The 72,089-nt window shown below is 35.1% G+C and overlaps 3 long non-coding RNA genes across 3 annotated transcripts in view; all 3 read right to left on the bottom strand.

Moving 5' to 3' along the window:
* Window positions 1-16,480: 16,480 nt before the first annotated feature.
* LOC145662772 (uncharacterized) lies at window positions 16,481-20,952 on the bottom strand. The gene is made up of 3 exons (XR_014127102.1): window positions 20,798-20,952; window positions 18,499-18,650; window positions 16,481-16,635 (listed from the first exon to the last, which is right to left on the bottom strand). It is a non-coding gene; the product is annotated as an uncharacterized LOC145662772 (long non-coding RNA).
* Window positions 20,953-46,288: 25,336 nt separating this feature from the next.
* Window positions 46,289-52,232, bottom strand: LOC145667908 (uncharacterized). The gene is made up of 3 exons (XR_014127925.1): window positions 52,191-52,232; window positions 47,906-48,080; window positions 46,289-46,389 (listed from the first exon to the last, which is right to left on the bottom strand). It is a non-coding gene; the product is annotated as an uncharacterized LOC145667908 (long non-coding RNA).
* Window positions 52,233-71,340: 19,108 nt separating this feature from the next.
* The window catches only part of LOC145662766 (uncharacterized), an 8,151-nt gene continuing 7,402 nt past the window's right edge, over window positions 71,341-72,089 (bottom strand). Inside the window, exon 3 of the long non-coding RNA XR_014127099.1 lies at window positions 71,341-71,526. This is a non-coding gene — a long non-coding RNA (uncharacterized LOC145662766). The remainder of the gene's footprint in view (window positions 71,527-72,089) is intronic.

Raw genomic sequence — 72,089 nt, 5'->3', positions numbered from 1 at the left:
TCGAACAACGTATATATCTTCAGGGGTGTCTTCCCAACTCGTCTAATGATGTATCAGCAACGGATGTCTCAAAGGTAAGAATCTCCGCCATTTTAGGCGAGATGGGAATTCTCATCTTGCCTAATCCCATCTCGCCTAAAATGGACATAAGGTGCAAGGAGGGAATTTCTGCAGTAAAGAGGAAATTCCTGTACTAGCATTTTAACCACCAACACTAAAAAATTGTGAAATCATACGCATATTTCGGAAAAGAAATACTCTATATATTAATCTTTCGTACATAAGAAAATGAATAAATTAGTTTCAGTATGTTTCAATTAATTTTGGCAATCTCTGTCAACTAAAATATAAATAAATATTAAGCACTACATAATAAGAAAGCTCATTAATGTTCATATACAAATTATTTATCCTATATGAAACAACATATATACAGAAACATACACAGAGAGAAAGAGAGCAGCTATTATATGTGAACGTTATGCCACACAGCGTTAATGTATGTGAATAAATCGCTATTTTCACTCACTAGTCTTGGTTTTAAATTTTTGATCCATTCATGTACTATTCTCCACTTCTTTTTCTTGCTTTACTGGGGTATTCCCCAGCTCCAGCATTCTTATCGTTAGTTCATTCGAATCTTGCTCTTCTTGTAATGTAAGGCTTAGATTCATGAAAGTGTGTTCGGGTGGTGTCCTGAAAATTTCTTTTTCAATTCAGAATGCCATCCTTCCACCGAATTGTTTGTTCTTGCACTGGCAGTATTGAAATGATTCCACATCTTGTTGAAATGACTAAAAAGATGATATAATCTTGAATACGGACCATAAGTAAATACTCCAAATAAAGGACACAATCCTTAAGGGAGCTAGTCTCTGTGCTAACATTATAAGAAATAAATAAATACATTAGACTTGTTACGTACTATTACCTACATAAACAACACATTTCATATACCCAGAAGAAACCTACTTCAAATGACACTATAAAATTAATTATAGTTTCATATTAATAAAGGATTTTAGCTGCACAATACTAGTTTATACTATTAGATGCTCTGTTTACTTTTTTGATGACTGCTAAGATTATTTTGTGTCATACACAAGCTTAACTATGAATATTAAAATATGGAGCTATCTAATAACACTCTTATAATTTAAGCAATACTTTATTGTAGCTCTATATAAACAGTTTCTTGATTTCTCAATCAAAAATAATAGAATAACACTTTATTTCTTTAAAAAAAACTATTGTTAAATTTTTGCTTTTCCTTCCCATGAGTTTTATATAAATTCATTTTGATTGTTTTCTGATATAATGATCATTAATGTCAAGTGTTTTTTTTTTTTTTTTTTTTTTTTTTTTTTGCTATGACCGGTGAATGTTAAATTAGGTGAAGCTAGAAACTGAGGAATAGCTATAACCTCACTAAAATATACAGCTAACCCTAGCTGTCTCAACTTAGCAGAAAAATTAAGCTTATGAAAATTATGAAAATTCCAGGTTATGAAAATTAAGAAATTGAGAAAGATTTTCCCAACGATATTACACAACAAACACAAGAAGTCTTGCACTGTACAAATCCTTTGCATAATACATAACATTGCTATCATTTGAAGTGAATAGTAACACTTGTTTTTACCTCATATCAGATTCTCCTGGCAGCTGAATGCTCTAGTTAGACTTGAAAGCTTCGTAGAAGTCGGAACGAGTATTGATGGCATCACAGAGTACAACACTTTGCTTATGGGTACTGATCTATAGAAATATTACAAGATAAATTGAAGGACAATGGGACTCATCAATACACAGAACATTTAGATGATAGCAATATGTTTCCATATATGTAGTTGCATATGTTGGTGTTCTACTTATAGAAGTGTTATCGGTTTGATTATTTTTTTCTTAATCTTCAGAATCTTATTGAATGTCTCATAATTTGTTGTCTACAAATACTTCAAAAAATCAAGAGTATTACTGTTAAAGGTGGAGCCTCCCATACTGGGGATATTGATAGTTGCCCGGTACGGTATTTGCAAAGATCGTTACGTTAGCAAAGATGGAGTGGGTCAAGATTTGTGAGTGAGTCAGTGGGTGATGGTTCAACAGGGCGTAATCCACTGCGAACCACCACCCACCATGACCCACCATGAACCACCGCACCGACCTACTCTGCTCAGTGCATTCTAAACAGCATCTTCTGAGCACTGTTGGATTTTTCTGAGTTTTACTTTCAAGGCCTCCATTTTAAATCGTTTTTCATTTGTTTCTATTTACTTAACTGAGACAAGTATATCTAAGTGAAAAAAAAACTTCTGGCATTTTTGGATATTGATATTTGTGATCGTGATAATAATAATAGGACTTAATACTTGGCTTTCGAGACACAATCGAATTTTACACTTACTTTCCACTACAACTTTTATTGCAAGTTTAAACTCTTTAGACAGTGAAGAGGAGGGCGTGAATCATATGTCAGAGTTGAGTTTTGATGGATGTTGGGTCAGAGTGGGTCACGGTGGATTGTGGGTCACGGGAGTGGTGGATCAGTTGATCGTGGGTCAAGTTTTCATTGACTCACGCCATCTCTGTACGTTAAAGCAAAAATTGAAACGAAACATATTGAAATAAGTGTCTATTTAAATCGGAGCGAACTCATTCTACTAGTTAAGGAGCTTAAACTGACTCATACATTAATTTGTTTAGTTTATTACTTCAAAGTAATTTCTTCCATGATTTTTAGTATTATTATTTTTAAATGTACTTTTTTTTTTTTTTTTTTTTTTTTACGAATTTGTAATTTGTATTCGTTCCCGGATCTTTTTTAAAAATACAGTAATCCATTCTAACATTGATCTAACAATAATGATAACATATGTCACGAAATATTAAAAAAAAAAAAAAAAAGTAAAAGGGTTATTTATTACGTAATAGACTGCTTACTACGTCCAAGCTTCAATGTTGACGAAGATCCTGCTATTTGTAGAAATAACACTCATTAATATTTAAGGCAATTTTCACCGATAGCAACTAAATACTAAAAGAAAAGCTGCGAAACAAAATACTGCTTCTTTCGTGACAAGATAATATTGCTTCACCTACAATAAACAAATATGAAAACATTTTGTAAACAAATAATAATTACTAATTTTCCTTTTCATACAACAATGATAATACATTATAAACTTTACCGACAAAAAAGAGGTTCAAAGGTTGTAATGATTAATGTTAGTGGTAATTCACAAAAATCCAATAAACACTAGAAACTAACATTTGGAATCTCACAAATATCTTGTAATTTTCTAACGCCTACAGCTCCTAACATTCTCAAGTGAAGGATGCAAAAATATTGCAGCCATAAAGCGCAATAAACAATTTTACGAGCTGCACACCAAAAGTACGTATCGTTTCCTTCTACTTTCCAAGAACAAGGAATTAACTTGTGTCTTTTTCTTGACAAACTCTTCCTCTTTATTGATACACAGTTGGTATAGTTCCATCCATTTTGTGTAGCATGTGGCATAGTAATATTTAGGCGTATGTTTCAGATACTGGAAAATAGCAATTCCCAGGGATGATCTACTGGCAAAATGGAGTCCACGAAGAAAGTCCTTTAGATTTGGAAACAATCAGAAATCACTCAGGGCTAAATCTGGTAAGTATGGTGGGTGTAGCAGATGTTCAATACCGTATTCAGCCAAGGATAAGGTCACAACTAGGTGCGGTGGTGCATTGTCCATGAGTAGAATGAAATTGCTATTTGCCATTTGTGGTTATATTTCAATCAACTTTGGCAAAAATTATGTATCCAAAAGTGTATGAAAATGCTCGCTCGTAATTGTATGACTTTCCAGAAGAGAATGGGACAATATAACTTCCTGGGGATCCCAGAAGATAGCGTACAATATCTTCTCATTGGAAGCCACCGGACGAATTTTTGGGGGCGATGGAGAATCTGTGTGTTTCCACTGCATCACTGCCTTTTTGTTTCTGGATTGAATAGTGGAATCCGTGGTTAATCAATTGTTACAACACTTTCCTAGAAATTGTGACCTTCTCTTCTGAAGCGTGTCAAATTTACAACACTTGATTGAATCCTTGCCTCTTTTTGATTGTCATTAAGCATTCGTAGAACCCAATGAGAAGAGACTTTCCTTAGGCCCAGTTCGTTTGTAATTATCATTCTACTTCACTGTCCCATTGTTAGCTCCAGTGTATCAGAAATCTCCTGATGGTGACACGCCTATCTTTCATGATTACATTTTCAACACGGGCAATGTGATGCGCCAGTTGCGTCAGTTGATGCTGTTTTTGGACTTTCTGACCTCTGCTGATCTTTCACACTTGTTCGCCCTGATTTGAACTCACATACAAACTTTCTAAGAGTGCTTTCTGTCACCTCAAACACACCCCAAGTGGCGATGAATATCGGTTGCGCAACGTCCATCTGTGGTGAGGAAGTTCACAATTACCCGCTAAAAGTTTCATGTCCCTGGACAGTATCAGAAACACATCTTACTCGTTCAGCCACTGTGACTCAACTGCTACCACCTATAGTGCTGCCAAAATGTCTTGTGGCATCTATAGGTGGTCCATCTATAGTGCCGCGGCAAAAATGCGAACTAAACTCACACGCTCGACACACCCAAGCGTTGAGCCTATAAGGGTTCAGCTGTTGCTAAACGAGAGAGCTTTTAGCGGAAGACTAAGTGTCAATCAATGTGGTATATCTATAGTAAACAAAATCAGTTCTGCTTAGAGATGAAGGATGAAGGTCTCCGACGCCTCATTTGCTTTTCTGAAATGACAAAAATTGGACGTACTTTAATGAACAATCAACATGTGGAAATGAACAAAAACGACACATAATTTTGGTGTGCACCTCGTCCTTCAAGAATATTTATTATTATTAATAATGTTATTTTAATGAACATTGGTCTTCATATTTATGAAACATTGCAGTCTTCTCTTTTTTGCACCTCTAAACTAAGAATTCACAGCCCATCATTGGCGCACAATTATAAATAACTATATTAGGTGCTTTAATTAATTCTTGTTGTTGACTAATAGAGATCGGGAGTCGTGCCTTTTAACACAGCGAAAAGTGATACTAGACGTATATAAAAGTACTTACAATAGGCTTTAATAGCAGTGTGTGACTTTAGATTGGACATAAAACAATATAATTATTTCGAGCTCCTCCGTGGCTAAGCGGTTAGCGTACGCGCCTTTGGCGTGGGAGGCCCGGGTTCGATTCCCGGCGGGAGCTCATGTGGTTCGGATTCCACGTTAATCAGTAGGTCCACGTCTCATATAGCCTCGCTGCTGAAAGGGACGCTAAACTAAAATCAACTCAACTCAATATAATTATTTCGTACCTTGAAAATGTCAGGTTTTGAACCAAAAAATGAATTTGCGGCAAGTCGTAGTTTTCTGTTTCATCACAAAAAAAATATTTGCTGTTGAAAGGCATCGTTTGCTAGTGAAGGTGTGTAGAAAATATGCTCTGTGAATAATGGTTTTGGCTTAAATGACAAAGAACGTCCCGGTCAGAGTAAACAATTTGAAGATAGACAATTTAGAGGCGTTACTGGAAGAAGATTCATCTCAGAGTTAAAGAGTTGTCTGAAAGACTAAATCTCAGTGCTTCAACTGTTAACAAACGTTTATAAGCAATGGGAATGATCCAGAAATGAGAAAAGTGGATGCCTATGCCATGTGATTTAACAGCAGGAGACGTTTCAAAATGTTTAATGATTTGTGAATTGCTGCTTCGAGGACAAAATCGGAAATCGTTTCTGCATCGAATTGTGACCGGATTCTTTACGTTAAATGAAAAGGGAATTCGTTACCTGAGTGCTTCAAATCATGAATGATTCCCGGTGAATCATCATCATCAACACCACAATAGGGTTGTTATCGAAAGAAAGTCATCTGTGCATTTGGTGGGATGAAGTCAGTGAAGTCTATTATGAGCTGCTGCAATCAAGTCAAATGGTAATACGGAATGCTACCGAATGCAATTACTCAATTGGAATCGAGCACTCAAAGAAAAGCGCCACAATATGTCAAAAGATATGACAAACTTATTGATCTCCATGACGATCCCAGACTATATATTGCAAACTTAGTGAAAGAAACCGAGGAGGCACATCGATGGGTTGTCTTACTCCACCCAACTAATTTATCAGATGTCTCTCCTTCAGATTGCTTCAGATTGTCAATGCAGCATGGCCTGTCTGAGCAACACTTGAGATCTTTTGAAGAAGTATTTCCAACTATGGCGGGAGCGCTGGGAGAAGTGTGTGCATTACTAAAGAGACTGCTTTGAAGGAGATTATCCAAATTAATAAATGCATTTTTGCAAAATGTATTAATAAATGTATGTTTCGGATTTCCAAATTAATAAATGTATTTTTGCCAATCAAAGATTTGAGACTTTTTGAACACACCTCGTATATGTCATTCGTTGCCAATTCGATGCGCGATAGTTATTATTCTGATGAAATAGATTATTTATTTATTTATGTACTGGATATAAAGAATACTCATTGTTAATAAAGAAACATATTATATACGTTATTATTTTAGTTTTTGAGTTCTAAACTACTCTGTGTTCATACTCTTAAGATTATATATCTTCAAGGTGGGTTGTTACTCCATTAAAATATACTTTGCAATGTAGCCAGCGTCGTAACTTAGACTTTTTTCTGGGGAGGGGGGAAAGTATTAATACGCTTATTTGGTCCCCCTACAAAAGTTGTTTTTCTAATTTTTGGCCTTCTCTTTCCATCTTTCTCTTATTCTTTATGCTCCCCCCGGAGCATATCGTCCCTCTCGCACGGCAAGGTCTGCAGGGCCGTTAGTTACGCCCCATAGCCCGTTCCATGTATTACAAATTAATTAAGGGGACAATATTGACAAATCTCAAAGCCATACGAATAAATATTATTTCTAGGGCCCCAAATAGTAGACATTTTTTTTACTGAAATGGGCCCACGATTCATTTTTGTTTTATTTACCTTTTATGTGCTGTTTTGTTTATGTAATATAGTGAACCTGTTTGATGCTTCATGTATAATTTCATGTTCGTATCGTATATAGAGTAAGAAAATTTGGTCTTAAAATGGCAGTTCCCCCTGCTCCCCCACAAGTTACGGCTCTGAATGTAGCATTTCTACTAATAGAGCACTTTGAGCAGGCCCAGATTGGTAAAATTGGGCTCAAGGTACATCTTAAATTACCTATATTGCTAATGGTAAAAGGAACGCACCTAAAATATGCAATGAGGTCCTTTTGGGGCTCTCCACTCTCAGGCTCTCCACTGGGGACAACTCTCGGGCTAAAAGACGAGAGGTTAACTGGATCATACCTGAAATAGATGATGATGATGACGACCAAATTCAAGAGATCCACTAGGCTAGTGCAGTTATATTTAATACACACACAATCAGAATATTCGAATAATTTTATAACTGTTTGATTCTAAATCTTGCTGAACGACCGTGACTAAGATTCACACTATCGTTGAATATCGACGTTTTCACTTGAAGTGTGACTCCAACTAAAACTAATTTTGACTGACTGTAATTAAATAAACTGAAGTATTTATACAACAAAGATGGTTGGACTGCAGCTCGCAGCTTCCAAACTTCGGATCAAAATCATTACACGTGCGTATGAGATCCCTCTGAAGAAATCTTATTTAAAAACCTTCTTAAATATTGAGCGTCATGTCAGCACTCTGAATTTTACATAACTTATTTATAACGACACTTATTCAAAGCAAAACAAAGTTCTGTGATGAACCTCCAATTATATAAATATCATTGCTACTTCAAAGGTCCTCAGTTTGTACTTTTTATATAAACAAATCTACGAAAACCACACATTGCATTTAAACATTACCTTTTTATTATGGCACTTAACAAATTTAGCAAATACACTTCTTAAAATTGTGCATGTAGTTCACAGCAGATGGATCCGTAATTATATATTATCCTTCGTTGTCATGACAACTATTTTACATAGTTGAATTACTATTTTTAACAAAACAGCAACGACTGAAAAGAAAATCCATCTATATCAAAATCCATCTATATCCTTTTATTATATTCTTCTTTTCTTGAGCAGCTTGTGCATAATTTAAAAGTACTTTAGCCCACAAATACAAATAAAGATATAATAAGAGAGTGATGAGATACAAGTATCGTTGTATATTTAAACACTGTCCCATGTAATGTGTTTGTGTTAACAACAAAAACATAGAATTACAAAACTGCTTACAATCACAGAAGACTTTTCAGACAACTTACAACATTAATGACATTCATAGATTGTGCCTTTTATGTAACTTTAATAACCAATATGTAATATGCAATATGTAATATGTAACCAATTCCAAAACAAAACTAACTTTAATATTCTTCCAAAACTGAAAATTAACATACACAATATTTCCAATAATGGGATTAAAACATTAAGATTCCTCAACAATATTGCTTATAATCCTGGCTGGCTTACTCGAACACAGGCAAAATGTAATCGTATTGGTGATGAACCGTTGAGCAATGGCGCCGATCCTGGGAGGCCCCCTTCCCAAAGCTCATGTGGACCCCCTATTGTATTTATGAATACAATATTTGGCATAATTTGAATGCAATTTGTCTCAAAATCCTCACATGTATACATTCTGCATCTGAATGCCTCCCAACCCCCCAAATTTACAGAAAAATAGACGCCCTTGCCGTTGAGTAATGATAGACTTTAAAAAGTTAGTTATCCCCTAGAAATAGTAAGAAAATTGATTACACTGTTTAACAAAGGAAGAAGCAGCTAACAACAGCAAATACTCTAGTTCTCTTTTTTTTTTTTTTTTTTTCTATTTTCCCTCAATTTACTGTTACGTAATACTGCAGAATGAAAGCTCTATTTTGATTGTCATGGTCAGCCAATAGCTATTAAACTCAAGGTTAGGTTCTTCCGTCTGTGACTTCCACACATGTCACGAGAGGTTCTGCTTTCGATTTCAGTTGAAGACGCTCAACTCAATATATAACAAACATTTTCACTTTATAGAAAAACAGAAACTAAGCAAGGAGTTCTGATTAAAAAGAAGAACATCATCTTCATTTATAACATAAGCGATACACAAGAACGAATTCACTACGAGATAGGGGGGCACAGTGGCTCAGTGATAGAGCGTTCACCTCCGGGGCTTGGGGTCCCTGGTTCGATCCCAGCTCGCGCCGTGTGGACTTTGTCAGGGGTGCCCCAGAGGGGGGCTATGACGCAAACTGCGTCATTGAAATATTTGGGGGGGGGGGTAAAAATCTATATAAATATGTTTGAGGGGGTGTAAAAATTAATCGAAAAGATTTTTTTCATGGAAGAACACTTACAGATAGACACTTGGGGGGGGGTGCGTCATGGACATAAGGGGGGCTGGGCACCACTGACTTTGTGGTGGACAAACACTGTGCTTATGGGTTTTCTCGGGGTTCTTCCGTTTCCTCCCACTTTCTTCATTCCACCATTTCACTCATATCTCATCATCACCGTCTCCTTTAGCCTAACCGGCATAATCGTGGGACGTAAAACAAAAATTTCATTTCATTTCACTACGAGATAATTGAACACACACAGCGGCACACCCATTGCGGGGAGTCCAACTCCCCTTATACTTCGTAATTTGACTAACGATTGTACACTATCTTGACAATTTGATCGGCCATATTGGGTTCAATACGTCAACGTCCGCGAAATATCAAACCAATAGATGTGTAGTGTTTATACATATATCAATCTGCGAAACATTAAGTCAATCTGCCCATGGGAAGTGGATGAGAGTTTGCTTGCAAAAGTCGATTGGTATGACCTTCGGGCGGTTATATTGGATTTATTCTTTGTTGTCGGCCTGGCATATTTCACCAGTATTCCTTCGTGGCCCTCCTTTATCTAAATATATGCGCAGTTTCCGGATCCCCGATTCTTGGGAGAAAACCTTTACTTGTGAAACAGCATAAACATCATTGAGATTAGTAAGCGCGAGTCTGAGATAAGTGTGAGTATCATTGAGATTAGTGATGTGAGAGCGTAAGATAGCGTGATCATAATTTAGTTTAGTGAGCGCGAGTCCACAACAGCTTGAGCAACAGTAAGGTTAGTGAGCGAAAACCTGAGATAGCGTACATTGAGATTAGTGAACCCCTTCCTAAGAGCGTGAGTATCATTGAGATTAGTGAGTCCCCTCCTGAAATAACTTATCATTGAGATTAGTAAGCATGAGCATGAGATAGCGAGATCATAATTGAGCTTAGCGAGAGCGAATTCACAACAGCTTGATCAACAGTACGATTAGTCAGCGAAGACCTGAGATATCGTGAGCATCATTGAAATTAATAAGCCTCTTCCTGAGATAGCGTGAGCATCATTGCGATTAATAAGCCTCTTCCTGAGATAGCGTGAACATCGTTAAGATTAGTGGGCATGATCCTGAGATAATGTGAGCACCATTGAGATTAGTGAGCGCGAACCTGGGATTGCGTGAGCGTCATTGAGTTTAGTGAGTATGAGTCCAAGACAGCGTGAGTATCAGTGAGATTAGCGAGCGAGAGCTGAGATAGTGTAAGCATCATTGAGCTTAGTGAGCCGTTTCTGAGATAGCGTGAGCACTAGATTAGTGAGCATGAGCCTACAGCGTGAGTATCAGTTGGATTAGTGAGGAATATCCTGAGACAGTGTGAGTATCATTGAGATTAGTGAGCCCTTCCTGAAATAATGTGAGTATCAACGAGATTAGTGAGCACGAGCCTGAAATAACGTGAACACCACTGAAATTAGTGAAGCAAGCTTCGCTTAGGATAATAAGGTGAGCCTAACCACGACAGAATCCCTATTTTATAATGGATATCTGCTCAGCTCTCGAACTCTCTCTCTCTGGTAACATGCGAACGTGTTAGTCCCATTTAGCAACACGTGAAAAACGAAAAGCTCATGAAAGAGGAATATTGTAATAGATCTGAATAATTATAGTAATTATACAGGTCAAAGAAATTCCTAGAATTCAATATTACGCAATTCCCTTCCCTTATATAATAATATGGAATTTTGAATTAAGTATAAGAAGTCGTACTAATCTTAGTTACGTAATCTGAAACCTAAAAAATAACACAAATTCCCATTAAGAAGCAGTGTGCAAATTGAATACTTTTCTCATGGGCGTGAATATTGGCGTGAATATCACCTATACACGCATATGCACCCAGCTGTTACACACACACTATATATATATACACAGGGTGTTTCAAAACGACAGCAACAAGGTTTGGGAGGTGGTTTCTGACACCAAGATAATACGAAAAGTATAGACCAACGTGGGTGCACAAATGCTTCCTTTTGGAGTTATAGGCTGCCGAAAACATGAAAAAAAAATGAAGTTCAAAGATCCATAGCTCAAAACTATGGGGCTTACCGCAATCGGGTCAAGAATTCACTAAGGAACTAATATCTGCTCTATCCCCCCCCCCCCCAATTGTTTTAGAATCCTAAGATACTCACGGAACAATTTCTATGAAGGTAGTTTGGCTACGGACATATAATCTGAAGTACTCACCATCTACCTCTATAAAAATTGTTGCGGAAATACCACATTATTCTGACACATGGGTATCTGGATAGGGCACATACTAGTTCTTAAATAAAGTATTGACCCGACTCCGCTTGGTCTCGTAGTATTGGAGGTATGGACCTTTAAAGTTCATTTTTTTTTTTCATATTTTCGGCAGCCTATTACTCCGAAAGGAAGCATATGTGCACTCAGGTTGTTCTATACTTTTTGTCTTATCTTGGTATCAGGAATCACCTCCCAAACGTTGTCGGTGTTGTTTTGAAAAACCATGTATATATACGTATATATATGTATATGTATATATATATATATATATATATATATATATATATATATATATATATATATATATATATATATATATATATATATATATATATATATATATATATATATATATGAGGCATTATTACAGTAACATCTGTCTTCAACGGACTTCTTGTTAAACGGAAATTATTACTATCCCTTGAATTTAGGGAAGAAGGATGTGTTAAATTCCCTTCATTAAGTGGAAAGTGTGTTGTGCTTACAACAAGTAAATCAAACCTTTTAATGGAAAAATTCAATTTCCGGATTTCAGCATTTAGAAAGTTTTTAGACATCCATTGAGAGATAAGATACATATATACAATAGACTACGTTGTCAGCGAAACAGATAGTGATATGTAAACCGAAACAACCACCACAACGGATGTAGATGCCTTAATTGAGAGTTATACGGGAACTCAGAAAAGGAGGAAAGGAGATAGGGAAAGAAGAGGAATATGACATTCAGTTGGAAGAAGAGTGTAAGGTAATAGTATGATTTTTATTTAGTGTGGTTAGTATGGTAATATATTTAGTATAGTTTCTCAGGTTAAAGTGTTTGTGGAAAGTCGAGCACCTATGCAGTAGTGTGTGCTGAAAACTCTCCTTAACTATGGGGGAAAATGAAGTTTACGTGTGTATAGTATTTTTTTCTGTTCAATGTAAACATTAGCTCGTAGTAGAAATAAAAACTGTAAATTGACTAAGGTATGTACAGCATATTATTTTATCTTGGTATGTCTATTATATGCATGCATTTTTTTCCGAGTCCCATTCATTTTCGCTGAAAATATGTTTTACTGTAATATTATTCCCTTCGCATTATAAATATATAGAGATGATTCTAGGTGAAAGTAGATCATCATCTATTTAAGTGAATGTTGTGACAATGACATGACATGCTACCTTTCCACCCCCTTATATCCTCCTTAGGTTGCACCTGAAAAGGAATGTCTTTTTCATAAGAATAGGTAAAGATTTAAAGAAATAAAAGTATGTGTTTCTAATGTCAAAAAATCAAGTTCAGAAGAGAAATTTTCATTAGCAGTTTTAACTGGATTTAAAGTGATTTTTTTTTAAGTTTGGCTACACAAAATAAAAGTTGTTTTCTGTTACTATCTTCGTGACGATGCGAAAAAAACATCTAGAAGAGGGATGGACTCTGGTTATCTCTCCCAGGGATGGAATTCCTTTCTCCAAAGGGAGAAAATTTTTGTCAGGGGAAATCCCTGGCTTTCCCCCGTCAATTCGAGCACTGATTATAAGCATGATAAAATTTTATTGTGGAAAAATATATGTATTTAGATTTCAGACTATTTAAAATTTCCTTTAGCTTGTACCTATAGCAAAGCAAGGTTAGGAATGGCGAAAGAAGTCTTTAGGAGGAAGAAAAGTCTGTTTTGTGGAACCTTGAATAAAGATTTGAGAAAAAGACTCATAAAATGCTTCGTGTGGAAACGTGGACATTACGTAAAAGTGATGAAAAACGACTGGAAGCATTCGAAATGTGGGTATGGAGAAGGATGGAAAGAATTAGTTGGATCGAGCGGAAAACGAATGAGAGAGTGTTAGAAATGGTGGGGGAGAAAGGAACAGTTTTAAACATTGTTAAGAAGAGGAAGAGAAAGTGGTTGGGACATTGCCTAAGAAGAAATTGAATCATATGGGACGTCATAGAGGGTATGGTGGCGGAAAAGAGAGGCAGAGGGCGAAGTAGACTACAATTAATAGATGATATAAAAACAGAAAGATCATACAGAAGACGAAGAGGTTAGCGGAGGACCGTGGAGCATGAAAGTTTCTCAGCTGCTGCAAGTATCCTGCCAGTAAGGGCAGAATACCTATGATGATGATGATGTACCTATAGCACAATTTACTGAATAGATTCTTAATCAATAGGTAGAGAGAATGAAGCATTTGAAAGCTATCTACAATTTTCTGGTTTCAAATAGGGCCTACTTGTTAATGAAAAGTTTGATTTCGCTGAAATTATGCTCAGGAATATATAATTTGCTCCTAAGATAGATCTACCTCTTAAGATAGAGAGTGAGAAATTCCTCCCTTCAAATGAGTTGTTCGAGGATTACTGGCGGAAGTATGTGTGGAACAGTCCGTAGATGAAGTACACGAACAGTGTTCCACAACATATTAAATCTTGGCCTTATAATGATAGCACCGTCAAGTTTTAAATTTCTGAATTTGTAATCCGTCATTAGCTCTATTGATTTCTAAAACATGTTTTAATAACCTGTCTGTTAATGTTACCAGTGTTATAAAAATCCAAAACATTCCCTCAAAACATGAAGATTTGAGAGAGCTTAAGATGAAGTAACACATACCAATGCAAAGAAAACATTTTTATATTCCAGTGGCAAATATATTTTTTTTTAATCAATAGAAAATAATTTCACGTGATAGGCAAAATATATATTAATATGTTCGTGGAAATTAAAACTTGAGAAAAATTGTATTGGTCATAGCTGTAAGTATACAGCATGAAATAGAAATGGATACAATGTTTCCACTTATGATCTTTTGTTAATAATCTAGGAACAAACAGACCACTTTAGTTACATTTCTCTGTAAATTGTATGTGTTGTGGTAGACAGTACATAATTGAAAATTATCTTCCATTAATAAAACGAAGTTGACCAAAGCAACAAATGTATTGATAACATTTGTGTAACAGTTTAGACAATTTAATATTCCCTTCATAAGACAGTTATTCTCATGACACATGTCCACAGCTGTAATGAACAATATACAAGCGAAACTTATATTTTCTCATATGCCTACACCATAGAAAACCGCATTAAAATGTCGTAATTAAATGAGAAGCAATATCCATCTCTGCTAGTTATTACATAACATTTTTTATTTTCAATTATACGTCCTTCATAAGTGCATCTGCTATTAAAAAAAAAAAGAATAATAATTTACTTTTATGTTCTGCAAGTGAAAGGATACGGACGACTGATGAAAGTGAACTATTATGCAGCATGTGAGGAAACGGGAAAACCCACAGCCATGATGTTCAACACAAAATCACATTACCTAGAATTGAAATGGAGGTATCTCGCATAAGGAATGAGCCCTCTACTATTAAGCTTGGTTCCAAACCAAGAAAGCCCAGTCTCTCAAGACCATTATGTAATGCCAGTGCATGCCATTACCCACCACACTATCTAACCTCCAAGAGAGCTAAAGTTCAGAATCACAAATTTCGGCCATATATACAAATATAAACTGATTATTTGCTGAGCAAAACTATGTATTTTCATTAAAATTCAACACGTATTACAGTTTCGCCAACTTATTTTTTTTTCCTTCATCAAACACTATGTGATACAGGATAACTGAATTTTAATGAAAATATATAGTTTTGCTCAGGAAATAATTAGTTTATATTTAATTATAACAAAGCAAAGCTTCTATCTATGGGAAATATCATATATGCAATATTTAATGACGTAGGAATACATCATTTCATTAATTTGGGTAATGTTACTAGATAAACATCACGGCTTTTTGCCCAATGATAAGCTTTGGCTAGTCATAGTTAAACGGTGAATTGTCAGCACATTACCTACAGTGGATGTTGTTTTTCATTTGAAAACCAAAGTTCTATATTTCAACTGAAGTAGCTACCTAGTTGCCAAACTATGCTGGTTACAGGAGCGCACCCAGAAATTTTTGTTGGCAGGTGCCCAAGCATTGAGGACTGTACAGTGCTACAAGCCACTACGTCTATGTAATATTGAACGGGTATTATTCCGAAAAGACGACAGGTAATTGTCAAATACTTCCACCTATGTTTTCAGGAAGAGAAATTATAATACTACGAAATGAGAGAGAAAGAGTACAGAGGAAGTGTAAAATCAAATTTTAATAATATTCCACCATTTGCCTGCACCATTTTAATAATAATTCCACCAAGTATAGTTTTATTGAGAAAGTGTATGTATGTTTGTTAAGAATTTTGGGGGGTCTGGACCCGGTGGACCCCGTTGGTGCGCTCCTGGCTGGCTGTCGCTGAAAATTCTGTGCTTTCACCAGAAAATGAACTCGGGACCATTCCAGCAAAGGCCAGGACCTAAGCATTATGTATTATACAAGTTATACGATACTTAAAACAGGAACAATTAGATGCAATCCACCCTAGTTTAAAGTACATTCGAAAGTATTTAAAAGGAGCACGGTGGCTCTGTAGAACAGAGCTGACGTCTTGTTAAATTCAAAGATTTCATTTCATTTCATTTTCGAAAGTCTTCAATGGAAGCTAAATAGATTCTGGCTTTTGAACTTTTCTTTATGGCTTCTTTATGGTACACTAACGTAAGAATATGAGCGATACCACGTACTATTAACGTGAGATCCGGGCTATATACGAGGAATACTTCATATCTTTATTTGATATTTGATTGAAGAACACCAAGCGATATGGAATTATAGATGTAATACAATACAGTTTAATGTGAAATACGAATCCCTTGTGTTCTCATGGGAATTGCATAGGCATCCAAGGTGAAAACAAAAGTCGTACTCTTTTAAGAAATACTATTTTTATTTTTGTAATGTAATAAATTAAAAGGATATCATACATAAACTATTGGTAACGGTTATTAGCATCACATAACCTATGATAAATGAATGTCTTCTCTTCGTATGGCATGTTGTATTGCGATGTATTTGTCAAAAACCTGTAAAATCAAAGAAGATTCATTATAAGTAATTCACATATTATACGTAATAATGTTAAATACCTGCTACTGTCATATGCATATGAATATTATTACACATAGTTATTACATGTGAAATTCTTTTTTTTTTTTTTTTACCATATATAACTCGAGTTCTCTCCGTAAATGAAATGAAATACCTGGGTATTTTAGTTTTACGTTACATGGTTATCTTGTACACTAAAGGAGACAGAATATCGTAGAAACTGAGTGATTATGATGGGAATTGATTGAATGAGATGTGGGAGGCAACGGAGGAACTTCGAGAAAACCAACGCTCGTTATGATTCTCGTTGTATATCCCTGACATTATATTGGAAACCCACGCTACTTGTATGTCACAAATTCACAAAGTCTGTGATCGAACCATGGATCTCTCACACTAGAGATGAACGCTCTATCACTTAGCCACTATCCAACACAAGTAGTCTCTTATGGAAGTACATTCAACCGAGTGATTTGGTGTATATTTTGATTAATTGATCGATTAATTCTTTCTTTAACTGCTATGTCAATACCGAGGCTATTTCTCTCCGTCACGAAAGGCCAATGACGTATATTTGAAATCACCAAGAATATTTAATACACATAATTTTAAGTATGTAAGAATACATTCCGTTGATCCTTAAAATGGCTCAAATCTAACATTCATGTAACACTGTTTGTACTGGTGAAATTTAGTTGCTAGAATTAATCTGTTAACAATGTCAATGGCTTGCAATCTATTATTGTGCTTGTTAATTTTACAAACATAAATTAATTGATTTTCTTAGATAACTTTGTGGCCCCGCGTGGCGCAGTCGCTAATGCTCTCGCTTTGGTTGCGAACGGTCCCGGGTTCGATTCTCGATGAGGACATTCATTCGAAAAAGTGTAACAGTTTTTTCAGGGCAGCCATCTTGAGTGAGGCTTTTCTTGGGTTTCCCTAATTCACACCAGTCAAATACCGGAATGGGGATGGTACTAACATAATGTTCCTAGGCCGTTTCCTTCCTTCCCCTTTCATCGGATAGTGAACACGAGGAGGCACGTCATCCCTCAAATACGTGACGGGCTAAATGGCTATTGATGCCGACAGCCCAGAAATCTAATTTCAAATCCTAATCTTAGATAACTTTGAAATCTTTAAAATATTTTAGGTATGCGAAAATGGAGCTATCAGGAATAGCATTTATATAATTGAATCGCTTTCTGTTAAAAGGGCATATGTGCAATAAAAATATTTGTCGAGAAACGACAAAAGCGGTTTTACTACGAGACGGTTTGGTTTATGAAAAAAATAAAATGCCTTATATTTATAACACGCTTCAAGAGACACACGTTCTTTTAATAGAAATTGTTACATCTATCTCTAAAATATTCATTTCTTTACAAAAGTTAAAATTGTGAAAAACGTTACATACGCCCTTTTAATAAAAAGTGATTCAATTATGTTTTAGTTCGAAAAGAGTTAAGTATTATCTTTTGTGCTCTTTGTATCTTTCAATTTACTAAAGGTTTTGTATATATATATATATATATATATATATATATATATATATATATATATATATATATATATATAAGGGAAATCGTGTGCCAATCGCATTTGATTCACATGTATTGTAACGAATCACAATTATGTAATTATAATAATTTCTAGATGCCACTGAATCAATCAAGAAGTTTTGGGAGATTCTCAATATATTTTCTTAAATGCAATTGTAATATGTAGAATTTTATCATTAGTTACCAAGTATGATATAACTATATTGCTAATAAATTGAAAGTTGGTTCTCTGAAATAGTCAATCAAAAATATTATTATTTTAGTGTAATAGCTTACCTTGCTTTGTATTAATGATGGAAATGGTGACCGTGATAATGGCCAAGTGTGTGGAAGCCGTGGTGATGGTAGTGAGGAACATAGTGATATCGAACAGGTATGAACCCTGATTGGACAGCTACGATGGCCACCAGCATCAAAATAAGAATAGCCTAAAAGCAAGCAAAATAACACTTATTAACAATGGATACAAATTTAGGCAATCGTGGGAGAAGGATTTCACAAATTAAGAAAATAAAAATAATATTTTGCGACAATCGCTGATCTGGTTTTCGTTCTTAAATCCTCACATGAGAACTAGAGGAACGCAACTCCAAAAATGCGGTTTTTCCTTTCCTTCATGTTTGGACATATTTTGAAATGGAAATTATGGTGTAAATGGAACGTAACGCTATCTGTTCTCCTTGTCGATCATCTGTTGTAATGTAGCTCAATTAGCATGTTATTCAAAGCACATCTTTCTAAGAAAATAATATTTTTATCCTGTCGTCTGCAAACCTACGAAAATGGAGTTACGTTCCTCTGGTTCCCATGAGACGAAATATGAGACCATACTGTGTGTAGGATCTGAGTTATGCAGAAAAATAAAATTTAACCTCATACTTTTAAGATTTCTTGTTCAGTTCATAGGAATACCTTAAAAATGCTGTTTATTGCTACCAAGAAACAAGTCTCGCTATCCAAAATAGCATTGCGAGATCTTTTATAATGAGTTTTAATTAAATGTGTTTATCATTAAAAAAAATAGGATAAAAACAAGTTTAGAAAGACACCACAAGCTAGTAATCAACTTGACTTATACAGTATATCCATCTATACATGTGTATGTGGTATTTATTGTATTTATTTAGCTACTATTAGAAACTTGGATTAGGAAACTAATTACCAATTCCTTAATATGTGAAATAATCAAAAGTTCGCAGTGGAAGGTTAATAATAATAATAATAATAATAATAATAATAATAATAATAATAATAATAATAATAATAATAATAATAATCTTTTGCCTCTAGATCTCAACGATATACTCATTTTTGTGACTAAATAGTCAGACAAAGAAATTTTGACATGAAATTTTACAGAATAATTCCTGAGATCTGCTACAAACTAGTTACAATTTTATAGCCAGAAATTTAGAATAAAAATATTTATTTTACAGAATATTAAACAAGTTATTTTAAAGTTTTAAATCACATTGCTCAAACTTGCCGTTTTTATTCTTCTTAACAGAGGTGCCATAATTACTTATTTTCTATTTCATTACAAATAAATGTATGAGGAACGATTTTGTATAAATTAATTTGTGAATAATAACTGCTGGTAGGAAATATGTATTAGCCGACATCGCGTGCATAAGAATTAACATCTGTTCAAAACACTAACATTTAAACACTTAAACGAAATAATAGATAAGTCCCGAGTTTTAATCTTGAATTTTGCTATTCTGCTAGCCTCACACGAAATATTAAACCGTGGCTTATTTCTTTGATGCAATTCTTAATTATCTGTTTCTTCTCGTTTCTTTCAGTATAATGCACTTAAAAAAAAAAAAAAAAAAAAAACAGAAGACGAAATGTAGGTATCTGTAAATTGTATCAAACGAAGAATTTGAAACTAGTGTTGATGTTTGCAACTATTCGTCCAAAAAAATGCAATTTTTTTTTTACAAGTGAATCAATTATCACAAGACTGCAGCAAGTAGCTCTATGAAGATAAATTAATAAGAATATTTTCAGTTTGCAAAGCTTAAAAATCCTCATTTTTAGGTGTAAACTACCTTTCCAGTCACCTATCATTAAAAAAATATTGACACTAATTTTAGTAATCAACCTAGTAATAAATTAGCTAGGAATTAATGTTGTTGATGACCAACGCCTTCCTTGCTTTCCTTCAGTTCATTGGTTTATATGTGATATTTTATTTTAAATAAACGGTATTTTGATATTTTGATTACTCTGACTTTAAGTCTAACTAACCATCCTTCACTTTATGAAAATTAAATTAGGTGGTAAATAGTTCTAAAATTTATAAATCAAATTTTAATTGCAAACATATAAAATTTTGTATGAAGTTCATTAGCTCCCAGAAAACAATGAAATTTAAGTAGACCTAAAAGAAATGAGTAAAAACAAACAAGCTATTTAAATAGACGCTCATTTAAAAAAACAAGAAAATAGATACTCCCTCAAATTAATCAATAGGTTTAAAGGAAATAATACAGAGCAAATATTCAATGATATCAAATTACAATTTTCAGAGTTAGAAATCCAACTCGGGTCTATTATTATTCAAACTTACCAGAAGTTTTTCCATGGTGACAAACGATGGTAATGTAGGTACCGTCCAAAGAAAGTTTTGTACGTATGTGTGAAATAATACTGTTTGCTCAGAGAGTTAAACTATTTATAGTGTGTTCAAAATCGCCTGCAGCTGAAGAAGATACGGATATAAATTCCACAGAGCAACATATGGAGGGTATCGTGTGATGCTCCTGTTGCACTTGACCCATGAAAATTCATGTCATAATAAATACGAAGGCGAAGGTTGCTTTCTTCAAGGTAAATATGTTTTAAAAAAGAAACGACATTTTTTTCTTACGTATCAAAAGAATGTGTAAAATCACCTTCGAAAATATTCCATTACAGAAGAAACTCATCGTTCATCCAAAGGTTAAAGGATTACTACATGAGCACAGGTGTGGACTTATATGTCCGGATGATCTAGGTCTAATGGTAAGACGTGTCCACTTTGAAGGTCTCCGCATTATGGTATACTGAACCAAAGCATGCTTTCTTTTTCTTTTTTAAAAATAATTACTAACGTCAAACGCATCAATCAGCTACTGGACATAAAAAAGAAAGAAAACAACTTGTTTCTTAAAAGTGCTGCTGATAAAATCCGATAATATTATTGACTGTTTCATCCCACACATAGTTTAGTCTTGGGAATAATTAAATAGTACTGCACGAGAACAAGAAAGAAAGCAAAATCTATTCTTAATCTTCACGTCATCAGTTCAATCACTGTGTGTGACTGTCTGATCAACACCCGAGCTAAATGGTTTAAGCTAGAAACTTGAAATTTGCACAGTGCATAGGATTTATGACATATTACAGTGGTTCCCAACCGGTGGTTCGTGATATTTTAGCATTTTAAAATAATGAAGCATTTAATAAATAGTTAAAAATCAAATTTTAAACAGACTGTACTGGTCAACGCTTCCGGCGACAGCAACAACGGTCAGTACTATATAGTAATATTATTTTACCTAAATATATAGATTTTACCTATTTCCCATAAACCTATTGATTATTTTGAAGGAGTGTTTACTTTCTTGTTTTTATTAATGTGTGTGTGTATTTAAATAGCTTCTTCTTTTTAAAAATAATTTCTTTTAGGTCCATTTAAATTTCATTGCTTTGAAGAAGATAATAAACTGCATACAAAATTTTATATTTTTGAAATTAATACTTGATTTATAAATTTTAGAACTATTTACCACAGAATTTAATTTTCATGAAGTGAAGGATGTTTAACTATACTCAAAGTCAGTATAATCAAATTATCAAAATACCAATTGATTCAAAAGAAATAAAAAGAAGAGAGAATATCACCACTTTGAAGAAAAGCAATTATGACGCTGGTAAAAAAAAAATAACATTAATTATTAACTAATTTTATTACTAGGTTAATTACTCAAATTACTGTCTGTATTTTTTAAAAAAAATGATTGGTGACTTGCTCTTTGTTGTAGACCCTCACGGATTCAACCTCCCCATCTGTTCCTCTGGCTGCCTAGCTGCCTTCTTCGATCTGAGAGAAAATCAAGTATCTTGAAAGGAATCGATTTGCTTCGGATGATACGACCCGCCTATATCAGAGCAATGTCTGGTCTACTTATATATAACTCAGCTTCCTCGACAGATTGAGCGACTCAATAGTTGATTGAGACCATTGTACGTACTATTTCCAGTTTCTATCCTTGTTTTGAATTTCATAAAACATGATGCATCCTCTATAAAAATCACCCGCAGCTACTTGAACTTACAAACCATCGTGTATGATCTATTGCCCACTTTCAGTGGCTGAAGTCACACTCTTGTATCTGTTTGATTCCTACTTATAATGAAGCACTGAAATTTTTATTCACTTATCGATAGGGTAAGCACGAGTCGAGACATGACTCGAATCTCTACTCGACTCGAATGTCTCGAAAATCTTTCTATAATTTTTAATATTATTTTGAAGAAAGTATTTACTCAGAAACATCCTTGAAAAAAAAACCAGCATTTATTACTTTAGAAAGGTACAGAACGCATAAATTTAATAGTTAATCTTTCGAGATCAAGATTTAATTTTCAGCTCAATTCAGTTAATTAGAACTAATAATTAAAGGTGTGATATTTGATTGTACTTCAAATATAATAATAATAATAATAATAATAATAATAATAATAATAATAATAATAATAATAATAATAATAATAATAATAATAATAATAATAATAATAATTGATTACCTAGTTTGTATAAAACTTTTATCCATAGCCTATATCTAGTTTGTAAAAAATTATTGTGATAAAGTGAACCTCATAAATTCTCTGAATGAGCAATTTTCAGTCTATAGTAATTTAGCATAGTTATAATTATTGTGTTTTCGTTCCAATGAACGCAATATGGCTACATAACATAGGGCGAGTTTCAAGTGATGTGCTGGCCCCTCAACTTACCGGTTCTGAACCCAATATGATACATATGGGATGTGATTGAAAGTGACGTCAGAGCGCATCTCTCCCCTGCCCGGAATTTACGGGAATTAGGTGAGCTGTGTGTACACATGTGGTGCCAACTCTCTCCAGCGACGTACCAAGGATCATTGCGTCCATGCCAAGACGCGTCACCGTTGTTATCCGTGCCAAAGGTGGACATAGTGACAATTAGGTAGGTAGTCATAATGTTCTGGCTGTTGTGTGCGTATATTTTAATTCGTATATTTTGTCTCGACTCGAATTTCGAGACGTCTCGTCCCGTCGTCGAATTCGAGTTAAGTCAAGACAGAAACTGTCGAGTCGAGACACAAACATATTTTCGAGTCGAGACAACATTTTCTCGAGACGAGTCGAGACAGGCTTAAATCTCGACTCGTGTACATCCCTACTTATCGAAAAGCCCATCTTTCCTGCACAGATTTCTTTAGCTTCGCTCTTTTATATCAAATTTTCTTTGATTCTATACAAAGAGCGACATTGTCGGCATATGCAAGATGTGTGATAACTCGAACTCCATTGAAATACTCATGCACTGCTTTTCTCATAATCTTCTCTAGAGCAAGATTGAACAACACTTGTAGTAGGTTATCTCCTGGCCTCAGACCTGTAATTATGTCAAAGTTCTCTGAGTTTTGATTATCCACTTTTATCTTGCCTCTTGTGTCACTCAGGCAAACTCTAATAAGATTGACAAGTTTCGTACTGCGAGTGTGCTGTACGAAAAGGTACATATGTAGAAAACTAATGTTGTAATATATTTTCTGCCACCATCAAATATATACGTGTTATATTTTGAGGTAATCCCGGAATTTATTGAACTCACTGTGTATATAAATTGACAAGAAAGACCATAATTTCAAATATAAATTGAAATTTCTTATGCTGTATATTTCATGTCTATCAGTGTGTACGTAAAGAGTGTGGTTCTGGATTTTAACTCGCCTCGGTTCAACAAGATTATAGAAAAATAAACATTCACAATATATGTACACTCATGTCCAAAATTATTGTCGCATGTCTATAAATATGTTGTTATAGAAATATAATTTGATAACGAATTCGCCCGGTATTTCTTATAATGTTAGTATGTGTATAATAGGCAAAGACATGTATGTAGCAAATTTCGTTTGAAAAGAACAGTAAATAAGAACAATAAAACGAAAATAACACTTTCTTGTCCATTTAGCAATATTTTGTTTTACTCATTCTAATTTTCTTATTTATAATTCTTTTCCTATGAAATTTACCACAAATATACATTTCCCGATTATACACATCGTATCAGTATTAAAAGTACTCTGCAAAATCATTATCAAATTGTATTCTTACAAAAACACAGTTATAGATATGCGACAACCGTTTTGGACATGAGTGTACACAGTATTACTTATGTGTAGCTATATCGTTAGTGTACGAGTCTTGGGCGCGTGAAACCTGGGTTTGATTCCCGGTAATACCTCATGTAGTTCGGATTCCGCGTTCAGCTATAGGACATATAGTTTTGCTGTTGAACAGGACGCTGAAGTCTAATCTGAATAATTGCATTATTTCTGTACGAACACCTCTTAAAAATGTATATGACACTGATATTCTATAAATATCTGTGTACTAAAGGGGAAAAAAGTTAAATCTAATTTATCAAATGTTGAAAGGAGTATGTGATAGGAGGAAAATATACTTTAAGAAGTAAGTCACCAATTAAAACATCCATCCCTGTGATGTAATTCCTGAAGATTAATACCCATTTAGAAAAAAGACTTATATTGTTCCACGTCAATTAGACTGTTATTTCTTAGAAATTGCACGCTTTTTGAGAAACAGGCAACGATTCCACTTGACCTTGAATTTAAATGAAATTGTAACAATACTAATTGTTGCCTTAAGTGTGCCGTTGACGTCAAGAAACCAACCATCCTTTTTCTCTGGTTTCCTAGTCATTATTTACAGTTTCGAAACAGGATGAGCGCAAGAAATCATAAAATTTTATCCTTTCCATAGTGTGGATAGGTTCCAATTATTAATGTTTTGCTTAACGCGTGCCAGACATGCGAACATTTAAGAAGATAACCTTGGCCAAGAAAATTTCGTTGTCCGTATAAGCGTCATGAATGATGGTTGTACTTTACGTTAAAAATTTCTTTATAATGATTCGATTTTTCTTTCATTTTATCTGCAAAATTTAGTTTTCGTTGGAAATATTCAACTACCAAGGGAGTAGTATATCAATTAAAAATTTCACCAATGATTATTGTTTATGGGAAAATGAGTAAATCTAGTTTACATCTAAGGTTAGCCATCTACAATTACAACGACTTTTCTTTTTATGACGTCAAGAGACAGATTCATGCGTACTTCTGGAGCTGGTTGATTTAGAGAAACGGAAGCACAGAAATGGTCACGCACGCACACGTGCGTATATTATTCTAAGGTCATTCAGTGAACAACATAACACGTGTACTTTTCATTTTTTATAAATAACGAGGGGTAGAAATTCATAGATCCAAAGGATGAGATACATCGTTAAGTGCTTAAACAATAAATAAATTCAGAACACGTATAAAAAAAATTACAATTTTTGAGATTCTTATCATGACCACTCTATGAGACACAATATTCTGTTGTTAGTACATTTTCCATCCGTTACTACGCAGAATGATACTAACGGATGCGAATTTTTAAATTCTGTTTCTTGCAGCAGATAGCTAGAGCGATTATGTCGGCCGAGTTCGTTACTGGAGTCATTCTTTAACTTATTAACGGATAACGGCGATTTTAACGGTGAGTATCTACAGCCCATATCCCATAGATGTAAGATAATTCTTGACTTCTGTTTCTTGCAACAGATTGTTAGAGCAATTGTCTCGACCAAGTTCGTTACTGGAGTCATTCCGTTAACGTATTAACGGATAACGGCGACTTTAACGGTGGCTATCTATAGGAGATCTAACCAATACCCCATAGATGTAAGACAATTTTAGAATTCTATTTTTTTTGCAAAAGATTGCTAGGGCAATTATCTCTCCCGAGTTCGTTACTGCAGTCAATTCGTTAACGTTTTTACGGATAACGACGAATTTAACGGTGGCTATCTATAGGTTTATGTGATTCTTCACCATTCGAGTGATTTTCACCATGATAGTAAGTACAACTTGTTTGGTTCAGATGGAAGAAGAACCGCATGGAGAAGTAAAAATGCGGAGATGGATCTCAAGAGCCTTATTTCCTCAGTAAACATCTGTATGCATGTTTGGAGGGCTTATGTGCTGGTAGAGTTGGGAATTTGTGCTTCGTAGAATAATGAACCAAGCGACCTATATGAAAACAACCTGCTATGAAGTGCTCTAAGCGAGGTAACTAAGTGGGGCGGGACTTGTACCCTAGGCGCCGGATTGGGGGGGCGCAAAACTGGACAAATATTTATTTTCACTATAACGCAAGGGAAGGAGTTTTAGCAAACTAAAGATTATAAAAATTTCCTCAGAAACTTAACAGAACAACAACGTATCGCCAAGCTTAGGATCATATCCATAGAGCCTAAGTTAGCTTCAAAGCTGTCTTTTGAGGACATTGTAAAAACCTTTGCAGCCAAAAGAGCAAGCAAAGTTAACTTTTAGTTCCAGCTTTTTGTGTTTTCATTTAACTTACATCGATTTAAGAGATTTGTAAAATGCCCAAGTATAATACTCGAGGCAATAGCTTGACTGTTTGTCATAATTAAATGTTCTATTCTAAAGCAACAGACTGCTGATTCATTCTATACATATGCACGAATTCCAGAAACATTGTGATTTGCAGTTATTATGATAAGACTATAAGAATATGTCAAGCATGCTAATCTCAGATTATTTGGCAGTAGTAGTTTGGTGTTTTATCTTGTACGAAAAATTAAATTAGGTACTGCAATTTTGAAATCAAGTTTTACCACTTGAAGAAAAAAATGGAATAGGAGAATTACTGTGTGATGTAAGTATCAGGTTTAGCCGAGGAGCATTTTGGTTTGGTTGGTCAAGGGGGTGGAGGAGAGTTAAGGCGAGTTTTTGCCCCGACCGACAAAATGAAGCGAAAATGGTATATTATGGCATACCCTACGGGCTCTCCTTCAACCGTTATGGGGAATCAAAAATTTTACTATGTGGCAATGCCGTAATTTAAGTTGGAAGCATTAGCACTGTCCTATTAATCCATCAAGCAGTTACATCGGTTACTACGGTAACAAATGGTGCTAGTCAATTCTTTAACTTCCTCTGGAAAGAATTTATGTAACTATTTGATGAATTAGTAGATCTATTCTATAGTTCTTTATATGCGACGTTGCCAAAGAGTGCAATTTATGTCTCCAGACGAGAGCCCAAAAATTATATTATACATATTTGACTTGTACATGTAGTCCATGGGTGCTATTTTTAGAACACCCTATATATATATATATAGATAGATAGATATAGATATAGATATAGATATAGATATAGATATAGATAGATAAAGGAGTTTATATCCGTTTATGATAATTGTTTTCTTGTTTGTCAGTTTGATTTTAAGCAGCCAGTAAAACGCATACTAAGATGTATAAGATACTTTGTAAGTTGATTAGGCAACCAACATAACCGTTGCGGTACTTTGTATTAAATGACTTACAATTGCTGGCCACTCATGAAACACCAGTTCGAAAATTAATTAAGATAGCCAGTTCCGGACCGAACGATTGAATGATTTCTTTTATTCTTTTTTTAGTGTTTGGAAGTATCTTTCGTTGATAATAATCGATATAAGGTTTTATTCTGCTGTAGCGGATTGTTTATTCACTTATGTACTGTGTATGTAAAAATACACTGTTAAAAAAGTAGTTGTGACTCTTTTTGTTCACATACTTCTAATAATGACGCATATACGAGGTGCGTTCAAAAAACAAAACCTTGAAATAGCTCTTCAACCGGCACAGGAAGCGCTACGGTTATTGAGCACACCTAGCAGCAGGTTTAAACAATAAGTTGCCATTTGTCTTGTTTCGCTGTGACTGTTAGTCCCCAAGCTACAGCCGCTGAAGTGAGAACTGTACAAGCAATTCTTCAAATTACTAACAAAGTGATAATTAAATAGCTCGAAGAACAACGTGTGTGTGTGTCTGTGTGTGTGAAATTTTGCTACAAGCTTGACAAAATTTTACAGAGACATTTCAATTGCTTTTCAGTTTATTCAGGGTCTTCTTGTCCAAAAATAGCAGCAGAAGTCGGTCAAAGATTAAGGTGATGTTGATTGTGTTTTCTGATTAGAAAGGTTGTCCATCATGAATTTGTATCACATCGTCAGACGCTAAACAAACAGTTGTACCACGACATTTTAGCGCGGTTGAGAGATTGTTGTACTGAGGAAGAGGCCTGAAATGTGGGAAAATCAGACTTGTGTGGTGTGTTGTGCAAATGCGCCTGCTCACACTTCGCTCCCCATCCGCAGTTATCTGGCAAGAAAAAAAAATCCGTTGTACTCCATCCACCATATTCACCGGACCCACCTCCAGTAGAATTTTTCCTGTTTTCCAAACTTAAAATCATTTTGAAAGGATTAATTTCCAAATTATAGAGGAGCTTTATGATAATGCTACAAGAGATCTGAGCACTATCCTAGAAAGTGAGGTTCAGAAGCCTTTCCAAAAGAGGAAGAAACGTTGAGAATCGTGTATTGCCAGTAGAGGGGGGGTATCTTCAGGGGGATAAAGTGTTGTGAAATGAGTAATATAGCTTTTTATAGCAATAGTTTAGTCTTTTTTGAATACATCTCGTAGTTCTGGTCAGAGTTGGCGCGGGTCAATGAAAACTTGACCCACGACCCACTGACCCACCACCGACCGCGACCCACTCTGACCCACGACCCACCATGACCTACCACCCACCATGACCCACTGTGACCCACAATGACCCACCACCCACCATGATCTACTGTAACCCACTCATCCACTGTGACCTACTCTGACTCACCAAAATCCATCGTCATCAACACAATCCACGGCCTCTTCTGTACTGACTAAAGAGTTTACACTTGTAATAAAACAAGACTGTGAAATTGTCACTAATCGGAGTTTGAATTTCTAGTCAATCGCTCAAGCACCACTCTGTTACAATAACGGTGGCCTTTACGATATAAAATGGTAAAGTGTTTCTCAGTGAGGAAATTGAAACAGTTCGAGGTGGGGAGGAAATTAGTGTGTGCCTAAAATATACTTGTACTAAGAGAGTATTCTTGAGTATTCTTAAGTGTTAATTTCTGAACGCATTCCAAACGAAACTTCTATTCGCAGGAAAATACCCCTGTACAATATGGAAAAGGTTATGGTTTCTCAGTTCACAGTATCTTTCTCACAAAAGACTTGAAAAAAAAAATCAGTTTTTCATAGTGTATAAAGGTGCTCGGGTACCCTATGTGAGAGCATCTCCATAAAGTATGCTCATAATTGTAATTTGTGTAATCACTAAAACATCACGTTAAATTTAAGTTACAAATATGCATAACTGCAATTATTTTGAATATTTCTTCAAAGTAGTTTACCTAAAGCAAAGAAGAGACTTACTAAAAATTAGCTACAAAGTTGAATAACACAAATAAGCCATTAGTAATACAAGTATACATTTTCCATAACTCGTAATTTTCCACCTTAAAACAAATCTGAAATAGGGTTTATTTCCTGTTGGTAACTTTTTCGTGGTAAATTATCCGCAGCGGAATGATGTTCATCTTTCAGCCAAGAAATAACTAGCTCGTCTATTTCGAGCTTATCTAGCGGTGGACTATTAACATTGATGAACAACAAGTTAGACAATGTTTGAGCACTTAATCTATTTCTAATATCAGTCCTATGTAAATTCATAAGGGGAAATCCCCGTTCGCACTCTGTCGTGGAAATTGATATTACTTCTAAGCGATTTCTGCAACTCCTCATCGACAATCTCGTTGTTAGACTTAAGTGTGATAACGATTTTTCTTGGTCAGTTTTGAAATACTTAGCAAGAAGTATCATCATCTCTCTATCACCATACAACATCTTTTCCATATCGACCATGTCAGTTGGCAATGTCGACTCATGGAGAATAGAAACTTCATCTACCACGCCTTTGATAGGGAATCTTGTAAATAAATTATCAATTAAAGCCTGATAAACTGATTATGTCTTATTTGTTTATAAATTTATTTTTTGTAATTACACATGACGGTTTGATGCCATTACCAAGTCCCCTCCCCCGTGTAGAAAGCGAAAGGGAACGAGGTTCCTGGAAAGTGTTCAGAGGTGAATGGGAATTTCCCTCCTTCTTCCCCTTCAATTACCACACTGCTGGCCATGTGGCCACTGTGGGCCATGTGCCAAATTACGATGAATTTCAATTAAATTATCATAGTAGAATTATTTTCTTGTTGAATTGTTGATATTTTTCAGTGGAAAAAAGCATGACATTTGAACATTCCAAATCAAGGTAAGTAGACTAACGTAAAGGGACAAAAGTGTAAAATTTTTCATATAATTATGCGTACAATCGAAACTTAAAATTTCCGTGTAATTAAGCTTACAGTACAAATTTTATGTCTATTTTTCTCACAACTTTATGGGTTGATTGCCCTGTGCTGTAAGCGCTCCATATAATAAACCTAAGCTTCAGCAATTATTATAGTAGAAAGCAATGGATATATGAAGCCAAGCACAATATTTTTGGTTTCTGATTTTTTTTTCTTAAATAACATCGATCGTTTTCGATCATTTTTACAAACCAATTCACTACCAATTTTCCATATATAGAAAGTGAATTTTAAAAAAGGAGAATTAAAGGAGAATTAAAAAAAAACACTAGGACACATTCTGTTTATTTTCAATAAAGAGTTAATACACTGAATTTCAGCTCCGTAAGTTTAACGGCTTGCGAGATACTCATTTTTTTTTCTCAAAAATTCGGCCTAACTATATACCAAAAGTAATTTCATTTGAATTCGCAATTTGACCGTGATGATCAGACATACACAGTTATATTAATTTTTTTATATATAATAATTTATATATTACAGTGATTCAAAAATGTATTTTTTTCCAGTAGTTAGGTCCTCTAAAAAGTCACAGATCTCGAAAGCGAAGTAGTAGTATAAGTCCTATTACTATTATTACAATTAAAAATATCAATATTCAAAAGTTTTTTTTTTCACTTGGTTAGATGTACTCACCTCAGGTAAGTAGACAGAAACAAGTGGAAAAGGAAGGGAAATGAAGGTCTTGAAAGTAAAACGAAGACAAATTTACCAGTGTTCAGAAAATACTGTCTACAATGCAGCGAGCAGAGAGAGTGGGTGGATCATACTAAGTCGGTGGGTCGCAGTGGGTCATGGTGGATGGTGGGCCACAGTGGGTCACGGTGGGTGGTGGTTCAAGTGGGTCATGGTGGGTGGTGGGTCGTAGTGGGTCATGGTGCGTGGTTGGTCGCAGTGGGTCACGATGGGTGGTGTTTCAAGTGGGTCATGTTGGGTGGTGGGTCGCAGTGGGTCACGTGGGTGGTGGGCCACAGTGGGTCACATGCTGTTGACCCACGACCCACTGACCCACTCCATCTCTGTAGTGTGGCACGGTGACTCAGTGGTAGAGTGCCTACCTCTGGTGCGTGGGATTCCTAGTTTGATTCGCGGCCAAGTAAGCTTGTCGTGGACAACATTGTGTTCGTGGTTTTTCTCGGATCTCCCGTTTCCTTCCACACTTTCATTTCACCAATAATTGTAATCATTATTCATTTGCATTAATGATCCGTCTCCCTTAGCCTAAAGTGCATAATAGTGAAACATTAAACCAAAGATTTCGTTTCATTTTATTTCGATAGTCTGGCTGTGACTAATCAACCCATCTCCTGATTCTACCATTTGTTTTGCAATGGCAATATACCAAACACGCTTCAAGTAAGGAAGTTAAATATTTTATTGAATTACTTCATTATAATAAATGAAGTATTCGTCCTCCAGTTAACCAAATATGTATAATAAAGAGTTATGGATGAAATTGAGACAAACAAAAAAGAATACTTTGAGAAGGCAGTGATTGCTTGGCAATTGTTTAGTCTATGAAGCAGGCCGGTAGCCAGTCCAAAAATGTAGGGGGGGGGGCGATCCAACCATATTATAGTATATCATCATATTATAGTTCATTTGCAACCTACCGTGAAAATTTTAGGGGGCCAGCAAAAATTAAGGGGGGCCCGGCCACCTAGACCCCTCGTGGATACGGGGCTGCTATGAAGCATCTCTTTTCTTTAATTATACTTGAAATCTAGTCTACAAAAATAGTGATAATATTGTTTCCGAATTCAATATTGTTTTAGTAGAGTTCTCAACGAAGTTTAACAATTAATACAGTACCAGAAGCGACTTATGACAGAAATCACACTGGTAAAATTTAAGGTTTTATCGCTTGAAACTGAGAAAATAAAAGTTATCTAATACAGCGTGTTTGAAAATGAATACCGGGATTCTAAGACAGTGACGTAAATAGGGGGAACAAACGGGGCTTCTGCCCCGGTGCTGGATTGGGGGCGCAAAACTGGGTAAACATTTATTTTTACTATAAGGCAAGGAAAGGAATTTTAGCAAACTAAATATCATAAAAAAATACCTCAGAAACATAACAATACAATAACGACTCACCAACCTTAGGATCATATCCATAGAGCATTAGTTATCTTCAAAGTTATCTTTTGAGGACACTGTTAAACCCTTTGCAGCCAAAAGAGTCCCCAAAGTTAAATTTTAGTTCCAGGTTTTTATGTTTTTATTTAACTTATATCAATTTAAGAGATTTGTAAAATATCCTAGTGTAGTACTCGAGACAACAGCTTGACGGTTTGTCATAACTAAATATTCTATTCTAAAGCAACAGACTGTTGATTCATTCTACACCTATGCACATCCCGATATAATTTCATAAACATTGTGATTTGCAATTTGACAAATACTAGTTAGTTTGGTATTTTATCTTGGACTAAAAATTAAATTATACATTGCAATTTTGAAATCAAGCTTTACCACTTGAAGAAAAAATGAAATAGAAGAATTACTCTTGTAATGCCAATACAAGGTATACTCGTTGAGCATTTTGATTTGGTTGGTCAGGAAGGGGGCGCTAAGGCGAGTTCTCGCCCGGGTGACAACTAGCCTAGCAGCATCGCTGTTCTAAAACTTTGTAGTATTTATTACGTTTAACTTACAATTATAAATGAGCCGTTCAGATGCCAAACCAATTAACTCTATCAAACAAGACTTTTCAGTAGTGAGCATTTTAGTAACTTAAGTACAATGTATTTAAACGAGAGTGATCAGAACGTTTACGCATTCTAGTGGCAAATTGTTCCACTACGAAGTTAATCGATTTTGCCTCTGAAAAGCATGTATCTTTTCCAAGTCAAAATATATAGAGCCTAGAAAGCAGCAGAAAATGGAGTTAATCGGTTTGGATTCTGAACGCCTCATAATAATACATTTAATGAAAGAGCAATTCGAACAGTTTTTGCTACTAGTGTTGAATGTGAGCTCCATTCGTCAGACGGCACACATCGAGTCGATAAGTGAGAAAGGTCCATAAATTTTTCGTCGAGATATGGCAGAAAACAGATTCAATTTAGGGAAGTCTCGTTGCAACTGTACAATATCCTGAGAATTTGCTGACCCTCAGAGGCGAACATTATGAGTGTTTACATTAGCACTTAGGTGAAATGTCGATTCATCACTGAAGACGACACGATCCATAAACTCTTCATCGTCGTGCAGCAACATTTAATTTGCAAAGTTTGCACGTAAGATCATAGTCTGTACTCTTTAGAGTTTTTAGCCACTGCAAACGATAAGGATACAGCTGTAAGGGTCTCCTCAAAATTCTTCACACAGACGGTTGCACTGTAACTACAGACTCAGTATTTGCAAAATGTAAAACACATAAATTTTCTGTTCACTTGACACCATCTTCGCTACTAGCGCTTCCTAACTGTAATCAGAGGAAACAATGCATGCACATTCGTGTATACAAAACTGAGTTGTTCTTTCATTTGATGTATTCTTTACAATTTCAAGTTAGTTGTAATAAATACCACAAAGCCTAAAAAGCGCGATATTCAGTTTGAAATACCTTGTATATTAATTATTGTACAAATAAAGAATCTTTTAGCTAGATATTAAGAAATCAACATAATTAGATAACTGAAATTCCAGTTGATTTCAAAGAAAACAGAGAAATAATCTCAGTGGAGTACGGAAAAGTTCCTTTAGGGAGCCCAAGTTTATAAGGTGTTTATATATAAATCTTGATGTAGTAAATGCTTACTTTTACGTAATATCTTGCTTAAGGGAGTTAGGACCCCGGAAACTTTGTGTACGCAAGTGGGTACACAACACTGTTAAAGCTAACACATAATATAAAAAATTTACACAGTGGTTCACATCGTGTTTATAAACTAATATTTACTCAACTAAGTACTGTTTGTAGATCTTTCAACTGATTGGTTGGCTTTTATTTACGACCTTTGCCAGTAGGTAGGCTATATAGCACGAAACACAAAGTTTTAAGTGATATCTTAACTATTATAATGGATTCCATCCCCCTACCAGGAATAAAACCGAGAAACTTGTCTACCAAAGGCACGCTTGCTAGCCACTAGGCTGCTGATGATGACTAGCAGTTATTATTATTATTATTATTATTATTATTATTATTATTATTATTATTATTATTATTATTATTATTATTATTATTATTATTATTATTTTGTTGTTGTTGTTGCAAAAGAGAAATTGAGTGTACAGTTCATGACGACGTGACTTTAGGGCACTCACATTTGTGCATTCTATGAAAAATCATAAAACTAATAACTAGATAATTGTAATACCATTCTGAAAGTATTAAATTGCAGACTTCTCAAAATTTATCAGAGTGTTTGTTGTTTGAACATAAATACGTCATTTTGAACCTTTACTTGAACTATTAACTTCACAAGCGTTTTATAACATTTAATTTGCTTTCGATGAATATTTACAGTAATAATCAACACATTTGCTTCAACGAGTATTTACAATATACAGGTATAGACTACATAGTTTTAATTTAGATAAGAGTTCATCGAAGTGCTCTTGAATTAAGAAGAATTGATTGCTTGTAACGAAATTCGACATTATACAGTAATTTCAGCTGCTGCACTGCATGCATACAGTAATTCATATATTTTTACTTCAGAGAAGTTTGCAAAGTTTATATTTAATATATACGTTAATATGCATGTAAACTTGAAAACAACTAGGAGTTTCCTTAACGGAAATGCTTCACTATAAACAAGGAAGTCTTTTGCGAGTATAACCACTTCACTTAAAAAGTTAGTCCTCTCTAACAAAGTAAAATGATCATAACCATCGTCCTTTTATAAAGAAAAAAGATCCCAACACTACTGCACTGACTGCAATAACGACTCTAGGAATCTTCTTATGGGTCCTCTCTATAACTGCGTAATTCCTGATAACCATTTGACCACCTATTTCAACTTCTCTATCTACGGAAGTCTCTGCCACAGAATAGTCTTCCAGTGGTTCATAGGTGTTTCTGAAATGTTCACTGCAGGCAATAGATGTTAGGAAACTGCACACACCAAAACATAGACTCCTTTCACTAGCTGAAGTACATGACATCAAAGCACTAATTCCGAGGGCTATCGATGTCCAGTGAAATCGGTCTCCATTAAATATTGTTTCTAACAGAAGATTTCTAGGCGTTTCAGGGTTTACATACAAAACACGTCTCCTTCGTTCAAATGCTTCTCTAATCTGTGGCCAATATACATCAAGTTGATCCGAAGGATTTAAATCTATATCCATTCCAACATACAATGGATCCTCATCATTGGCATTGTTAATAGAGGTTCGTGTCCTTGCTTCAACTAAATTCATCACACTAGAAAACACAAGCATCCCAACTGTACTTATAACGGCAGAAGGACCAGCTAATCCCTCCTGGATATTGGCTACAGCTCTTGCTGCATCTGCTCCTGTCAAAGTAGCTACTGTTCCAAGTACATTGACCATATCTCCAGGAGTTACTGGAACACTTTGTACAGTACGGAGAATACATTGTGAAAGCGACGTGTAGTCGAATTCCTGTAAAACTTCTTCGCTTGGAACTTCCTGCGCACACTGAACGCCTGGCTCTGGGTCATGTTCATCAGGCGGCTGCTGGTGATGGCTTAAAGTCCTTTGTCCCAACCCTGATGGACCAGGGAGGTCTTCAGGGTCGCTTTCTCTGTCCATTATGTATCACTGCCACTAACGTGCACTGAAAAGTAAAGGCCACAGTTGTGGCCGTAAATAAATCTAATTAAGTCTTGTTTTATTTATTCAATCGTTTCCTTATATACAAAACACTTGATGTGCGTAAAATAAACAAAATCGCTTGCTTAAATCACCTTGTATCCACTTTTTTTATTTTCTCGCATGCGCTCACACAACTCCTCTTCTTTCTTCGCCCCATTGGGCAAGTTCAACAATACATTTATATCCATGGTTAATGGAACGCCGACTGCGTAGTAAGCTTTCAGTAATTAGAGCAATGAACACAACAATAAGAAATAAAGAATTTTTATCTTTGTAGAATAAATTGAAACGAAATTTTTGAGTTTTATGTCCCACGGATATGCCGGCTAGGATAAAGGAGACGATGATGATGAGAAATGAATGAAATGGTGGAATAAAGAAAGTGGGAGGAAACGGGAGAATCCCGAGGAAACCCACGCACATTGTGTTTGTCTACCACAAAGTTCACTTGGCGGGAGTAGGGTTTGAACCCGGGACCCCATGCATCAGAGGTGAACGCTCTACCACTGAGCCACCGCGGCCCTCAATAGGAAAGCCAACCCATACCAAGAGTAAGCCATTCATTTTGGAATTTTCTGAGTATTATTGACCACGTGACGAGATGAAAAACAAGGTCGTCTCGTCTTGTAATTTTCGTCTAATCCTTTTTTCGTATCGATTCGCGAATTCTTCCTCGTCTCGTCTTGATTCCCTTCTCGTCTCATCTCGTTTTGTAAATTTGTCCTCATTTGCTTCTTAATTTCATCCAGAGTAGTGGTTCCCAATTTTGTTTACCTGGTGCATAAATGTTCTCCCTTCTTTCACTTCGTTGTTTATACGCGTTTTATGTCCGAACCCTTCTGCGATTTCAGCTGCAGCTTCGAATTCTCAGTTCTTTAATGATAATATTGATAATACAATGACTGACATAAAGAAGTTAAGCATCCGAAAGAAATGGTCCACTGTCAACGTAATTTCGTACTCGTGCATGTACGGGGAAGCGCATACAAAAAGGAGGGATGATATTTTTCACGAGGTTGGCAGCACTGATAAGGTTGATAATGCGCAGGATCGTGTCCTAATATTCTGTGTTTGCAACAGAGACAGAATCGTCCGAGTGGGGTTGCGTACGTGCGAGTATTAATCAGGTGAAATGGCTGACGTAATACAAAAATCCACAAATGCCAAGTGAGACCTGTCATACGATATCTGAACTCCAAAAGACGGAATGCTGCTGACATTCATTCGGGAATTTTGTGCCATTTGCGGACGAACAGAAATGGCTGAAGGGAAGGTCAGGTAATGATGCAGAGACTTTCGGGAAGGGCGTTCAAATGTTCATGCCAATTATCGTAGTGGAAGGCCCTGTGTTCATAAGGACGATCTTGTGTAACGCATTAACGAGAAAGTGTGATCCAATAGCCTCTTCACAATAACTAAACTCGCCAACGACTTTCCAGAAATGTCTGTGAAAACAATGCATAGATTTGTGACTGACAACAGGGCCGTTGCGTGGGCGGGGCGACCGGGGCAATTGCCTCGGGCGCCGCGACCAAGGGGGCGCCGGGACGAAAAATCAACAAAATTCAAGGAATTCAGATTATGGTGGTAAATGATTTTAAATTAAGGTTAAATCAAATATTTTAATAATGATCCGGCTACGGCTAAGTAAAATTACCGGTAATGTAAAACATCGTCTAGGATTATTCACAGCGGTGTAGCCACGGGGACACCCGTTGGGGCCAGGCTCCCCAAATGGCCAGCTTTTAAAAAATTATCGTAAGATTACCAAGCTTCAATCATTTAAAAATTACAAAATTTACATATAATTATAATTTACAGTAAATTATTTACCGATCCTTACCGATCGAAAAATAGTATGGTATTTCTTCCGTGTAAGAAATAACAAAATGCACAGCTTGCTACCACATCTGCTACAATTTTCCGTTTTTCCAGACCTCAAAATCACTACCTGTAACAATTTTTTGTTTTTTTGTTTTTGGCTTTGTTAACTGTAGCTCCCTCTTTCAAAAACGACTGCCCCCCCCTCCTAGATAAACCTGTTGGCTATAACATTGATTACTTAACTGGAACTCTCTCCAGCCCTCTGTGAGAGTTTTTAAGTTGGAAAATTGATCGAGATTTCTGACTTCTTATCCGTATGACAGTTTGATACAAACTGAAGAAACTTCAGTACAATTCAATAACATTTCTTTATTCCTATTCCATCCAAGAAATGCTCAAGTAATACCACAATAACTACAATATTACACTTATCTGCTTATTTTGACACCACTAAATAATAACCGGTTAGCATCACAAATACAACTTCGCACGTACTTTCCAATCAATAGTAGAATAAATATCTCCTTCAATTCTGTACCGACGTCATACAACTACTGTGTTTATTAACTATCAGGGGCGTACCCATGGAGAGTTGCAATCATTTATGATGGCTAGAACTGTCAACAAAGTGCATTGGTGTTGCCACCACGAGAACGTGTTGTTAGGCATGACAAGGCAAATAATGGGTACGAGCAGCGTCGAGCCGTTAATGAGCACTGAAGAACAATGAAAAATCCCGGGTGCTCGTGTGAGAGTTTGACCTAACAGATTATGAAAAGGGATTCAACATGAGGTTAGCAAATCGAATCGTGGAAAATTCGAGCATGTGGGACACTCAAGTATAAGAGTAGCTCCATGTTGAAATTAATGGAAAGTTGAGGGAAATCACACGCTTTATAAAGGTTTCGGTAGAGCAAGTCTGACAACACTAAGTGAGGATCGATCTATTGTGATCCATGTACATCTTAACTTCTTAACACCCTCGTCTGCCATCCGGGTACAACTAATAGACTCACTACAAAACTTGTGCCATACAGTACCAAGGGTTGGAGACTAGCAGCAGCCGAAGTATGAATCACAGTCCTATGCATAGGCTAACACATGCGGGTTGGTTTGGACTGATGCCGTACCAAAAAGTATGGATAACTGAGGCGATGAATCTCGGTTCGCCATCACCTCACAAAACCATCATTTGTAAGTATGGTGTGCTGAGAGGAGAGTGCACATTTTGACGATGTTTTGAAAACACAAATCGGTGCTACTTCTGGCGTTGTGATGTGGGGAACCATCGGCTATGACTTCAGGTCACCTCTGGTAGCGATTCAGAAATTCTGATGGAACGGTACGTCACGGACATCCAGCGTCCACATGTGTTACCTTTCTTGAGATATTACCTTGATATCATCTTTCAATAGGACAACCTTGTCCATGTGTGCCTGCAAGTATAGCTATGAACTACCAACATGATGTTGAAGTACACCTTTGGTCAGCAAGACTCCCTGATAGAACACGTGTACTACCAGTTCGGACGTCAAATACGGTATGTCCCAATGCCAATATCCGGAATATCAGACCCTTCCCAACAGAACCAGAGCATTGTATGCATCCAAGTGTGAGGAGATTCTGAATTAAAATCACATAATAACGTGGCGACACATCGAGAACCATAATTTCGACACTAATTTAATGTAGATTTAAATGGTTACGTGAGTGTCACCAATAAATTTAGGGACACCGAAAACTATGGGTTCGATACTAATTTAGGTCGTATTTTTTAAATTTTTTTTCATGTCACCATTTTTTCCCAGGAATACTAATGTATACTGACCTTGGATTTAAATGGCATCGGAAGTATCGCTATTCATCTCAGTGACATAGCAAACTATACTCTACACTAATAGGACTATCAGTCGTTTTCTTTCATTTTATATGTTACCCCTTCCGCTCTCCCTATAGGTATTGGGTTTCTTACACCTACTGGAGTCTAAACGTGTACTTAAGTGTCATCGTAACTGACACTAATCAGCTTAAATACTCCAAAAACTATAGATTCAACATTAATATCGGCAATTTTCAATTATTTTTACATGCCACAATTTCCCCTCCCCCAGAGTGCTAACCGGTATCTGAACTTGAGCACAAATTCCATCTAGAATCTCTCTCTTTATCTAAGTAAGCTCCCATATTATGATATTAATATTGTTCGTTTTTTAAATAATTTTTACGTCTGCCCCCCCCCCCCCCGCTTCCTCTTGAAGAGCTAAGGGAGTCTTACACCTGAGAATGAACTTTTACGTAAACGACATCAAGACTACCACCAATTAACTTAGTGACACTGGAAACTAACGATTCGATACTAATATCGCAAGCCATATTTTTACATGTCACCATTTGACCCCATTCCGGGGGCTAATAAGGGCTTAAATTGGATTTAAACGACATCTGGAATGATGTTATTTAACTAAACAATCCTGAAAACTATGGCTTTGACACTAATATCGGTCATTTTTGATCATTTTCTATATTTCCCCCCTTTCCTTTCCCTGGGAGCTATCTTTGACTTAAAGAGCACCAAAACTATCACCAATCAAACTAGGGACAATGAGAACTATGGATTCAACAGTGATATACATCATTTTGAGTTAGTTTTACGTTATCATTCTCCCTCTCCATTGGGAGTAATAATGGCGGCTGAATTTGTATTTAAACGGCATGTCACGCTTCATCTCAGAGAAACCGGAAACTACGGATTCAACATTAATATCGGTCTTTTTCGATAATTTTTATGTCATCCCTCCTACCCCCGTAGGCCTTACCGTCACTGGGGGCTGAACTTGAATTTAAAAGGAATCGTAACTATAACCAATCTGCTTATGGACCTCCGAAAACTATGGATTCTACACTAATATTGTTAATTTTCCATTTATTTTTATATTTCTCTCCCTTTCACTCCCGTCTTTGTGTACTAGAGGGTCTTACCTCGACAGTACTCTTTTGTAAGTAGTGTATGTACCAAATTTGGTTGAAATCGCTCCAGGCGTTCCAGGGTTATGCTGGAACATACAAACATAATACATATATAAACACATTTTCATATACGCCCCGTTTACTCGCTTTTCACATCCCTAATTTGGAAACCACTACTCTATTGTACCTGGAAGCAGAATAAATTCCCCCCATTTTCGGTTCTATAACCGTTGAGTGAACATGGTGTCCTAAGGATACACTTATTTCTGCTTTTATCACTGAAGTGAAAACAGAAATAGTTGAATTCACTTTTCGGTTTCAACATTGATCCGAAAGCTTAAAAAATGGTGATAGGTAGTTCGAAGTGCGTTTTGAAATACAATCTGAGAATCCTAAGAACAGGTTAAACCTGTTAGTTAATTTCGATACTGAAATTGAACGTGGCAGAAATCGACCAGGATTTCGTATTTAAATAGTGATTGCCACAGAGCAGAAACATTAGCGGATGCGAAGAAATATTTTGTGGTATAGATTTATTAATACAAGAGTATTCTTCATCTTTGCCGTATTTTTCTATTGTAATCGAGACTAGTACGATTCTATCATCTACGGTTTAAGTATAAGATCACGATAGAATGGAACTGTTAGTAATACAGTTTCTTTTTGTTTTTAATATCGATGGGAATAGTATGGACCCAGGTGTGTCTAAATTGACCGTCAGTGAATCAGAGCCCGGGAAATTGGCGGGAAACAATCACGTGACAGGTCATTAACACGGAGATCACATGACGTCATACCACGTTACCGGGGTATTGACAGGTCCATGACCCTAAGACGTCATACCATGTGTCGGGATCAATGGCCTAAGGCACGTGGTCTTTCCCCGCTAATTTCCTGGCCGCTGATTTGCTGATAGCCAATTTAGATATATACCTATTACCACGGGATTTGCTTCACAATTGGCAGTGTAACGTTTCAGGCCGTTCGACTATTCGCTCTACCAATGAGCCACCCTGACTCCATTCTTCAATAGTACTTAATATCGTCATGTCGCAAGCCATACTATTTTATAAAGAAACTCAATTAGCAAACGTTACTAATTCGCAAATTTGTGTTTAAGCTTTAGATAAAACATCGCGTTTCGTAAAGCAATACAGCATTTCCTCTTTTACTAATCACGCTAGTGAGATGTATAACATTGTAATGTCTATATGTACACCTTTACGTAAACTGAAAAAAAAAAATCTGCAATTAAATTGCCAAATATCAAAGTAAATCGTTTACCCATCATTTTGTAAGTTGATATACATTTCCTTAGATTATTTATTACAAAATTTGCTGTTTTTTTTGACAAATTTACAGTAAATTTATAAGAAAAAATATTTTTATTGATAAAAATGTAACTTTACACCATTTCATATAGTAATTTCACTTTATAGGTGTAAATTGATTTACATAGAGGTTTAGCAAACAGATTGTCACAATTTTTTGTAAATTTACCTATGAAATTTTTACAGTGTATCCGAGACTCAATACGATTCTTATCCTCCATGCTAATGGAAGCTGAACTTAGAAAAAATGAAATCTTTAAGTTTTACATCCCACGGTTATGCCGGTTAGGCTCAAGGAGACGGTGATGATCAGAGATGAGTGAAATGGTGGAATAAAGAAAGTGGTAGTAAACGGGAGAATCCCGAGAAAACCCACAAGCACGGTGTTTGTCCACCACAAAATCCACACGGCACGAGCTGGGATCGAACCAGGGACTCCAAGCACCGGAGGTGAACGCTCTACTACTGAGCCACCGTGCCCCCTTACTCTTAAACGAAAGCAAATACTTGAATCTGTTTTCTGGAATGCAAAACTAGAATGATTGACGTGGGTCAATTAAAATTTGACCCACGACCCACTGACCAATTACCCACCGTGACCCACTCTGACCCACGACCCACCATGACCCACCACCCGCCGTCACCCACTGACCATGACACATTGTGACCCACCATCCACGGTGACCCACTCTGACCCACCACCCACCGTGACCCACTCTGACCCACCGCGACCCACCATCCACCCTGAACCACTTCATCCACTGGGACCTACTCTGACTCATCAAAATCCATCGCCATCAACTCTGAACACGATCCATGGTCTCTTGTGAACTGACTAAAGAGTTTACACTTGTAATAAAATAAGACTGAAATTGTCACTAATCGGAGTTTGAATTTCTAGTCAATTGCTCAAGCACCACTCTGTTACAATAACGGTGGATCTGACCTTTACGATATAAAATGGTAAAGTGTTTGTCAGTGAGAAAATTGAAACAGTTCGAGGCGGGGGGAAATTAGTGTGTGCCTAAAATATACTTGAACTAAGAGAGTATTCTTGCAAGTGTCAATATCTGAACGCATTCCAAAAGAAACATCTATTTGCAGGAAAATACTCCTGTACAATATGGAAAAGGTTATGATTTCTCAGTTCACAGTATTTTTCTCACAAAAGACTTGAAAAATCAGTTTTTCATAGTGTATAAAGATGCTCGGGTACCCTATGTGAGAGCATCTCCATAAAGTATGCTCATAATTGTAATTTGTGTAATCACTAAAACACCACGTTAAATTTAAGTTACAAATATGCATAACTGCAATTATTTTGAATATTTATTCAAAGTAGTTTACCTAAAGAAAAGAAGAGACTTACTAAAAATTAGCTACAAAGTTGAATAACACAAATAAGCCATTAGTAATACAAGTAAACATTTTCCATAACTCGTAATTTTCCACCTTAAAACAAATATGAAATCGGATTTATTTCCTGTTGGTAAGTTTTTGGTGGTAAATCATCCGCAGCGGAATGATGTACATCCTTCAGCCAAGAAATAACTTGCTAGTCTACTTTGAGCTTGTCTAGCAGTGGGCCATTAACATTGATGAACAACAAGTTACACAATGTTTGAGCACTTAATCTATTTCTAATATCAGTCATCTGTAAATTCATAAGGGGAAATCCCCGTTCGCATTCTGTCGTGGAAATTGATAATACTTCTACCCGATTTCTGCAACTCCTCATCGACAATCTGCTTGTTAGACTTAAGTCTGATAACGATTTTTTTGGTCAGTTTTGAAATACTCAGCAAGAAGTATCATCTCTCTATCAACATACAACATCTTTTCCATTTGCCAACTCATGGAGAATAGAAACTTCATTTACCACGCCCTTGATAGGGAATATTGTGCATAAATTATCAATTAAAGCCTGATAAACTGATTATGTCTTATTTGTTTATAAATTTAATTTTTGTAATTACACATGACGGTTTGATGCCATTACCAAGTCCCCTCCCCCTGTAGAAAGCGAAAGGGAACGAGGTTCCTGGAAAGTGTTTAGAGGTGAATGGGAATTTCCCTCCTTCTTCCCCTTCAATTACCACACTGCTGTTTGCCATGTGCCAAATTACGATGAATTTCAATTAAATTATCATAGTATAATTTATTCCTTGTTGAATTATCAATTTTCAGTGGAAAAAGGATGAAATTTGAACGTTCCAAATCAAGGTAAGTAGACCAACGTAAAGGGAAAAAAGTTTAAAATTTTCCATATAATTATGCGTACAATCCAAACTTCAAATTTCCGTGTAATTAAGCTTATAGTACAAATTTTATGCCTATTTTTCTCACAACTTTATGGATTGATTGCCCTGTGCTGTAAGCGCTCCATATAATAAACATAAGCTTCAGCAATTATTATAGTAGAAAGCAATGGATATATGAAGCCAAGCACTGTACTTTTTGTTTCTGATTTTTTTTCTTAAATAACATCGATCGTTTTCGATCACTTTACAAAGCAATTTACTACCAATTTTCCATATATAGAAAGTGCTCCCCTTCCCATAAAGAAGAATTTAAAAAAAAAACACTAGGATACATTCTGTTGATTTTCAATAAAGGGGTAATACACTGAATTTCAGCTCCGTAAGTTTAACTGCTTGCGAGATACTCATCTTTTTCTCAAAAATTCGGGTCCTCACTACCTCCTTAGGATATGCATTATAATAAAAGCAATATAACATTCCAGTTTGGATTAAGGCCTAACTATGTACCAAAAGTAATTTCATTTGACTTTGCAATTTGACCGTGATGATCAGGTACACATAGTTACATTCATTTATTTATATAATAATTTATATATTACAGTGATTCAAAAATGTATTTTTTCCAGTACTTAGCTCCTCTAAAAATTCACAGGTCTCGAAAGCCAAGTAGTAGTATAAGTCCTATTGCTATTATTACAATTAAAAATATCAATATCCCAAAGTGCCTGAAGTTCTTTTTTCACTTGGTTAGATATACTCACCTCAGGTAAGTAGACAGAAACAAGTGGAAAAGGAAGGGAAATGAAGGTCTTGAAAGTAAAACGAAGACAAATTTACCAGTGTTCAGAAGATACTGTCTACAATGCAGTGAGCAGAGAGGGTCGGTAAATTATACTGAGTCGGTTGGTCGCAGTGGGTCACTGTGGGTGGTGGGTCACAGTGGGTATGGTGGGTGGTGGGTCGCAGTGGGTCACGGTGGGTCACAGTGAGTCACACTGTTTACCCACGACTCACTGACCCACTCAGAAAACTTGACCCACTTGACCCAATGACCCACCGACCCACTGACCCACCGACCCACTGACCCACTGCATTTCTGGGTGAAAGGTTTCAGAAGCAAGTTACCGTATATTATTAAAAGTATGTCTATACAAGTCCCGATCTCGATATGGTAGTAAACGTTATTAAATATACCAGTATATTTATCATAAATATTTTACGTTGTAAGTGCTGGCTACTTTAAAATAAAGAAAGCTTCAGAAATTACTTTAAAAATATTTTTATTGCACCACTAGTATAATGAAAAGTAAAACAGAGACCAAAGGAGACGCAATTGATTTCCACTTCACAAATCCAGTATCCAGGTATGATGCAACCGATCACTGAAATGAAAATGGAAAAAAGAAATGTAAATAACTTCTTTAAAATGATTACGTATTTTGGTAGCTATGATACGAGAAGAAGACATTAGTACAATTCATAAAGAAAAAAATGATTTAAAACATACACGTACAATTTATGATTTCACATATAAGCAAAATTGACAGGTGAAATTTAAGAAACATGAATGAAGTATTGCTTTTACTACTACTACTACTGCTACTGCTGCTGCTACTACTATCACAACTATTCTTCTTCTTCTTCTTCTTCTTCTTCTTGTTCTTTCTCTTTCTCTTCTTCTTCTCCTTCTTCTTCTTCTTCTTATTATTATTATTATTATTTTGACTTTAGTCTAGCTTTTCTGGCAATGTATATATCATCCAGAAAAAGCAGAATTTCAACACCATAAAAACTAGTTTATGAAGAATCATAGCTACAAATTCCATCACGATTGAAACATGTTGTACGTAATGTGTGTGTGAGTAATAATAAAAAATATTATTCCTTTGTTCTTGTTCTCGATTTCTACTAATCCGTCGATTCACTTTTACTATTATAGGAATAATCTAGGTTTAATTACTACAAAAGAATAATGTGTTTAAAATGACCTTATTATTAAACAACAAGCCATGTAGTAGAAGAATAGTGATTTATGGAATTAGTATATGTGTATGTGTAAACAACTTTACAAAGTACTTTTTATAAACTATTAGAACGAACTGTCTCATTCTCAGTTTGAAGAGAATGCAAAATATGTTAATGATTTAAAATTATAATTCCCTCCATAATATTCAATGAAATTCTAGGGGTACGGTAGCTCAGTTGTAGAGCGCTTACCTCTAGTGCATGGGGTCTCTTGTTCGATCCCCGGCCATGTAAATTTGTGGTACACAACATCGTGCTCGTGGGTTTTCTCGCGGTACTTCTACTTTCTCATTCCACCAATTCTTCCATCATCATTTACCCACTTTAATCATTGTCTCCCTTAGCCTAAAGGGCACGTTAAACTCAAAGATTTCATTTCAATGAAATTCCAACTTATTTGACTGAGGTTAGCCACTTTACATTGTAAACTTTAAAACATTGTAAGTATGCAGAAGCACATTACTTCTCTGTCACCTTCAGAAAACAAAGTTTATTCTTCTGAACAATCAGTGTAAGCATTAAATAGTTAAGTATTATTTTAAAACATAACGTCCTGAGTATCAGGAGATAATCATAACACTCATTTTCTAACATTTCTTGAGGTCATCATATAACCTGGCACATTTTCATTCCACCAATTATTTCACAATCATTCACTTCCATTAATCTTCTAGACTAAAGGACACATCTGTGGGACATTAACATAGAAACTTAATTTAATTTCATTTGGACATCCTCTTTTTAACTACCTCCAAAATTATTCCTTTCTTTCATAGTAATCCTAACACTTTTGACCATAGGTTCCCCCTTCGATTTATCTAATTTTCTCCATTGTCTGAAATTAGAAATAGGATGATATATATTATGACTTACTCTAATAGTATGGCCTGTATGCTGCTGGGTGATATGGATGATATCCTCCGTAACCATGATAAGGATTATATGGTCCTCTATATCCATAATAAGGATCTGCGAACCTGTTGTAGTAAGGATAGGAAGGATGGTATTGACACAAAGCAACAGACAATACCACCAGGAGAACAAGTATCTGAAAAAGAAGTAAAGAATGCGTTGAGAAAAAACATTCGTTCATTCGCGATGCATTTTTGTTACCTTACAATGTACGTATGTTACATGTATCTAAGAATCGCCTCTTTAAAAACTAGATTATTTACATACTTTTAAATATATTTTTATCTAGGGTTGAATCAAAGACAAGAGTTGAGGCTTTCTCATCTCAAACAGGTGTTGACTCAGTGGTAGAGTGCTTACCTCTGGTGCGTGGGGTTTCTAGTTCGATCCCCGGCCAAGAAAGTTTGTGGTAGACAACATCGTGCCCGTGGGTTTTCTCGCGGTACTCCCGTTTCCTCACATTCACCTGTCTTAATCATCCGTCTTCCTTAGCCTAACGGGCATAATTGTGGGACGTTAAACTGAAAGATTGCATCGAAAAGGTGTCGTAAAAGTCGTCTTCTCGTGGAAAATGTGTTAAGTTCTATTGGGAATTTTCTGTCACGTCATATCTCATAGGTACCCTATTTCTTTCTTTCCTTTTTCTTTTTTTTAAGCTCATAGTTGAGGAATTTCCTCATTATTGAATATATTTTCCCCTAAATTAACATTCAAAAATCTCATTTTTAAGACTTCTTCGCTTCACAAATAAGAAACAGGTTCTCAGTTTTAATAAATTATTCGTAACTATGCATTGTCTGTATATTTAACTTCCTTGATACAGGTAGAATCAAGTTTGTGATACTGGTCAACATTCATATATATATATATATATATATTTTCGTGATATCACACTAATAAAAGATACTCCGGAATAACTACGTTATGAGGTTGGAGTATCATATGCTGTTGATTTTCACCGAGAAAGTCTTTCCTCGAAAAGTGATTTATTTCTTAATTGAAATTCTCATTCATAGATAGAAACTTCAATAGTGATAAAATCTTTGTCAACTGTGAGTAAAACAATTCAAAAAGTGTTCAATTAAGATTTTAATTTCACCTGTAGTAGTTTCTAATGTAGTGATTCATTCTGACATGATTTTTCAGGCTATGATTCATTAGGAACCTGTGTTCACAAAAGTTGTTATAGTACGGGAATGACAAAAGTAACATTCAGGGCCGGATCCAGGATTTTCTGAGGGGGGTGAACCAAATAACTGCCGATACATTTGAACTAAATTTGAGTTTTTTAAATGCCTTTAGGCATCTATGGTTTAAATGAGGAATTGCCCTGGAAATGCTCAGTGTCTGCTCTCGATGAATCCTTTTCGTTCAACCTTCAGAAAATTGACTGAAACTATTGATTTTGCAAAAGTCACCGCTGATTTCTCACTTTAGGTAGTGTATATTTACAACAAAGAAGGGTGCACCCCCCTAAATCCGGCCCTGTAACATTTATATAATTATGACAAGTTAAGTGTTGAGTGTAGTATTTATAAAATGAGTCTTATGAAATCTTCTGTTTTACAACACCTTGTTTTAGGTAGCGCGTGTGCCTTTGGTCCCAGATACCCTATTAGGTCCCAGTTTCGATTTCCGTACAAGAAATTAATTTCACGATGATTCATTTTCATTGATCGTCAAAGGGCATAAGCGTGGGACGTTAAACTAATAAATTTTATTACGTTTCAATTTCATGTAAAACTTGTAACCTCTGTAATTTCTCCTTTTCCTGGCAAGGTTGATTATCAGAATAACTGGTTGATGACTCTAATAATAATAATAATAATAATAATAATAATAATAATAATAATAATAATAATAATAATAATAATAATAAATTCTAGTAAATAAGGAAAGACAGCAATACAAAACGTACATCTATGAATGAATGAAATGTACTTGCATTTCTAGTAAGCATGATGAATAACTAAAAACATTTTCGCCTAGATGCATATGCAACCAGTAACTCTTACATGTTTTGATGGTTACATATTAGTACTACCCAAAACTTAGGTTTATGAATGAATGAGATATGAATAACCACCGTTAAAAATCATCGATACCCTATTAAAAAAGCAACAGAATTTAAAAATTTACTTTGATTCAAGAGTTGTGATGCGGACTAACAAACGAACGTACAAGCATTACAATTTCATAAGGCCCACCAACGTGATTGTGATAATGGTGAGATTCGGGACGGGGAAAAATAGCCTCGAAACTGACATTTCCATCAAATCTTAATCAATCAAAGTAATAACGGTGATAAAGACGTTGTGTGTTGAGTTGTGAAGAGGAAGCAAAGATTTTTATTTTTTTATTTTTTTTTACATATTTAAAAAATACAGTAAGCGTAATTTTATAATAGGATTGATCTTTACAATCATCAAATAATAAAATAGAAGTTTAGCATATGCATATAATATAATTTCGGATATTCAGTTTTTATTCGAGGATGAAAACAGGGAGAGACGTTTTATTTTTAAATTTGGCGAAATTTTTTAAACTTTAGTAAGTGCCGCGCACATAATCACAGTTAGAGGCAATTCGAGACAAAAGTGAGCTATTTTGATAAAGAGGTAATAGCTAGGGTAGCAGAAGGAGTGACAGAGGATATGTACTTTTTTCTGAGAGCGGTATTACTTTTTACCAACATTATTCAACATTTGTTAAAGGATGTAGTCAAGAAGGGTATATACGGAGCAATACGAGCCTCGTATTCCTTCAAGCTGTAGATAGGTTAAGTGAACTAGCTTAGGAAATGATATGGGTCCCATAACGGAACCTAAAACAAAAAATTAACAGAATATTATAAAATTTGGAGAATAGCTGTGAAGAATATGGGATGAAAATGAATATTAAAGAAGGAAACCATTGATGATTGGAAACGATGAAAAATGTGACATATATAGAAATTAGATGGGGAAAAGTAGAATAAGTGATTAGTTTTAGATTTCTAGGCGGTAACTAACAAAGATCTGAAAATGTGAAGACGAATGAATAGCAAGAATAGGAATATCAAAAAAAGGTTTAAGATGAAGAAAAACCTACTTTTTGGTGACTAAAATTAGTAATTACGAAGAAGACTCTTCAATCAATGTTTTTGTTCATAGTATAATAACTATATCGAACAGAAATGTAAACATTGCAGAATTGCTGTACGAAATGACTGAAAATGTTTGAAATGTTGGTTTCGAAAAAATGGAAGAAAATTGTTTGGTGAGACGAAAATTTAATGAGAAAGTTTTGACACAATTGGGCGAAGGAGAGAAAAACTAGAAATTTTAAAAGGAGGACAATAAACTATTTAAAACAAAATTTAAAGCTCATTGTGTTGTTTAAACATGGTAGTATGTTCCTACAAAACTTACATTTTTGTGCACATTTCTATGAACTCGATATGTCATTTTTCAGCGACAATCTACTTTCAGAGCCAATTTAGAATACTGGCTCAAACCGCATCACTTAATTCACTAACTGAACCTTGCTGTTGTAAATTTCCACAGTATAGACACTTACTCATTTGGACCACTACTTCAACTTAATTGCACACATTTACTACCACAAAATAACACTGTCGCTTTATTTCACATATGATGAGCGGATTTTGCAGTCACTGACATGAAAGATATGTACGTGCCGCACATTATCACTTTCCAGATCACTTGCTGTTTTATGAGCCATTGTACGGGCGAATGTTTAGTTATAATTTTATTGTCGCACAAATTGGATATTTTTCACCTATTATATGGCTGTGTGATAACCAAACAAGAACATACTTGCGCTAGGGAGCCTATTTCCGTCATCTCGCATATTGATTAAGCTTTTATCACTATCGCTTCAGGGGGGGGGGTCGTTTCATACGTACGAACAAATATAACAATCTATTCACTTATCCTATTTCTCAATGTCACTATGACTACGAATCCTTTGAATATTTCGATCTGCTACATTGACCAATGTTACAAGCCATTTTTCTGACGAACACTGGTTCTCAAGGCGACCCCAATCTATCAAGATTCAAAGTTAATCTTCTTGTTAATATTTCCTTGTCAGACTACACAAGACTTCTTATGTATTATCAATAAATTACTCCATATCTAATGATAAACTCCATATCTTTCGGTCAAAACTTATAGTATATATATACAATGATAGAAGGAGGTACTTATTTAGAAGAAATATTATTAAAAAAAGACATGTTTACCACTTTCAACATGATGTCGCTCTTGGATAAGATGACACTACGTCAGATCGCAAGACTGTGTTGGAGAAGTTCACCGGTTTCCTTTATATACATTCAAAGACTACATACGTATGCATACATAAGTACACGTAACTACCAAGCCACAATGAAGCAATAATTTTACATTCCTATATACTTTTTGAAACTAATAAAAAAAACACGTGCTTCTAAAAGAAATGGTACTGTAATTATCCATTTAAAAAAAATAATATTTGTTCTTAAAAAATGGGAGAAGGAAAATCCTATACTATGTCCTTAAATATATACAATAGCAAAGATCGTCATTCACGCATAACATGACATGAAAACAGAGTGGAATAAACTTTAAAAAAATATAGGTGTAGGTTTACTCTATGTGCTTACCTTTGAGGACTCGAAATTAGGTGAAGTTTACAGCAATCGTGCTTTAGTTGTAAACAAAGGTACTGGTAATTTGGTATTAAGTATTTATTTCGTGATTGACAGAACCTCTTGCAAAATGTTATACGTTATTTTATAGCTAACTGAATATTTAGAAGGCAAATAAAGATATTTTCCACATAATATACTGTACAAACGTTTTTCTCCGTAAAGACCTTTCCAAACTATAAATAATTTAATGTTTTCATTGTATACATTTTTCTAACTTGTGTATGATATTTTGCTAATATCTTCTAGATAGCGACGTCGTGATAAAAATACATTTATTGTTGCGTGATGTGTAGAAGAAATTATTATGTCTAAAGGGTTTGTAGTTTAGTAACTATTACCAACACTAGTGTGTGTGTGTAGAGATACAGAACAAAATATTTTATATAATAATAAAATAAGCTGGAAATAATACAGTGGTTTTATATTGTCGTGTAATAGATCTTACAAAATATTTGAAACAATTTACAATTTTATGCTACGTACTTTGGGAACAATTGAAGAGATACAATGAATATTCCATTTAATTTATATTATCATTGAAAGTATTACAAAACATATTTCATTGTTCTGCTGATAAATACACAAACATTTTTCATGATGTAAGTTTTTTTTAATATCAATCAACAGATATTTTAATATATTTTCTTGCTTTCAATAAATGGTTAATATTATCATAGTACTTAAAATAGAGTAGTTTGCCGCAAGGCTATATGATACACGGATTCAGAATATAATGTGAGACTTGCATGACATACACTTTCACGTGATAGTCTTGACGAAACGAGTCAGATCATGTGTACTTTTGATCAGACGTGATTAATATTTGAGCAAGTTCATGCAAAAAAAGCTTTGGATAACTTATTAATAATATTGAGCAATTATCAAGTTCCTGAAATTGTTTTTCAATATGATTACTAATTATAATATATATAATTTGTGTCAGCGACAATATTTTAGTTGACATTGGTGAGATTTACATGATCATTTTGCCTATTTACTCTAAATCAGGGATGCCCGTAGGATTTTTTCCAAGGGGTAGGCAAATGACTGATTTTAAGGGCAGGAAAAGACCGAAACACAAATACAGTTGTGAATACACACACACACACACACAATTTCATGCACAATGTGCTCATAATGCATAATATAAAACAACCATTATTTACACACAAACTCCAGTAATTAACTGTAGTACCTAATATAAATACATTAGGTACTGTAGTATGTGAGAGCCAAACCAGTTTTTTTAAACATGTATTTTCAAGAACTGAACACCCTTCGAAAATCCAGATAGGTCAACTCGACTATTATTCAAAAAGAATTGAAAATCATTTTTTAACAATGTGGAAAATTGAAAGACAGTTTGGTTATCTGTCTCTCTCAGTTGTAAGTTTGTGCCATTGTGTACCCTGAATTTTATTCTAGTTATTTTATTACCAAAAATTTTGTTTGGGGTAAATTGATGTTCAACTTTTATTTATGTGTATTTGAGTAAAAGGCTACAATACAACTTCTGCCAGTGTAAAATTTGAATTGACAGTCCTGGAAATTTATCGTCTGACAGCAGTTTCCGAAGCTTTCCTTAAAAAAATTTCCTTCGACTGAGAACATTTTTTCCCCTTTTCTTATCAAATTTTCCTGGTTTGTTGAGTGTCAAATTCTTATAACAGAAGCAGGCACGTAGCCAAGGGGTGGGTCTGAGGGGTCCGGATCCCTTTCGAAACCAGAAATGAAAAGAAAATAAGAAAGGATGAAACAAAAATAAGAATCATCGTCAAAAATAAAAAGCTACAGCAAGCGTTACGTTACTCTTTCTTATGAGGAGCTTTGTGTGGAGAAAACGGGGGTTCACGTTAAAGATGGATATTATTGTAACGGAGCATCTAGCGTCATCTTAATCCTATGGACTACAAATGACGATCGATAAATCGGTTTTATCAGATAGACTCTGAGATAGAACTTAAGAAATGCCCATAATCACCAGTAATATGAGCCTGGCAATATATATTCCAGTTTCACTTGTTAAAGAAATTTTCAATTTCACGGCGACACTAATCCATTTTATAGGATGCTTTTACTGCTAAAAGAGTTCTCTTTGCTATCCTCGACGTCATTAAACGAAGATAAGAAAAAAGAAGAAGAAAGAAAACAAGAAGAACCGAGTTCGAATGATCTCGGAAGACTATATCTTTTTCAGTACTTTTGATATTCTTTTACTCGAGATTTCTTCATAGTTTGTTATTAAGATACTTACTAACATATCCTAATTTTATTGTCCTAACAAACCAATATGGGTATGTTGCCAGTAATATAGTTTAGAATGATCGAGCCCCTGGTGTGATAACCACATTATTTCGTCACGGACCCCCCAATTATGAAATCCTGGCTACGTGCCTGACAGAAGTTACGTGGTAAGATTAATTTAATTTATATTAAAGGAAGTGCCAGCCACATTTATTTTGATAATTTATTTTTGGTTGTATTTTTTAACTTTTCCTACACGTAAATACCCCCACGCAACAGTGGGTGCAAATTGTGCTAATTTGAACACACACATACACAAATACATACACTATTGCTATTTTATTGTTTTATTTCTGAAGAACAAAGAAAACAATTAAGGATTTATGTTGGCCAATCAGCCACCACTAATATTTGAATTTGTCTGGATTGTCACGTTTTATCGAAAAAAATCCCTTTTTCCCCCTTTTTGCTAAATTTACCTACGAAAGTTCCCTACCTCAAACTACGAACACTGTCTGATATTTGCATCCTTTGCAACCAATCAAATAAAAGAACTTGATTGTTACAATTACTTTTTCTAAACTTGAGATTTTTGAAAAAGTGGAAAATATATGTTCATCCTCAGTGTGACCTCACATCAGATAACAAATCCTTTCTTTAGATGTTGTTCATATTATTTATTCAGTACCTAGTTCAGTGTCCTCAACTAAAAGGTCAAATATTATCATCCAAACAATGACTATTTATTATAGAGTGTCTGTGAAGGGCAGATAACGATGCCAAAGACCACCTTACTTATATTCGAGTTCATCTGTTATGATAAATAAGTCTACATGTCACCTATGCTTTCTTTTACAGCCATATCATTACGTTAGGTCAAGGAAGACCTTTCAATCAAGGTGAGTGGGTAGAAAATGAGAAGGTATATATATATATATATATATATATATATATATATATATATATATATATATATATATATATATATATATATATATATATATATATATATGTAGAAAATTTCATAATATTTTTAAAAATAACCTGTCACTCTGGTGGGTTAGATGAACACAGGTGTCCAATACCGGTTATACATGCTAAGTAGTGTAGGAGTGTAAGCTAAGGTCCTTTTCTGAAGTCATAGTTTCTATTTCACTCCTCAATCACCTCTTCCACGAATATATGGTACAAATGAAGGGTAAGGGGGAAAACGAAAGGAATGTCACAAAACTGCATTTACGAGAAAAAGGCGTTTTAATATTGAAAACCACGTAAAAAGAATAGGGTTAGTTACATCTTTTGCCCCTTTTTACATGGACATTTTTACATCTACGCATGCATGGCATATACAGTCAAATAGTACCAAGAGTCACCAACAGATAGGAAAAACGTCATACATGGACATTCCTTGTTTTCTCCCCTTACCCTACTTTCGATAACGAATGTAAGATTTCAAACCAATGATTCAACTGTAAAAATTGTTAAAAACGAAAATTGTACGAGCAGAGAATTTTTATTCAAAAAATATACACATACCTTGATAAAGGATAAAAGTTACAAATTGTGCACGAACTGTTGGTATATCTAATCCGAAATTTTGATCTTAAAGTGAAAATATAGTGCACATATTAGTTGATAAGTACACCAAGGAATGGTGATTGGTAGTAGAAATAGTGGTTTTGTTTGCAGTGAAATTTGTTTCGGGGAACGGGGAAGGATTTGATCAAAATAAAAGGGTTCGGACCGATGGACTATACTTTCTCGATCTCATTTCTTAAATTAAATTAAATAGTACTACAGTTATTGTTGAAATTTCGTATTTATGAAGCAAATGCAAGATTAGAATGTTTTAGGAAAATGGTCAAGAAAATTTATCACTAAAAGTAAACTAGCGCTTAGGGACTTTTAAATGAGAGACTATTTACACCGTACTAAAATGTTACGAATAAAGCATTTATTTATGAAGTGTAAAGAAAATCCCCTGAAATATTGAAAAAAAATCTTCTAAAGAATCACCCCTAAGAGCTGGTTTCTTGTCACCCACATAGTTTTGCATAACTATCATTGTGTAAATAGTGAATGAAATTAAATGAAACGTTCCACAATTATGCCCTTTAGGCAAAGGGAGATAATGATCAAGGCAAGTGAATGATAATGGGGAGGAAACGAGAGTATCCCGAGAAAACCTACGGACATGACGTTGTCCACCAACTTACTTGGCCGGAGTTCGAACCAATGACTCCACGCACCAGAGGTAAAGGCTCTACCACTGAGCTACAGTGCCTCCCATGAAATGAAATATTTCAGTTTAATTCGTGAAATACTTCACGATTATGCCCTTTAGGATAAGGGAGACGGAACAAAAGCAAGTACGGTGGCTTTTCGCAATATGACTTGCTTGGCAATATGCTGAGATAACCCACTAGAGTATAAACGTATTTCTTATTACTCTCAAGACGACGTAACAATTGCCACTGCTCTAGCAATGGCTTTACTTTCTAGGTGTAGCCCATTTTCAAATAGGTAAAAATGCATTTTTTTTAATAAAATAAAAGACACTTTACTAATATATATATTGGAATATGTATTTGAAATTAAGGTTTACTTGAAAACGGCAAGACAAAGAGTAAATATCTAGGAGAATGCTCGGAGTCTTGAAGACATTTGGGAAAGGAAACAAACGAAGACATAGAAAGCTTTGTAACGGAAGTTCAGTTGGAAGAGCGGTCACTGAATCAATAGTATCTTATTGTGTCTTGAAGAAATACCTGACAGTGATGATGCGAAACCAGGTGACAGTTATTTTCAGTGCAGCTTTACATCGCTCATCTGGTGAATTGTCTTCTTGAAAAAAAAAATATTCTGCCTCATATTTCTCAACATAACGCTAGTAACCTCTCAGAAGATTTGCATTTCTCATCGAAGGGGCTGATATTTATTGTTAACTTTCTATTACGAGAAAAATAGAACATTAATTTAGCCATGGAATTAGAAAAAAACACATTATAAAATCAATAATCAGGAAAGAAACAATTGATGTCTGTTTGGCCCCACTGGAGTGTAAATGTAACCTTTTTCACCAGAGTAGTTAGGGGCTAATATTGATTTGTAAAATATAACATTAGAAACATTTTCGAGAAAGGAGTAGGAAGACAATTCAAACTCTCCTGCTCTGGAAAATCTTATGTAAATATTGATTTTAAATTTGGTCTGGATACATCGAACGGTAATTTAGGTAAGTATATAGGCCTATAACGGAACAAAGGGACGGAAAAACATCCAAAATCAGTTTTTCAGTACGTAAATGCCATGAAATGTTTAAATCCGTTGATCTCGAATTTGATGTTCTTCACAATCGTTATTCTTTTCTCTCTCCTGTGGTCATTCTGAAGTTTTTTAAAATTATATTTTTTATTTTTAGGAAAACCAAAACCAAAATTTGGCTGAATATTTAAGAATTAATTGAATATCTAGGAGCAATATTAATTGGCCAAAATCATAGATATTAAATGTCGACTAAAAGCAGGAAAGGATATAGCCGGATAAGGCAGTAAAATGCCCTTACACTGATTCCTGTAATTATACCAAAGGTACCTCATATCCGAAGACAACTTTGGCCAGCAAATCAACTTCAAATTCCTTCGAATTTGAAAGTTATTATTTAAAACTCTGAAATCAAAAAGGGGTTCATATCTCTAAAATGATATAAGTTACGATGATGAAACAAAATATGAATATACTTTGCTTAAAGGGCCTTACCGAAAACAAGAAACAATGTATTTCGCCCTTCAAATATCTAGTGAAAAGCGCGTCGAAAATATTCGAATTCAAATATTTCTGCTTTATGTTTGAGTGATCACCTTCTGTTTTCCACCATAGAAGCAGCACCAACACACCTATAATATATGTTGACCATGGTTTGATACTTGAGGTGCAACTTGATACAAAATTAGGAAAACCTAAGTCAGAGATACCTGGAAGTTATGCAGCACGCGTTACACCATAAATGTTTTGGCCGACAGGAATAGTGTCAGAAGAAACAATTGTTTGAGTTTAAGTTTCTGAATTGTTATCAATTATTCTACATAGGAACATAGCTCTCATAATTACAGCTCTTCCAGAAACAGCAGAAACAGCGAAAGAGCACTAGTACCATTGAATTTCAGTCTGCCTTAGTAGAATAACAATTTTTTAAATCGTGATTTACAGAAAACAACGTTTTTGATTCGTACAAAATATTATAATGCACAAGATGATGATGATAAAAATATTCAAAATGTTTTTGCAATGTCTTTCCTGAATTAGAAAACATTACAAGGAAAATGAAGAACACGGTATGAAGAACCTTCAATTTTCATCACTATATGCGTTTATTACTGGAGTGACAAAACCGGCAACACACAATTTGCTTAAAATCTCTGAGACCGAACAATCTTAAAGTATCGAGCACGTGAAAGGTAATAAATGTTCGCAGCGACAACATCATGACAACGACATATGAACAACATCAAATTGTTCGATTTCCATGTGCACATTCACAATAACACCCGCTTCAGACCCGAATACCCTTTTGTAATTGGAACAAAACACCTATATGTCAATATAACACCTATATGTCTTCCTGCTAATATGTCGAGATCGTACCTCGAATTTAACAGTGTGAGTATTTTCTTTCAGGAAATGGATATTGATGCTCTTATCTTCATTCATCATTTCATGAATTGAATTGATTTTGAGCTTAACGTCCCTTTCAGCAGCGAGACTATGAGACGTTTACGTACTGATTAACGTGGAATCCGAACTACATGATCTCCCGCCGAAAATCGATCCACGCCAAAGGCGCGTACGCTAACTGCTTAGCCACGAAGGAAGCTCTCGCTAATCATTTCAGCCGAGTAGGAAACTGCCTGAGACAACTGATAGGAACCTGTAAAAAGAATTATTAGGTTTCTGTCTGATAATTCCGAGAAGTCTAGGATATCTGCAGATGTGACTTTTGCGAAAGAGCGTGCACACCTATCCCAACCGTGCTCTTTCCCTTCTATTCCTAATGTGTTCTCTGTGATGTGCTATCGTTCCATTTGTTGAACTTTCCCCGTAGAGGCCATCGTCAGAATTACGATTATTATCCAAAGCATTATGTAAAAAAGAAGCTATTCGGCACAACAATTCAACTTGAGGAAGCAACTTGTTGCGCAGTTGATGACGTAGAAAACAATACTTATCCAAGAATACCATGAATGGCCTCAACAATTCAGAGAATTTTTGTAACACAGCGGGAAAAGTTCGCCTCAGCCGTAGACAATTGCCTGCTTTTACCTTTCAGTGTATGCATTAAAACTAAATCCTCTTTCTTCCAAATATTCAGTTCTATCCCGAAACCCGATGATTCTCACAATAAATATCATCTTGTGTCATGAGAACCACTAGAACGTTTGGCTCTTGAAACATGTATTTTACTATTGCTGCGTCATTTGTGACAGTGTTGCCAGACCAGTCAGTTGGAAAAGCAGGAGATTCGAAGATAAAAAACAGGAGAAAGCAGTAGACACATACAGTGCTGGCGTTTGAATGTAAATCCGGAAGGGGGGGACAATAAAATTTGCCATTATTAAGAGGGGAGTAGTCAAAACAAGCAATCCTGAATTCATTTCCGATTAACTACGTTGAGCAAATGAAAGTGAAAAGTCCCGATTTATATTAGTATTATTTGATACAAACATGTGTGAAGTAAAACGTAGTGAAAGAGCAAAGTGGAGTGTGAAAATGTCTTTTCATGCACGTAGCGATAACGTAGCTATATTGTGCAGTCACACGTGACCGTGGTGTAAGACGATTTCTTGCTGACGATCGCGGAGAAACGATCTAAGCCACTATTCCAGCCCAAGTTCCAATTTAAACAACACGTACTTGTAAATCTTACAGAAAGTCATAAAAACGCTAACCATAATGCATATAGAAGATGGCATACAGTTGTATCCTTTGGATTCATATTATATACAGTAAAGCTCTATAACTATATGCTCTACAAAGCTTTGTGTATTACAACAGAGAAATTTCGTCTTTTTATGTGAGGAAACATTGACAATTCAATATTAATAATAATATATTTCTTTAACTTCTCGAAGTAAGAAAAAGCAGGAGATTGTTCACTTTTCATTTTCTTTCGCAGTAGATCAGTAGAACGTAGAAAAAGCAGGAGATCTCCTGCAAAATCAGTAGATCTGGCAACAGTGATTTGTGATTGCAGTGTATGGCCACAACATATCTACAATATAAACAGTCGTAGTATAAATACTAAATGGCTTGCATAGAGGAAACTTTTCTTATTTTTTTCAAGGTACGATTTTCATTCATACTCATTATTCGAACTCTTGCCATGTTAAGTATATCTTCCATCAAAGATTAGTACCAACGGTCAACAGTATTGTGAAGTTTCGTTATCACAATAGCTTTTTCAATTGTTACGAGCTCTTGTCGCGAACATGCTGTGACTCCGAACATATAGAGGTAAAATGATCTTTTTCAAAGGACGTTATGACAGATGCACACATATCCGAAACTTGCTGTTCCCTTTCCAGCCCTAGCATTGTAGCCCTAACACTATTCGAATAGCCACTATGCAGTTTAAACTAAAAGGTAACAGTAGTTAAATGACACTTCGATTATCGTCACTAGCGCTCTCACGCGGTTTCTGGAAAAGGTAAGATTGTGAGAGATATACTGCCATGTAGAACCATTCATGACAAATCAGAAATTCAGACTCGACCATTTTTGACTTCTGACAGTATTCGTGCCTCATTTTACCTAAGTTGCACCGAGGGTATCAAACCACGATCAAAATATATTATAGATGGGTTGGTGCTGCTTCTATGGTGAAAAACAGGTGGTCACTTACATAAAGCAAAAGTATTTAAATTCGAATATTTTCGACGCGCTTTTCGCTAGAAGAGCGAAATACATTGTTTCTTGTTTTCGGTAAGGCCCTTTAAGCAAAGTATATTCATATTTTGTTTCATCATCGTAACTTATATCATTTTAGAGATATGGACACCTTTTGATTTTCGAATTTTCAACAATAACTTTCAAATTCGAAGGAATTTGAATTGATTTTCTGGCCAAAGTTGTCTTTGGATATAAGGTATCTTTGGTATAAATATCACAGCAATCCGTGTAAGGGAACTTTTCACCGCCTTTTCCGGCTCCATCCTTTGTGTTATTATTCAGTTCAATATATTTTGTCGTTGAGAATTCTGTCGAGGAATTTGAAGCTTAAAATATATAAAACGATAATCATGCCTGTTGTACTGTATGGTTGCGAAACATGGTCGCTTACTTTGAGGGAAGAACAGAGACTGAAAGTATTTGAGAATAAAATCTCGAGATGAATATTCGGACCCAAGAGGAACGGGAATGGGAAATAACGGAAACTTCGCAACGAAAAACTGCATAATATATACCGTTTAGCAAACATTGTTAGAGTCATTAAGTCTAGGAGACTCAGGTAGACAGATCATGTAGTCAGAATGGAAGAACGGAAGAATGTTTTCAAAGTTTTAACTGAAAATAAATCGGAAAACGACCATTAGGAAAACTTAGGCCCAGATGGGACGCAGGGCTCGATTAATCCATCTAGAGGCCCAGAGCTAGAAAAAGTATGTGGCCCTTTCTGACTTCACCGAATACATTTTTGTAAAAATCCAGTTGGAAAATTAAGAGAATATGGTTCATATTTTTCGTCATATTTTACGATGATGATTGGATCTTCATGATTCTTTCTAGATAGCCAGTTGAGATTTTGATCAGAGTAGAGACCCCTGTCCCAGGAGCGTCATTTCAGATTTTGCTTGGGGGTGGGGCAAGACCCCTTGATATAAGTAAAATTTCCCGTTTTTCACTGATTTACTAGTATTCTATTTATAAAATCTATATAAATCTCAAACTCAGGGGGGACAATTGACCCCCATGCCCCTAAATGACGCCCCTGCCCTGTCCACCTGGAGGCTGGAGGCTATAGATCCCTGAGCAACATCTTAATCCGGCCCTGATGGGAGGACAATATTAAGATGAATATCGCAGAAATCGCAATATAAAGTAGAAACTTGATCCAGTCAACTAAGGACAGAAGTCCATGAAAATCTTTCGTGAACGCGGCAATGAACCTCTGGGTTCCATAGGCCATAGAGTTAGTTACATCATACCGAGGTAACAATTATTTCTATAATTGTATTATTTTATCCTGCTTCCTGTCTTATATCTTAAAGTTCTAATATGACATAATGTATTACAAAATATTGGCTTGAAATTTATAATTTCTATTGTAAAATACCATAGTTGATAAAAACACTAGGGCCAGGCTATTTGATTATTGGATTCGATCCTCACTTTCGAAAAGAGCCAATTACAGTCGACTGTGTAATCATGCGACTAATATCATTTACCAATGTACCAGATCGTATGAAATGTATATAGGTAGAATTATAATACAAGAAGTTTTAGATGGTCGTGACACCTATTTCCATTATTAAATCCACAATAAACACTGACATACAAATTATAATAATAATATAATACCTAGTCGATACACTCATAATGTCACATTATAATATTTAAAGAAAGCAAGATGTTTAAAAGTAGATCAAGAGAAACATACATAACAGATGGCAATTTGTAATTGTATACTCACTTCGTATTCGGTACAGCTATTCCAGGTTTTGATCCAAGAACAACTTCAGAAGTAAATGGTTTTAAATTTGTATAGCACTAAAAATTGTTGATTTATTTCGTAGTCCTAGATTGATTGCTATGTCGTCATATTTCGTATTTAATGTTTGCAAGTATAATTAAACGTTTTGAGAAATATCACTAATTGTGGCTCGTCTATTTTTAATTGGTGTGTAGATTACACCTGATTCTATGAGGATGAAGGAAATCCATATGAGTGTATACGTAAAGCTATTGTTTCCAGGACGTGTAGAAAACACCTGATATTTTGTAAATGCGTAGATAAAGCTACTGTTTCAATGACGTGTAGAAAACACCTGATATTTTGTAAATACGTAGATAAAGCTATTGATTCAATGACGTGTAGAAAACACCTGATATTTTGTAAATGCGTAGATAAAGCTACTGATTCAATGACGTGTAGAAAACACCTGATATTTTGTAAATGCGTAGATAAAGCTATTGATTCAATGACGTGTAGAAAACACCTGATATTTTGTAAATGCGTAGATAAAGCTACTGATTCAATGACGTGTAGAAAACACCTGATATTTTGTAAATACGTAGATAAAGCTACTGATTCAATGACGTGTAGAAAACATCTGATATTTTCTAAATGCATAGATAAAGCTACTGATTCAATGACGTGTAGAAAACACCTGATATTTTGTAAATACGTAGATAAAGCTACTGATTCAATGACGTGTAGAAAACATCTGATATTTTCTAAATGCATAGATAAAGCTACTGATTCAATGACGTGTAGAATATATGTTGTTTTCTATATTCGTGTATGTTGCTGTGGATTCGACAAGGCATACTCTTTTCTGAAACTGAAATCGTACATTGTTACATTGGTAGGTGATAATATTTGCATTGTTAGATTTACGCCATTGTTAAGTATGGGCAACAATTACTAAATTCGTATGTGAATGTCATATATCTGAAACAATTTCACTGATTAATTGATCGAATGTGTGTGTATGTGTGTTTTTTTTTTATATAAGGTCGTAAGCAGCACGGTTGATTTGATTTAGAGTTAAATTTTAGAGGTTATATGAAAAGTGGGATGGCTACATGTGCTGCTACTGGGAATAGAAGTCTTACCTCCCGCGATGAAGATTTATAGCTAACCATATACAGAGTGCCCCAAAAGTAATGGGGAAAAATGAAACCAGATTTCTGGCACCAAAACAAGAAAAAAAGTTTATATGACATATAGTCCGGAAGTGGACGGGAACGGAGCTAGACAGTTTCGAATGCAGGGGGATAGGAAGTTCACACCAGGCAGTGGAATAATGATAGAAGCTAGGAAAAGGGTTCATAAATACATAAAAATCATATTGACTTGACATGTTAAACACACGTTATATAAATGCGACAGAGATTCTCCATACGTCATTTAGAGATTCACTCAATATCTATACGGCAGAAGTAATGAAATATTGCAGTAGAGATGGAAACCACATAGAAAGAAGTTCATGGCACGATTGCACGCACATGTACAATGGGTGTCAAAGCAAAGATCACTTAACAAGATTGCATAATATCAGGGGCAATGAAACGTGGTATAACAGATAGAAACTGGCAGAGAGAGGGTAGAAATACGAATAAATATAACTAGTCATGCAATGTAATGAAATAACAGACAGAATACACAACGACGTACTGTATTTATAACGTAGTACCTTACACAGAGTAGCACTACAAACTACTAAGTAATGCGGGCCTACAGAAGGTGTTCAAAGTGCTTTCCACATCTATGCCACGTGCTAATCGTGAGTTTCGAATGTATTCCATCACTCCCGGTGTGTTGCGTAACAATTCACACGTATCTTTAATGAGATTTTGTAAGTCGGCAAGTTCCTTTTCCTAAATGTGAAGTTCCTTTTCCCCCACATTTGAAGCTCTCTAGCTTCTTCCTTGTCCACTTCCAGACTATATGTCATATGATTTTTTTTTCTTACTCTGGTGCCAGGAATCTGTGGTTTCATTTTTTCGCAATTACTTTTGGGATATCCTGTATAAGGTCATAAGTACCAAAGTTATTTTGATCGTGCTTCTATTAGTATATAAAAATGTATAAACAAATATCGCTTTTGGAGTTATGATATCCCACGATTATACACCGAGGCTAAGAGAGACTGTGATGATAAAGATGGATGATGATGGTGGAATGAGAAAATGAGAAGAATGAGATATCCTTGGAAAAATATACATACAATCACTGGCGTATTTAGAGGGGCTTCCGGGCTTAAGCCCCTCCGAAATCTTACTTACTATAGTAAAGTATATTAAATATCTTGCAGAATTTTAACATTTTCAGGCAAAGCCCCCCCCCGAAAGTTAGCAAAGCCCCTCGAAACAAAATCGTAAATACGCCACTGCATATAATATTTGTTCACCAGGAAGCCCACTTGGCAGGAAGTGAGCACTCTACCACTGAGCCATTGCGGCGTCTGTAGGTAAATAGATACTTAGTACAATCAGTCAGTATTTCAGGAAAATATCTCCGAATTGATAGGAGATGACAGACGCGGAGGTGCATTGTGTTCTAAGGTTTGCTTTACGTGTATCAGAGGTTTGTTCGAATCATTTCTTTTTGAAAATTCGACGTGAGCAAATCTTATAAAATTCTTGTGATGCCAATCTGTGTTAATGATTGAAGTTCCTCATAATTTGGTCCAAACTTGGATGCACTGATTCTTACATGTAAAGTTAAATGGTCATGTCAGTTTGTTAACTCTCCCAAACCCTCTTCTTCTTTTAATTTGTCAGATTAGAAATCATGTCGTGAGCCGTACAGAATATTTCAGGGAGCCGAATCTGGTCCACTGGCCTTATATTGTCAATCACTACCCTATTTCATGATTTATTATCCCTAAATTCCCCCGAGATATTCTTCCTCCCATCAAAAAGTATTGCCCTCTTTTAGATTTACTCAATGATTGTGACCTCCATTGTGCTTCTCTTCAACTTTGGATATAACTTTGATTAAAACGTGCTGTTCCTGTACGTACACCTTTCAAGTTTCTAATTATTTTCAACTAATTTTTTCTCCACTTCAATAAATTTCTATTGCACATGTTGCGTCTAGCCTTTCGTTAATTCTCCTCACAAGGATACATGCGCTAAATATTAGGACGCAAGGGAGTGAGAACAACTTCCTTAATTTTTAAGGAGTTTGGTACACCAAAAACTGCTTTACATACGCTTCGCTGGGTTAAAACAAGAAAAAATAATAGTATATTCCGTTAATCAGTTACTTTTTACTATTACTGAGCGCTCTCTGATATCGGTCATTTTCGATCATTTTGATATACCTTCCCCTCCCCTCTCCTAAGCTGCATCGTCAAGATGAAATGATAAAAACCATCCCAGCCTCAAACCTCTTCTATGTTGAAAATTTGAATTTTGAGATCGTTCTGGTGGTTCAAGAGTTATTAAGACACAAACAGGCACTTTCATTTTTATTTATACTAGCTGAACCTGCGATCTCTACACAGGGCATCATTCACATATGAGCATGAATCTCCTAGTCATTCCTCACATTTGTACATATCCCTTTACAGACAAAAGCGAAAGACGTCTTAATATAAATCAGCAAGGGATACCACAAAGGGGAGATTTTTTCGATTATTTCTTCAACATCTTGCACCATTTGCAAGATGGAACCTACTTCTGGTTGGATTTTCTAATTCATGTATGATCAGTATTTTTTTCTTCTTCTATGTAGGTGTAATAAGCAAATACATTACATACACAATTAACTATAATGTCAGTGATATATAGTGTTCCTTGGGCAAAACATTCCAAACAATAAAGATTCATCTTAGAGTGGAGAAATGGTTATCCTTCGTTTTACATTATCATTTAACCATGAAACGAACCACATAGAGATATACAACCCTTTATACAACTATGTTGTAAATGAAATGATATGAAATCTTTGAGTTTTACGTCCCACGGTTATGCCGGTTAGGCTAAAGAAGACGGGGATTATGAGAAATGAATGAAATGGTGGAATGAAGAAAGTGGGAGGAAACAGGAGAACCCCGAGAAAACCCACGCACACGGTGTTTGTCCACCACAAAGTACAACTATATTGTGTTTTAATGTATAAATCACAGAATATGAATCTTTTTTTTAGAATGTGAACACTTCCAGTGTACCCCTAAACAATATAATAAAGAAATAACGGCCGCGTTTTTTAATATTGAATTAGAACTGGACAATCTACACAAAATTTGGAATCGACCAGTGAAAACGGCACATTCCTAGCTAGCACTTGTGGTTTTCGAGATCTCATTGTCGAAAGGATTGGAGACAAACATATAAACTTAGCATTTTAATATGTAAACTAGCTGAATCTGCGCTGTCTACTTAGCGCATCGTTCTGTTATGACCATGAATCTCCTTCCCACTGTGCATGCCTCCTTACTCATACAAGTAAGGGATAGGAGACTCACAAAGGAAGTGAATTGCTATGTATAGATGTTGAAGTGAGTTTGTAGTAAATTTGTAGAAGTAACACGATATCAAGCGGAAATATTTTTCTTCTAATAAATCCATATCCGTCCGAGTACGCTTCATTGGGTCTCTTGAGGCCTTTGAAGTTGCCAGCATGCAATGAGTTTTATTACCATTCAGATTTAAACAAAGCTCCTGCAATGTAAATAAGCCCGCCATACGTAAATTCTCCACTGCTTGCCTAACACCGTAGTTTTAACCTGCAACAATGTTAATCTTATGGGCTCAAAACGGCCCCTAAAATGTTGAATAGAACAATAACGGTGAAAATTTGAATGAGAACTGGACAATCTACATAAAATTCGGAATCGATTGGTGAAAACGACACGTGTCTAGTACTTATAGTTTTCGAGATCTCATTGTCGAAAGAATTGCGGACAAACATACTGTATAAACATAGAATTTTAATATATATATATATATATATATATATATATATATATATATATATATATATATATAGATAGATAGATAGATAGATAGATAGATAGATATAGATATATATATATATAGATAGATATAGATAGATAGATAGATAGATAGATAGATAGATAGATAGATAGATAGATAGATAGATAGATAGATAGATAGATAGATAGATAGATAGATAGATAGATAGATAGATAGATTGTCTGTCCGTGTGTCCGTACGGAAGACACAAAACCTCAACAACTACTTTATGGTTCACTATCAATATTGGCCAGGATGTAGGGGTCCTTTTGTTCTGTATGGTTGCGAAACATGGTCGCTTACTCTGATGGAAGAACAAAGACTGAACGTATTTGACAACAAGATCCCGTGGCGAATATTCGGACGTAAGCGGAACGGGAATCAGGAATGGCGAAAACTTCATAATGAGGAACTACACAATTTAAACGGTTTACCAAAGTCAGTGGAGAGTTTTTGTGAATGCGGCATAGAACCTCCGCGTTCCATAGGCCATAGAGTTAGTTAGTTAGTAGGGGGCCAAAGGCTAGGAATGGAGTTCGTTGATGGAGACGATCCATCAATCTGATCTCAAGATATAGACAATAAGAAATCGGTATTCTATATATTCATTTGGGATGGGGGTTATTAATCCCTGGCAGTTAGGCAACCTTTCTAGCGTAAGAATTGTGTGTGTTGCATATATTTGAGGCATAAACATTTGTTTTTAAGAAGTTTGGTTTAATGCATTATTGATTCGTTAAAAAAAATCAAACTTCCATCTTTACTGTGTACATTGTGATAAACCAAACTCCTTCATGTAGTGTACACAACCACATCATTATTTGTTACTTCAAAATTGTTCAAAGAAGTGTTTTTATTTGATTTTTTAAATGGATTTAATTGGAACTCATTCTAATCTGTTATTTGTTAGTTTCGTAATGATTGTCTTTGAATTTATACATCACTGAAGTATCATATCTTATGCATTTTCTCAATTAGGAAAGCATATTTTGAACACTTTATAAGCACTCTACATAGCTAACTCTATCTTATTTAAAACGCCAAAATGTCCATCCTATTAAAGATCTTTGAACGCACTCTGATCGAATGATTTCAAGAGTTTCCTTCAGAAGTGTATTGTAAATATTGTTCTTGTGAGCTTTTTTTCCTATCAAGGTGAAAATATTCTTTGAAACGTAACTTTATGTGGCATTAAACAAATTATTTCACAAATTATTCCTCTTCACTTAAAATCTACTTCAATTGTAGGCGTGCAGATATTGGTCATATCTTGTCTTTCGGTCCGAAGTCCCGTATTCAAATCCCATCCACCACTATTCTGATTAAGAATTTTCTAGGGCTTTCCCTAGTTCCATCAGGTAAATATCGGTGTGATACTTTTTACATACACAATAAACTATCGAAAATCCGCGGTCTTTCATTCCTTTTATTTACTCAGATAAATTACGATACGGTTTAAAAATTTCAACCACAAATACAGAAGATATGTTTTAACACTAAATAATAAAAATAGTTGGATTTTTTATGAAAGAGTAAATAAAGAAACTTGTAAGTACAAAAAATTACTGTTTCTTGACTCATAATTGCATGTGTAGATAATTATAAATAAAAAATGTCCAGAAGCATTTTTGTGTTGGTTTGTGTCCTTTTTTATATTATTATTTTGCTGCTTAAACGTGGTTGCACCCTCACCCCCACCCCCGATTCAGCAGATGATTGATACTTTCTTGTATACACTCTAGCAGATTTCCCACTTTATGTTGTCAAGTGGACTATATTATTGCCTTCCTCTCCTCCTCCCTCAAAAATAAAATTCTAATTTATTCTGTTCTTTCACTAGCTAAATAATAAGTAGGGAATTGTGTTCTGATAATAATAGTTATAGATTTATTTTTTTACTTAGAAAAAGAAATAACAAGTATAGTATTGAAGGCCTCATAGCTAAAATGAAAATAATGATAAACAACCAGGTATTCAATGCTTAAGAAAATCAAGTCCACATTTTTGGTCATTTTGGATAATTCATCTTTGAGATCTCTATCTGAAGCTTGTTTCAGAGCTTAAAAGGGTTGTTTTTAGATATTGCAAATTACTTGTATAATACAAAAAGAAATAGTGTTAACTTTTCCTTGAAGAAAGCGAACTTCATGACTTTTTCTCACAACAATCGGACTTTATTCCCTTGTTCTCTGGTCGCTCGAATTGTACTTTACAACACTAATAACTTCAACTCTATTTTTCTTCAATGATAAAATAAATAAAGGGTAAAGAGAGATTAAAATGAGACATATGAGTATTAATAAGAATGTAAGTAAGGAAAACATCGGAATTATCTGGGTACGAAAATGTTTACTTCTGGCAGAAAATTTGCTTCTGGCTATCTCGTAAGATAATCCTATCATAGATAAAAGATCCCAGCAAGGAAGGTACCCCATCAAAAATTAACATAATAATCGCAATCACCGGAGTAAATAAGGGGGTTTCGGGGTTTAGTACACCTCTTGAGCAAGATATTATGGAAAATAAAAATTTACTATATAAAAATATGTATACAAAATTACACTTATCCCGAAAGGATTTGAGGATTCGTGCTTGAATTCCTTTTGATTAAATTCTGAGCGTACATAACAGATTGCAATGTTACAAAGTTGTCTTTTAAACGGCTGGCAATTATAGGTAATATAATTTCCGGTTAAAAGGAATTTTGTAGGTTACAACTAATGTTTAAAAAGAAAGAAAAGAAAAATCAATATTAGAATACTTGTTACTTTATTGTCATTTTTACCTTTCATTTTCTTTTTACAAAATGCAAGTAGATGTAATGTACACAAAAAGATTCAAATTCACAAATGATTCAACATAGCTACACCTGGAAGTGAAGATACATATGAAAATTTCGTCCGAAATTCCGCCCAGCAGAAGTTCAACAACCAGTCATCTGTAAAGAAAAAATATTTTTTTAAATGTAGGTTGAAAAATTCTAAAAAAAAAAAAAAAAAAAAAATACGTGTCAAATAAACGTAGAATTCGAATATACTCTATCATAACAAATAAAGTTAAAAATGACATATATATTGGGGTAAAGATAAACGCAAACAAGAAAAGGATTTAATAAACTGTGTTTGTTTGAAGTTCTCAACTGACTATTTAATACGTTAATCTGGTTCTGCATGAGATTGGAATCACATGTACTTAAAACCTGGATTTGATACGAGGTCTTCTCGACATGAACGCTAACAGTGTAGCCTTGAATGTTTTGAATTATAACTGCCAACCTCAGAAAACCAAATTATCGATTTTCTTCTTATAAATCGTATACTCGTTATGCACTTGTAATAGTAGACACAATTATAATACTACTAATAATAGCAGTAATATATAATAAAATTATCTAGTAATCTTCAGTTTCTGATTCCAAATCTGCGTCACTGTCTTTATCATTTTTTTAAAAAAAAATACATATTTGCATTGCTCTGAACTACAACAGTATTTTCACCCTGT

The sequence above is a fragment of the Thermobia domestica genome, chromosome 1 (genome assembly GCF_964235325.1).
Source record: "Thermobia domestica chromosome 1, izTheDome1.hap1.1, whole genome shotgun sequence".
NCBI classification, from domain to species: domain Eukaryota; kingdom Metazoa; phylum Arthropoda; class Insecta; order Zygentoma; family Lepismatidae; genus Thermobia; species Thermobia domestica.
This window is presented reverse-complemented; position numbering and strand designations above follow the sequence as displayed.